This window comes from Dromiciops gliroides, chromosome 2 (genome assembly GCF_019393635.1).
Source record: "Dromiciops gliroides isolate mDroGli1 chromosome 2, mDroGli1.pri, whole genome shotgun sequence".
Taxonomy (NCBI): Eukaryota; Metazoa; Chordata; class Mammalia; order Microbiotheria; family Microbiotheriidae; genus Dromiciops; species Dromiciops gliroides.
In genome coordinates this window covers 397930976-397995735 of record NC_057862.1, presented here as the reverse complement: position 1 = coordinate 397995735, position 64760 = coordinate 397930976, and the positions used below count along the sequence as shown (strand labels likewise).

Below are 64760 nucleotides of genomic sequence, written 5' to 3'. Positions count from 1 at the left end.
TGGATACAGTTACCTACCCAATTCTAAAACTACCTAACTATGCTATTGATTAGTTCATATCTCTAAATTTTGTTTGCAAGAATAGAATGAGTTTTGTTAAATGTTTTGCCAAAATCTAGGTAAGTTGTATCTATAGCAAATCTCTGATCTACTAGTCTAGTAATACTTTCAAAAATAGGGAAATTAGGTTAATCTGGCATGACCTTTTTTAAATGAAGCCACACTGTTCTTTGTAACTGCTACAGTCTTTCCTAGACTTTCATTAACCATTTTAAAATAAAAAATGTTTTAGAATTTTGTCAGAATGACATTTGGTTCCCTGGTTATCCATGGTTTATAGATTCTGTTCACTTTATGAATATTAGGCTAATTTTTTCAGTAATTCTGCTTCCTGTGATCTTTCATTGATCACCGAGAATGACTCAAGAATAATGACTGGCAGTTCTTTCCATACACTAGCAAGGGGTTTATCTGGGCCTGCTGAGAAGGATACATAAAATACAACTAGATGTACTCTTACTTGTGTACCAGTGACACTGGTTACATAAGTTATTTGGAGGGGAATGTTGGGAGAATTCAACTGTGTTGCTGCCTCTACTCCACTATCTTGGCTCCCTCTAGTCATATTACTTTTTAAAAAATTAAATTAAATTAAAATTTTTTCCAATTACATATAAAGATTTTTTTTGCATTCCAAATTTTTCTCCCATCCTCCTTTCCCTTCCCTCTCCCAAAGCCAGCAAGCAATCTGATATAGATTACACATTACAGTCATGTTAAACATATTTCCACATTAGTCACGTTATAAGAGAAGAATCAGAACAAAAGGAAAAAATGCAAGAAAGAAGAAACAAACAAAAATAACAACAACAAAAGTAAAAAAAAGTATGCTTTAATCTGCATTCAGACTCCATAATTTTTTTTCTGAATGTGGAGAGCATTTTCCACAATGAGTCTTTCGGCATTGTCTTGAATTGTTGCACTGCTGAGAAGAGCCAAGTCTATCACAGTTGATCATCACACAAAGTTGTTGGTTTCATCCGTTTCCCTCAGCCAGTCAGATTACTTTTACAAAGAAACATTTACTTCAAAGATATAGCAAGAACAAATATCAAACATGGGGGACATAGTCCTCCTTTATACCTCCTTTATAGCACCTTTATACTATGGGGAGGGAAGGAGGGATTAGGTTCATAGTTTAATTTGATTCCTATATAGAAACGTATTACCCTTGGGCTTACATCCTAGCACTCTATCTTCTTGAGGATACCCTGCTGGTCTGGAAGCAACATTCAGCCTAGCATCCTGCCCCCAATGTTACCATGATTCAAGTTCCCACATCCAAGGACTCCATCTTGTGCCTAGAACTGAAAAGAACAAATAATGCATATCCAAACTCAGTTCTCAGGACCCTAGGACCTAAAAGGGAGAAGCAGCCCTTCCCCCACACCTAGCTCAGTGCATGGTGCCTGTGCTTCAGGTGAACAGGAATCTCCATCCCCTGGACTATCCCAGAGAAAGAGGCTGTCCCAGTCTAATAGACCTAACCAGTTCCCACTACACAGTCAATGGAAAGAGGCTGCTTTCACCTGTGTGCTGGGGAAGGCAGGAAGTCTTTCCCAAAAACAAATCTCTGCCATCTCTCCCAAGGTGCCTCCGTCTTAGGCGATCTGAGCATGTGCAAAGCCCCATTATGCTCACTATCTCCCTACTTATCTTGACTTTCAAATCTGTATTAGCCATTTTTGTTCTATCCTTTTGTTCCAAAAATCATTCTCCCCGTCAGAAGAAAGAGAAGCAAAGAAGGAATTGATTTTGTCTTCTCTGTCATCTGTTATCAACATCCCATTCACCTTGAAAAGCAGTCCTATTCTTCCCTTGACCCTCCTCTTTCTCCTATTAAAGTTTTTTCTTTAAAAATCTTTCTTGTTCTTTACATTGTTCATTAGCCTCAGCTCATTCTACAGTTCATCACTTCTGAAGCTATTCTCACAGGATGGTGTCATGCTTTTGTATTCATCCGTAATTACCTGTGCTTGCTTCCATTTTGTGTATACACCTTATCCATTGTTCTCATGCCCAAGAAAGAAGATGAACCACAAAAAGTTAAGCAACACTACATAATAGAATGATTATGACTGATCTTACCTGTGACTTTCTACTTTTGCAATTTAGCAATTATATATCTTTAAAAGTTATTGTAACTCGGGGGCAGCTAGGTGGTGCAGGGGATAAAGCACCAGCCCTGGATTCAGGAAGACCTGAGTTCAAATCCGACCTTAGACATTTGACACTTACTAGCTAGCTGTGTGACCCTAGGCAAGTCTCTTAACCCTCATTGCCCTGAAAAAAAAAGTTATTGTAACTTAATAATCAATAACCAAAAATTATGTAACTATATGAAATAAGAAGTAAAATATCTCAAAACTCTTAATAAGGTAGAACAAAATTAATTAACAAATAACAAACAAGCAATAAAAATGTTTGGTTTTTTCTATGACTCTTTTGAGATCTGTCTAAGGCAGAAGTTCTTAACCTGGGATTTTAATTTTTTAATATTTCTGTAGTAACATTTCAATATAATTAATTTCTTTTGTAATCTTATATCACTTTATGCATTTAAAAGCATTATTCTAACAGCATTTTATTTTTCCCAATTCTGTGTAATGATAATTTTTAGCATTCATTTTTATAAAATTTTGAGTTCCAAATTTTTCTTCCTTTCCCTCTCCCCTCCCTTCTTCCTAAAACATTAAGAAATTTGATATGGGGCAGCTAGATGGCGAAGTGGATAGAGCACTGGCCCTGGAGTCAGGAGGACCTGAGTTCAGGTCTGGCCTCAGACACTTAACACTTACTAGCTGTGTGACCCTGGGCAAGTCACTTAACCCCAATTGCCTCACTAAAAAAAAAAAAAGAAAAAGAAAAAGAAATTTGATATAAGGGCAGCTAGGTGGCACAGTGGGTAGAGCACCAGCCCTGGATTCAGGAGGACCTGATTTCAAATCCGGCTTCAGACACTTAACACTTACTAGCTGTGTGACCCTGGGCAAGTCACTTAATCCCAATTGCCTCACCAAAAAAAAACCCCAACAACAAAAAGAAAAAGAAAGAAAGAAAGAAAGAAAGAAAGAAAGAAAGAAAGAAAGAAAGAAAGAAAGAAAGAAAGAAAGAAAGAAAGAAAGAAAGAAAGAAATTTGATATAGATTATATATGTAAAAGCATTATTGTGAAAAGGGATCCATAGGGGTCCAGACTGACAAAAGAATGTATGGTCCAAAAGAGGTTGTTTTTTTTTTTTCTGTGGGGCAATGAGGGTTAAGTGACATGCCAAGGGCCACATAGCTAGTAAGTGTCAAATGTCTGAGGTCAGATTTGAACTCAGCTCCTCCTGACTCCAGGGCTGGTGCTCTATCCACTGTACCACCTAGTTGCCCCTAAAAACTCTTGATCTTAACATTCTACTGCCTCAAACTTTGTTCTTTTTTATTTGGTTTCATTAAGTGTGTCTATGGTTCTAGTTCTGGTTTTGCTGATTTCACTTTGCTTCATTTCATAGGTAATTTCATATTTCTTTACATATTTTAAATTACCCATTTGTACACCAAAATATTCCATTACCTGAATATATCATAATTTGTTCAAACCATTTTCCAAATATTGGATATGTAGGTTGTTTACAGGTTTTGATTGCATATATCTTTTTAAAATATCTAACTTTGTAGACAACTCCCCGTTTTTCTCATCAATATAAATGTTTTCTCTTTGCTTTTTCAAAATCTCATCCTTGAGATCTTACTGTGATTTCCGCTGTAGAAGTTTAACACTTCTTTCTCTGAATTCTTTGGAATCTGTTTTCCTCAAATGGGGCAGGGCAGACTATTACTGGTTTTCCTCTCTCTCTCTCTCTCTCTCTCTCTCTCTCTCTCTCTCTCATAAATTCTAAGATAGAATGCTCATTTTCCTCCAAATATCTCATCATTCTAATCATGAGATCAAAGATCTGATCATCATCACACTTCAGTGACTGAAATCAATTTCTTTGTTGGTTATATTAGGGTCTGGGCAGCTAGGTGGCACAGTGGATAGAGTATGGGACCTGGAGTCAATAAGACTCATCTGCTTGAGTTCAAATCTGGCCTCAGGCACTTAATAACTGTGTGACCTTGAGCAAGTCACTTAACCCCATTTACCTTTGCTTCCTCAACTGTAAAATGAGCTAGAGAAAGAAATGGCAAACCACTTTAGTAACTTTGCCAAGAAAATCCCAAATGGGGTCACAAAGAGTAGAACAGGACTAAAAGCAACACACTAGAGTCCAGAATAGCAGTTTCCCTCATTGGTTCTTCCACTTTTTGAGGAATCAAATTATCATTAAGACACCTCAGGAAATTATTAGTTGCTCCATTTTTTTTTTTACAGAGAGAAAGCTTTAGCAGAAATTCAAAAACTTAAAGTCTTCCATCACTACTGTAGGGCAGCTAGGTGGTACAGTGAATAGAGTTTCAGGCCTGGAGTCAGGAAGACTCATCTTCCTGAGTTCAAATGTGGCCTCAGACACTTACTAGGTGTGTGACACTGGACAAGTTACTAAACACTGTTTGCTTCAGTTTCCTCATCTATAAAATGATCTGGAGAAGAAAATGGCGAACCACTCCAGTATCTTTGCCAAGAAAACCCCAAATGGGGTCATGAAGAGTCGGACAAGACTGAAATGACTGAACAAATCACTACTGTATTTTGTCTCTGTGTCAGGCTTCAGATCTGTTTCCTTAATTCCTCATCTGTTTGCTTTTTTCCATCCAAGTGGCCTATAGCATATTGTAATGCTTTTATCTCTTCTGTTCCTATCTCTGTTGATCTTTACCCAAACATTTTCCACTATACTTCTAAACTCTGGTTCCTAATTTCCTCACATGAGTATGTTTTTGTTTTTGTTTTTGTTTTTTTGTTTTTGTTTTTGTTTTTTGAGGGGCAATGAGGGTTAAGTGACTTGCCCAGGGTCAAACAGCTAGTAAGTGTCAAGTGTCTGAGGCTGGATTTGAACTCAGGTACTCCTGAATCCAGAGCCAGTGCTTTATCCACTGCGCCGCCTAGCTGCCCCACATGAGTATGTTTTTTAATGTGCAGTTTTAGTCCCCAATAATTGCATTATTAATATTCCCTCACATTGTTATCAAAAACAAAAAAGACTGTCCAAAGATTTTCATAACAGCATCATATTGAAGCACCCTAAATATCTAAAAATAGGGCAATGATTAAATAAGCTATGGTATATTCATGTAATAGAATACTATAAAGCAATTAAGACAGATAAGGATGAGGAATATAAAGAAATCTGAAAAGATCTTAGGGAAATGTTTACAAAGCAGAACCCCCCCAAATGGCACATACACTACCATATGATCATTTGAGTAAAAGCAAATGAGAATGAATGGACACAGAATCTTTCTTGACACTTAGCTAGAAGAACTGAAAAAGGATGATACTTTACACATTGAAATTAAACAATTGAGGGGCAGCTAGGTGTCACAGTGGATAGAGCACTGGCCCTGGAGTCAGGAGGACCTGAGTTCAAATATGACCTCAGACACTTGACACTTACTAGTGTGATGAAATAATGAGATTTAGCAGATACTCAAAGACCCATCTGGAGATTAATCTAGACTGATGGAATCAAGTGAGAGTGATTAACTGCTGATTAGCCTACTTCAAGTTAACTGGATTGTAATCACACCTTGAGAACACCTTCAGAACCAATGGATTTGGATGATGCCAACCAATCAGCTTGAAGCAGTGTGTAAGGCCCGCCTCTGTTCCAGACCTATAAAATGCTCCCACAATCAGTTTGCTGGAGAGAGTTTGTGATTGAAGCAGGCTTGTGGCAGAGGACTTGAGGAAGAACCAGACCAGGCTGGAACTCTAGGCTAAATAGGCTTTTTTCTTAACTTTCTGAACTCTATGGGAATATCTGTATGTTTTAATAAATGTTTAATGCCCAAGGACTGGTGTTAAAGCTTCTAATTTAATTTAGATTTTAAACATCACACTAGCTGTGTGACCCTGGGCAAGTCACTTAACCCCAATTGGCTCAAAAAAAAAAAGATTTAAAAAAAGAAATTAAACAATTGAAATGTAGTCATTAAGCATTCTTTACATTGATTTTAATAGTGCTTCTAATCAAATTTAATTTAACATTTACACATTATACATAGATATAAAATGTTATTTCCCCTTTCTCCTCCTTACCTTCCATTACCCATCTTTGTTTTAAGTTATACTATTCATAGTGACATCTCAGGACTAGGTCCTATCCTACCAAGCCTCAGTGAGACCTATGAGTTAAAATTTGCCTCCTTGAATCAGGATCTTGCTTATTATCCACATTTAGTGCATTTGTATATAGACAGGTTTTATTGCTGGCTCCTTGCTTGGATTTTGTCTCCTAAATCTCTGGTTCCAGAGGTTCTTTTCTTCTCTACACACTGTAATTGTAGGCATTTCCCCTTACCCCTTCTCTTTTTTTGGTTTGAAGAACTTTTAATTAGATTTGCAAGACTACAAGCAACTAACTACATTGTTATTATTCCTATATCTTAAGCCATGATCCAAAAATTCAGATCCCATTCTTAGACACTAGCTTTTACCTTCCTAAATATGACTTTCTCTTCGAAAGCCTTTGTCTTCCATTGCAACCTTGATCAAAACACCATATTTTTTCCTGTGGTCTTTAGTTTCTTGCCCAAGATTATGTAATCCTTTAAAATCCTTTGAAATTTCCTTCTGACAGTACCACTTTTGTCTATGCAAAATCACCAAAAGTGTGTAGTTTTTATCATTTCAATAATGTCTTACATTTATATGGTGCCTTACAGTTTACAAAGTACTCTCACATGTTCCTCTGACACTCACAACAACTTTATGAGAGAGGCAATAAAAGTACTATATTTGTATGGCCACTTTACAAAGAAAAAATAACAGAGACAGATGACTTGGCCAAGATCATAGTTAGTAAACATCAGAGAAGAGACTACCATGTACACTTTCCAAAATACTGTGCTGCTTTTCCCATCCTGAATAATTCATTCATTCAATTTCAAATAGGCGTTATTTTGTGCCTATTATGTGCCAGGCATTATGGGAGGCTCTAGAGATTGAATTCACAATGGAAAAAAAATCCTTGTCCTCAAGGAGCTTACATTCTTTCTAAACAATACAACCTTTACAGATAAAAGATTTTAAAATAATTTGAAGCAAAAAAGAACACTCACAGTTAAGGGGACACCAAAAGCTTTCCTTTAGGAAGTGACAGCTGAATTGAACTTTGAAAGAAGCAAGGAATACTGAGAGGTACCAGTGAGGAAAAAACTGCCCTGCATACAGTACAGTGAGTACAAAGGTGTGAAGGAGCCAGACACTTGAGAAACAGCAATGGGCCAGTACATCATGGAGTGTGAGGCTTACTTCAGACAATTTGGGCTACTATTCTTGTTTGTCATGCACTAGAATGCCCATCTATTTTTTCCCCCAAAGCTCAAACAACACATGGATATTTTAAGATCTTGCTTTCATAACTTTATTTTGTAGAATCATTGAGCTCATTTAAAAATATATATCTTAACTCATTTTGTGGGGTATTAAATTCAAATTTTAGTGGCACTGTTCTTCTGCCTTTGAACCTCCCCTCCCCACCCCTTGCCCCAGCAAATTTGTTTGGAAATAAATACATTTTATGTTCATATCATAGGATTTTATTCTATGCAACCACTGGGAGTTTTCTTCCTCTCCATCAAACTTTTATCTAACTTTTTATTTTATTTTTTCATAAATTTGACTTCTTCGCATCTAGGTGATAAAGTGGATATGGCACTGAACTTGGCTTCAGGAAGACTTGAGTTCAAATCCTACCCCAAATGTTTACTAGCTATCTGACCCTGGGCCAAGTCACCTAACCTCTCTCAGCCTCAGTTTCCTCAACAGTAAAATGAGGATAATAATAGCACTTTCCTCCCAGGCTTCTTATAAGAATCAAATGAGATAATGTATCTGGGGCTTGGAAAACCTTGAAGTACTATACAAGTATTAGCTACTATTATTACTATTATTGGTTTTTTATTGTTTTTATTATTGTGACTATTGGGTGCTGAAGAGTGACACTTTATTTATTTATTTATTTATCAATTAATTAATTTATTTATTTTGCGGGGCAGTGAGGGTTAAGTGACTTGCCCAGGGTCACATAGCTAGTAAGTGTCAAGTGTCTGAGGCCTAATTTGAACTCAGGTCCACCTGAATCCAGGGCCAGTGCTTTATCCACTGTGCCACCTAGCTGCCCGAAGAGTAACACTTTAGAAGGACCTGGCATAGTGTCTTGGTTGGGCTCTAGGTGAGGAAGTCTTTTTCTAGGACACGAGGTCCACACCTTTACCTTCTGGAAGGATAAAAACAAAGCTAAAGCCAAATACCAGGCTCATTTATTCCCAGGGGGCCTCAGGAGCATGTTTGATGTAGTGATATCTTGATGAATGACTTCTTCATTGTACATTTGTGTCAGAACCTCCTCAATATTTCTTTTTTTCCAGAATATTTATTTTTCCCATTTTTGTAGTATTTTATTTTATTTTCCAATTACATGTAAAGATTGTTTTCAACATTCATTTTTTTATAAGATTTTTTGAGTTTCAAATTTTTCTCCCTTTCTCCCTTTCTCCCTTCCCTCCCCACTCCTCAAGAGGCAAGCAATCAGATAAAGGTATTATATATATATATATATATATATATATATATATATATATATATATTCAAATTATATATATATATATACATACATATATATATGTGTGTGTGTGGTTTTATATATATACATGCATACATATATATGGTTTGATATATGTGATTGTATATATGAGAGATTTTGTGTGTATATATGTATATATATATAATCACATTATAAATATTTCCATATTAGTCATGTTGTAAAAGAAGAATCAGAACAAAAGAGAAAAACAACAAGAAAAAAATAACAACAACAAATAAAGTGAGAATAGTATACTTTGAACTGTATTCAGACTCCATAGTTCTTTTTCTGGATGTAGAGAGCATTTTCCTTCATAAGTCTTTTGGAATTGCTGAGAAGAGCCAAGTCCATCACAGCTGATCATCACACAATGTTACTGTTACTGTGTACAATGTTCTCCTGGTTCTGCTCACTTCATTCAGCATCAGTTCGTGTAAGTCTTTCCAGGTTTCTCTCCAATATTTCTTCCTAAGAGAGGGGTTTTACAGGTCAGTGATCTAGAGTTCTGGATAGTGAATGGTCCTTCAATATTTTGCAGGTATAAATAATTGGAACCACAGGCCACAAAAAGCCAGCTGAGGTAGATATCCCTATAAAGTTTGGTGACACTAGACCATCAGCTTAGTTGTCACTGTAACATCACAGCCCTGCTCAAAACCTTTAAAGGGCTCCCTTTTATCAACATGGTTTAATCTGAGAGCATCCTGGTTTTCAGGACCCTTCACAAAACACCCTGCTTGCTGCTTCTCACACAGGATATTCCATCTCCTCCCCTGTATCCTTCCCCTGGTTGTACTCCATGCCTACAAAGCCTTACCCCCTCACTTCTATCCCTTACAATTCCTCATTTCCTTCCAAGCTCAGTTCAAGCCAGGATCAGAGATTTGGAGTCAAAAGGAACCTCAGAGGTCATCTGGTCCAACCTCTTCATTGTATAGATGAAAAAACAAGGCCCAGAGAAATTTAGTGACTGTTCATGGTTACATAATGGTAAGCAGCAGAGACAGGATTTGAACCCAGGGTCCTCTGACTTCCAGTCAGGTGCTCTTTCCACTTCTCTTCTTTCCATGGATATTGGCAAGATCTTCCCCAAACCTAATTGTACTTTAGTTGTTGAAGGGACAACAAGGTGGATGTGGCTTATTTCCTGGCCATCAGTGTGTCCTTCTCAAGCTAGTTATGCAAGACTTTGAAAGACCTCTGGATGGAGCCTATGAAATTCCAGGGACCTGGGCAGGAAGCTCTCTTTCACTGGCTGTAGAGGGAGCTCCAGGTCTAGAAAACTGATAAGAAACACCTAATCAACCCTGACTGCCTAGAAGCTACTTGGATGAAGTTTTTTTCTCTTGTTGGTCAAAGAACTCTTAAAATGATACTAGAATACATCTGAATATTCCTTAATTGTTTGTAAAGTATTTTACATGCCTGATCTCATTTAATCTTCCCTGGAAGGCAACAAGTGCACCCATTTTACAGGAAAATATTGTCGTTTTATAGACGAGGAAACAGGCTCAGAAAAAGGAAAGGTTACCCAGTGTTTTTGTGTCAGTCAGAATTTAAATCCAGGCCCTCTGACTCCAAATCCAGTGCCCTTTCATCTGCACCATCTTTAGACAGCCCTTTCATCATCATTTCCCTTTTCCAATCCTTAATTCTTTTCCCAGTACCAGATGTATGAAGTCATAGGAATTTTGGATAGTTTTATTCCATACTTGGACCCTTTGTAATGACTTGGACAGGCAAGACCAGAAGGAAGAAAGCAGAATGAGTCCCTGTCTAGTTTCATTTAACAATATGCACATTTACAAGATTATAGGTGTGAGGAGAGAGGGGAGATGCATCTTTGTGGCTAGAGCTTTGTGACGATCATCAGTGGGTTTCGTTGGATGCCTGACAAGAACTACAAAGTAAATGCAACTGAGCACTGATACTCAAAGCATTAGAACTTAGAACACTAGGGCTTAGAACTCTAGAGCTAGGAAACAGCTATCTTCAGAACACTCAAGTTCAAACACTAGAACCCAAGGGCAGGTAAGAGTTGGGTCTTCAACATCTCATAGCAGAAGCACCAATGGATACTTTGTTTTGATGGTACGTAAATTTGAATGTGGTACTTGGTCCACGTTGAAGATTGGCCCAGGTTAATCCTTTGCTTCTTGGGGTGACAACAAACCTGCCCCGTTATCTGAAAATCTCCTTTACCCAAGTAATATATTCTCTTGGGGAGAAAGATCTGCATGTGGGATAAGGGCAAAGCTATAACTAGTAATTTTGACACTGGAGGCAAACAACATAAAATATGTCCTCAACTCAATTTTCTAATTCTTTTGGGGGTGGGGGTGGGCAATGAGAGTTAAGTGACTTGCCCAGGGTCACACAGCTAGTAAGTGTCAAGTGTCTGAGGCCGGATTTGAACTCAGGTCTGCCTGAATCCAGGGCCAGTGCTTTATCCACTGCACCACCTAGCTACCCCAACTTTGTAATTCTTGAAGTAAATGTATTTATTACAGGATGTAATTAAAACAAATGCAGTTGAATGGGGAGGAAAATTAGTTTCTAAGGAGACCCAAGGTGCTTAATTAATTAATGTGTTATATGTTTGCATCCTATAAATTTCAATGCTGTGTAACCAGGTGCTTAAAGTACTAAACTAGTTATGGTCCTAAGGAGAGTCCAGGGTCCCAGAACTACCTTTAGGCTATGGATAAACTCATAGCACATCACCGTCTTCAAGACTGACATGGTTGAGACTTGTCCCAGAGGCTCTCTGTTATTCCAAGAGGCTATAAGTAATGAAGGATGTCTGCATCTAATCTGGTAGAGACAAAGCAGCCACCTTTGGCATGGAATGAAGAGGAAGATATTTCCAAATTTCTACAAATAGGTTTGGTGCATACAATGGATGCAATATGGTACTGCAGGAAGAACATGAAATAGGTTTGTAATCAAAGAGACTGTGTCAGTGTAATAAATACTCTGCTAATGAAGGCCCCTGCTAATTTAGTCTAGTCCTTGGTACAGTAGAAGGAATGCTGGATTTAAAATCAAAAGACTTGGATTTAAATGCTGGTTTTTAGCATTTATTCTTTGTGTGACTTTGGCCAAGTCCCTTAACTCTCTGACCTTCAATTTCTTTAGCTATAAAATTAGGGGTTTGGACCTTGTCCCTTCCAGCTTGGAATCTATAATATTCTGATAGGACCAGGGACTGTTCACTGATATAGAGGGAAGGCAAGGGAAGGGAAGGGAATAAGAATTTATATAGTACCTACTCTGTGCCAAGCACTATGCTAAGTGCTTTAAAAATATTATCTCATTTGACCTTCACAAAAACCTTTCAAGGTAAGTGTTTTATTATCCCCATTTGATAGCTGAAGAAATTGAGGCATTTAAGTGACTTATCCAGGGTTACATAGCTAGTAAATGTTTTAGACTAGAGTGAAACTCAGGTCTTCCTGGCTCTATCCACCCAGCAACCCAGTTGCCTCAGTTGGGGAATTTCCAACTCCCTCTACCAATTTTCTGCAATTGATATTCTTGTTGAGAGCATTGAGACTTGCCTTGAGCATTGAGAGGTTAAGTGATTTGCTGGAGATTACAGATGTACATGTCAGGTATAGGACTTGAACCCAAATCTCCCTGGTTTGGAGGCCTCTCATAATTTTAATTTTATGAACGCCATCAATTTACAGAATGAAATTAAAAAAAAAAAGATTTGCCCAAGGAACCAAGTCTGTTACAGAGATGAGAAAGGAGTTCTGTTCTCCTGGCTCACATTTTCGCCACTCCAAATTGAGGTAATAATTGCTAGTTAGAGATTATTTTTTCTAGTAAAGAGAAAAACAGTTTTATTTTGATTTACTCTGAGTCTGCCTTATGTTTACTGTGTCTGTTATAATAGCTACCAGTATTATATTTTTATCTGATTGATTAATCAGAAGAACCAGGAAGAGGGAAGTAGAAAATTTCTTGGAAGTAGTTAAGCCTGGGGCAGTCCTCAAACCCTTTTAGATTATTTCAGAGTACTTTCTGGATTTTCTTATGGCTTTGAATAATCTCTCCCCCAAAATTATCTTTCCCTAGAGGTAAACTTTTTTTGATTGAAAAAACCCAGCCCTAGAAAACTTTGTATATGGGTTTGAAAGAGAAAGGCCTAAGATAATTTATTTTAATTGACTAAAATAATTAGGTTTACTCAACAAAAGTTCCCTGTCAGATGAGACAATTAGTAACCAAGCCATCCAGAAATGAATGAATTTAGAGACCAGTTTAAGTGAGGCAATCTTGAGAACAAACCTTAAAGATTTCTCTCTATTTTCTGTCAGTATCTGGGCTTTCAGACTTCATTGTAATGCTTGGGAATTTAACTTATCTCAAAATAAAGCCTCACAGATCATGGAGAGTGAAATATTGCAGAATCTTAAAAATATGGATTTATAAGAAGTCATATTAAAAAGAGTCCATTGTTAGCCTCCCAAATCCCTCACGTTGTCTCTTAGGCAGCTGATGTGGGATGGAATTAGGGTCAAATTGATTGTGAGCCATCCCAAAAGAATTACAAGATTCAGTGACTCAATTTCCCAAGTTTTATTGCAATACTGTGAGTGACCACAGGGAGAGCACCAGAATAGTGGAAAGGTATCTCTCGAGTTAGGAAAGAAAATATAGTTATATTTATAGTATGGATAAATTGATTATCAGTCTCATTATAATAATCTCCACTTTAGGGAGGTACAGGGGAGGGTTTATCCTAATTTGGAGTTGCTGGGGTCCTAAACCAACCCCCAGGCAGGTACCTTTTTTTGTGGAGGTGCGTTTTGGGGGTTTACACTTGGCCCTGTAGAGCACACTGGGCCTGTAGCCAAGAAGAATCATTTTCCTGAATTCAAATGTGACCTCAGACACTTCCTAGCTGTGCGACCCTGGGCAAGTCACTTAATTCTGTTTTCTTTTGTTCTTCTGATCAATGTGGAAATATGTTTAACATGATTGTAATGTGTAACCTCTATCAAATTGCTTACAGGCTTTTGGAAGAGGGAGGGACGAGAGGGTGTGAGAAAAATTTGGAACTCAAAAAATATTTCTACATTTAATTGAGATAAATAAATAAATAGATAGATAGCTAAACAAATAAATAAATGAGCAAACAAAAAAATAAATAAATAGATAAATATATCAATGAATAAACAAACAAATGAATGAATGGATAAATAAATAAGTAAACAAACAAACAAACAAATAAAGAAAGAAATTAAATTAAATTAAATTAACTGCAAACTTCAAATATTCCCCAAAAAAAGGAAGAAGAAGAAGATGCCTGCTCAGGTGGGGGTTGGATTGTATGACCTCTGAAGTTTTCTCCAAAGCTGAGATTCTATACTGAGGTGTTAACAGTCCTATCTTTTGAAGAAGCCTGAAGAGTTAAATACTTAGCCCTGAATGACTTGGACATTGAATGAGGACAGTGTTAATAGGTAGCTGTTTGGGGGGAAGGGCACGGCAGGCAGAGGGATTAGACTGATTCAGTTTGGCCCCGGGGACAAGGATTATTAACTTCAAATGAGCCAATGATGTGATAAGAAGCCGAGGAAACTAATGCATTCTTAGGCTGCAGTATGAGAGGCACGGTGTCCAAGATTATAAAGATGGCCTTTCTACTGTCCCCTAATCTAATCAGACTACATCTGGAGCAGTGTGTCCTGGGTGCCTAGTTTGAGGGAGGACACTGATAAACTGGTGAATGTCCAGAAGAGGGCAGTTAAGGTAGTGGAGACCCTTGAATTCATGCTATATGAGGGGCTGCTGTTCAGCCTGGAAAAAAGAAAATGGGATGGAGGGGAGGGTAGACCAACATCGCTATTTTGATGTATTTGTCACAAGGAACAGGACTGTTTGACTCCAGAGAACCAAACTAAGAACAAAAACAGGGTGAAATTTGCAGAGGCAAATTGGAATTTGGCATGGGAAAAGACAGCCTAACAATTAGAGAGACCCAAAAGTGGAATGGGGTTGCTTCAGAAAGGAGGGAATTTCTCATAGAACCTGATCACCCCTTTTCTGGGATGATACAGAGGGGGATTTCTGCTCAAGTGCATGCACAGGTTGGACTCGATGGCCCCTCAGGTGCCTGCCAACTCTGAGATCCTAAGATTCTATGATTCTTGAAGGACCAAGTAGAAAGCAGATGCGAACATCCATATCATCCTTCAAGGGGAGGCTTCTCTATTAGGGGTCTTTCAGCCATCAAAGATAAAAACATAAACATTTCAGAACTGGAAACACCCTTAGAGACCACCTAGTCTAGGGCTTCCATTTTACAAAGGGGAAAAAAGGGAAATCTAGAAAGGGGAAGTATTAGTGAACACAGTGAGTTAGTAGTAAAGTGCATTCAGGAATGCAGGTCTCCTGATTCCCTTCTAGACCTCTTTCTCCTGTACTATATGACAAGTTAGTTGAAGAGAGATTCTTGGGTGGAGATCCTCTCCAGTGTACCTTATAACACTCATTAGACTGTGAGTTCCTTGAGGATAGAGACTACTTTTTTTTTTTTGCCTTTCTTTGTATCCCCATTACTTAGCACAATGCCTGGTACACAGCAGGTGCTTAATAAATGCTTGCTAACTTGTTGACTTGATTCGACTTGACTTTCCATGGGTGATCTCTTATTTGGCCAATAGATAGGTCCAGATTTTATCATGATAAGAAGGAAAACTTTATAACAATTGATGTTATCTAAAAGTAGAATCTGCTGCCTTGGATGGTAGTGAGTCTCCCATAATTTGAGATCTTTCAATACATTTTTGTACTTTGTTATTTCATGATCTCTCATAGCAGCCTAGGATGGGAGAAACTGGGGAAGCAAACTAGGACAGAAATTTGATATTGCCTGGCCAGCCTTGTGGGACTATCTCTTTCTCCCAATTAGGGGGTGAGGAAGATTGTATACTCATATGGCTTCCTTCTCTACTTTGAACAGTACATGGTACCTGAGGGTAGATAAAGGCTGAGAGCATTCATACTTCCACAGAGTCTGGCTGGTGTCTATGGATCCTAAATTCTGCAATTGTGGTTCTGGTAAGTGAGTCAAGATCCTTGCCTCAGTCCCCTCTTCTTGGCTATCTCATAGAAAACTGGCCTCTGTTACTTTTTTCTCTTTTCCTCCAAAGTCAATGGACCAGGGGCATGATCAGAGCCTAGAGGTCCTCTTCTTAAATGTAAAGTCTCCCTGGAGAACTACAATATATTAAGTCCTTAGCTCCTAGTCTTCCTCCACCCAAGTCCATTTCCTTATCTGTAAAACAAGCCAGTTGGATTAGCTGAGGATCCAAATCTTTGGATTCTGCTTGGTCTAAAAGAGCAGAATTAGAAATGGGGCATAGAAGGTGTAGAGGTAGATTTCGGTTTAATACCTAACAATATGACCTTAAGGCAGCAAGCTCACCCCTGACCCAGTTACTGACAAGGAGACACTGGACAAAAGTCTGAGTATCACTCGTCTATCTTCAGTATTTCCATAAACTTAGCAAACACTGTGTCCTTAAAATGTTGCCTGGAATCTTTCTATGTATCTTGCGTCAGTGGAGGGGACAACATGCTTTCAGTATCCTTGCCAATGGTCAGTTGACCCATCAGTCAACATCAAGTCAGCCAGCAGAGGGATAGCCACCAATTAAAACTGCCTTGGCTGGCAAGCCAATGACACTGGCAGAGAGAAGCAGAGTCAAAGGTCTCCTATTGTTACACATTTCTATGTCCCTTTACTCTCTCTGGCCCCAACTAATACCAAATGTCTATATACACCTGTGCTGTGGACACAGCTTACTGAAATGCAGAATTTGTTGAGCTAACCAAAGGCTATTTTTGAGAAAGAAATAAAAAGGAGATGAGGCTACTTTGGGGGAGGATGCAGGAAGGGATGGGATAAGTGAGTTGGACTTTTGGAGGAATCAATTTGACTGAATGTTTCATTACAATGTGCTCAGCTCAATTTCAATTCTCTACCTAGGTCAGTGTTCTGCTTATAAAAACACAACAGTGGGGGGCATTTCCAACAATAAGCGCAAACCAAGCAAAAATGGTGAGTGATTCCCTTTCCCCTGGATAACTAGATGTCCTGGCCAGCGAGAAAGTTAGCAGGACAAGCCTTATCTGTGAGCAGAGTAGATGTCCGCTCACAGAGTATGATTTGAGAAACCCTGGAAAATCTCCCCACCTCCAGCCTCCAAAAACAATCTCCCTTCAGATGCCTGAAATTCCCCTATTATTCATTCCTTTGGAGGAATGTCCTCATTTTAAAGGCAAATATCCCTAGAGGTTTGAGGCCTCAGTGAAAATTAAAGCCACATATCCCCTCTAGAGTGACTGGGGCTCCTGGCATCATGAGAAGGCTGGCAAGGGCAGGTCAAGGGAGGTGGATAACCTAGAGGACAGGTATCTTCTGAAGACCAACTCCTTGGTCTTCAACACTTTATAATTATGCCCGGGGGTGGGGTATGTAATGAGGCAGAGGAAAATTCCAGAGATTTGTCAAGGCATATGACTCAATGAATTGAATTCCTAAACATGAAGGAATTTAAATTATATTTTTCTGCTTTCCATCCAGATCCTCATCCAGGTTGCATAATGGCTAGAGTGCTGGGCCTAGAATCAGGAAGACCTGAGTTCAAATTTTGCCTCAGACACTTATCAGCTGTGATCTGGAGCAAGTCACTTAACCTCTGTCTGCCTCAGTTTCCTCAGCTATAAAATCTAAAAACTAATAATAAAACTACAAAAGACCCACCACCACCTGATGAAGATGATAATGATAATAATAATAACCTATCTCTCAAGGTTGCTGTGAAGAGCAAATGAGATAATATGTATAAAGCTCTTAGCACATTACTTGGTACATAATGGTGCCTAATAAATGCTTATTTCCTTTCTTCAAAGGACCATATAGTATTAAAACAGGAAGCAAGGGTGTTTTGAAGCCAGCTCAAACTGGTTTACAAGTTTAAATTGTCAGTGTGAGCATTTATATCTCTGAAATCCTCAAAGGTTACAAATCAGGGTTTAATGTATTGTTTTATTGATTGTCTAGACTTGCTAATAATGCAGATTAAATTGGAAAATGTGTGCTACTGCATACTCTTCTTGAAGAGCCTGTTGTTAAACATTTACCAGCATACCTTTGGGTGGAAGGGACTAGAGGTCATCTAGTCTCTTCATTTTATAGAGGAGGAAATTAAGGTCCCCAGATAATGTCTGGAGTCATGGGGAGGTTCTGTGTAGCTTCAGAATGAAAGGCAAAAAGCTCTTTCTCCTCTAGTCATCTTACCAAACTGCTTCATTCTACTTTTGGTAGAGGAGAGAGGTTTAGGAACAAAAGTCAAAGATAATAAGCAAAAACTCAGTAGAATGGAAAGAACCCTGGATTTAAATCCCTGCCTCTGCCATTTACTACCTGGGTGACCTTGGGCCCCAAATCACTTCACTTTTGAGCCTCAGTTTCCTCAACTGTAAAATGAAGGAGTTGAACTAACTGATTTCTAAGGTCTCTGGGAACTTTACAATTCTAGATGCCAATTCCCTTCTACCCCATGGCATCAGTACACGCTTGGATACATAGGCAGTCCTTTGTTGGCAAGGTCAGGGACCAGGGGGACTCGAAGGATCCCTAAATTCGGGCTCTCATCTTATTATTTTTCTCCTTTCTCAGGCTGCTGCCAGTGCTGTCCCAATGGTTGCCCTAAGTGTGTCCAGAAGTGCAACTGCAAAGAACACCAAAAAGCTGGGCAGTGCAGCTGCTGTAGGAAAAATAGTCATATCTAGGTTCACAAACCCAGTGCGCATTATGTTCTGAGGCCAGTGTCCTGCATCATTGAAGAGGAATGCTCACGTCTTGATGGGGTGAACAGAAGAGACCCAGTACAGCCTCTGGCTTAGAGAGGCCAGCCTAGGAGGGGAACACCTAAATGGTCTTTGTTTAGATATCTTCCCTAAGTAGAATATAAACTAGACAGCAATCTCCAGTTGTGTGTGTGTGCATATGATTGGGGCAGGGGGCTGCCCCAAAAAGGGTCTCCCTTTTCAGATCTTCAGACACAGTAAGTGTCTGATTCAACCATTGATTATTATTTTTTTTAGGGTAATGAGGGTTAAGTAACTTGCCCAGGGTCACACAGCTAGTAAGTGTCAAGTGTCAGAGGCTGGATTTGAACTCAGGTCCCTCTGAATCCAGGGCCGGTGCTTTATCCACTGTACCACCTAGCTGCCCCAACCATTTATTATTTTAAAGTTATTTTTAAAGTACATTTTTATTGATCACTTTTGTTTTTACATTGCCTCAAATTTCCCTACTATTCCTCTACTTCTCAGAGTTATCCTGTTTAACAAAGTCTCCTTCTCCTTCTCCTTTTCCTTCTCCTTCTCCTCCTCCTCCTCCTCCTCCTCCTCTTCCTCCTCCTCCTCCTTCTGTGTTTTTGGAGGCAATCAGGATAAAAGTGACTTGCCCAGGGTCACACAGCAAGTAAGTACGTGAGGTCAAATTTGAACTCAGATCCTCCCGACTTCAGGGCCTATGTTTTATCCACTGTGCAACCTAGCTGCCTCCATAACAAAGAGTAGTTGGGTGGTTTTTTTTATCATAAAAGTATTTTATTATTTTCCAGTTACATGTAAAGATAGTTTTCAACATTTGTTTTAGTTCCAATTTTTTTCTCCTTCCCTTCCCTCCCCACCTCCCCCAGTCAGAAAGCAATCTGATATGTTATATGTATAAAATCACATTAAACATATTTCTGCATTAGTTATGTTGTGAAAGAAGAATCAGAACAAAAGGGAAAAACCTCAATAAAGAAAAACAAACAACCAAAAAGTAGAAACAGTATGGTTCAATCTGCATTCATAATCCACAGTTCTTTTTTTCTGGATGTGGAGAACATTTTCCATCATAAGTTCTTTGGAATTGTCTTGGATCATTGCACTGCTGAGAAGAGCCAAGTCTACCACAGTTGATCATCATACCATGTTGCTGTTACTGTGTATAACGTTCTCCTGGTTCTACTTGCTTCATTCAGCATCAGTTCATTTAAGTCTTTTCAGGTTTTTCTGAAATCTGCCTGTTCATCATTTCTTACAGCACAATAGTATGCCATTCCATTCATGTACTACAGCTTGTTTAGTCATTCCCCAATTGGAGGAGATTCCCTCCATTTCCAATTCTTTGCCACCACAAAGAGCAGCTATAAATCTTTTTGTACATATGGTTCCACAAAGAGTGATTTTTAAAGAAAAAAGAGCACTGACCAGAGCACATGAAGTCATGTACACAGTCAGGTTAATACTATTAAGAGATGAACTTGAATCCTCCCCTACTCCTCCTCCTGCTGGATTATACTCAACCACGGAGACACAGCAAGAAACAGATCCCGAGGCCAACACGGAAACAAATAAATCCGCCCGGCCCAGTTCAAGTGCACAGGCTCCCCAGAGGGACACAGCCAGTGTCTCGAAAGAAAAGGAGAGTCCAGCCGACAAGAGCAGGGAGAATGCCACGACCGTTCCCGTGATGATGAATCCTTCTGCCGGAACAGTGGCCCTGAGGAGTGGGGGTGGAGGTGGCGGCGGTGGCAGCCACAGTGACAGTAGCAGTAGCAGCAGTGGTAACAGTGGCGTTCAGTATGTCCAGACTGCAATGCCAGTCCAAGTGAGGAGAGTCTAGCCCGTGACCACCACCAGGTGTGTGTATGGGGCAGGGCAGCTGGCACCTCCGGGGGGAGTTGGAGGAGTGACAAAAACAACTCCCAGCGTGACAGGAGAAGGAAGAGCCACCGGAAATGTGAAGAGGAAGAAGAGACAGTCGCCAGCTTTGGAGATTTAACTTCAAAGGTTCTGACTTTTTTGCTTTGTATACACAGGACAAGGCATCGACCACACTACATTAACAAGGCATTAGTGCTGTCCAAAGGCAGTTAAAACCCATGGCAATTGAATGTTTCTAACTGTAAATAATGTATAATTTGTGGATGTCATTAAACTTAGAGAACCATCTCCTTTTGAAAAAAAAAAAGAGGAAGATGAGGGCAAAAATCAGAAAAAGTAATCGATATGTTGAAAGAATTTGAAAACAGATGCAATGTTCTATACCCATGAACCTCCCACTTCAGAAAGGAGTCCCTTCTCATATCTTTTCCTGGGCCCAGGTATGTTCTTTGTCATTTGTCAGCCATTGATTATCAACTGACATCTATGGACAAGAAATGGTAGAAAAAAGATTTTCTTGCTATGGGGCAGCTAGATGACACAGTGGATAGAAAGCAGGACCTGAAGTCAGGAAAACCTAGGTTTGAATCCTGCTTCATATACTTCCTAGTCATGAGATTCTGTGTAAGTCACTTACCACATTTTGCCTCAGTTTCCTTATCTGTAAAATAAAAATAGCATCTGCCTCACAGGTGACAGTTCTTCTATGGATCAAGTGAGTTAATATATGTACAATGCTTTGTAAACTTTAAAGTTCCATATGAATGCTATTGTTAATACTTTACCTCTGTCTGGGGCAGCTAGGTGGCGCAGTGGATAGAGCACCGGCCCTGGAGTCAGGAGTACCTGAGTTCAAATCTGGCCTCAGACACTTAACACTTACTAGCTGTGTGACCCTGGGCAAGTCACTTAACTCCAATTGCCTCACCAAAAAAAAAAAAACAAAAAAAAAAACAAAAAAACTTTACCTCTGTCTGCTTCAGTTTCCTCATATATAAAATGAAGATAATAACACCACTTCCAGGGTTGTTGTTTTTTTCCCCAGGGTTGCTTTAAAGATCAAATACATCAATATATATTTTTTTTGGTGAGGCAATTGGGGTTAAGTGACTTGCCCAGGGTCACACAGCTAGTGTTAAGTGTCTGAGCCAGATTTGAACTCAGGTCCTCCTGACTCCAGGACCAGTGCTTTATCCACTGTGCCACCTGGCTGCCCTTCAAATACATCAATATTTATAAAAAACCTTGCAAACCTGAAAGCATTACATAAATGCTATATTATTATCATCAAGAGTGTGTTTATATATGTGTACAAGGAGGTGGACTATTCACATACTGTGAGAGAGGGACAACAAAATCCTGTATTTGGAGCCAGAGGACCTGGATTCCAATCCTGAATCTGCCACTTTACCATCTAAATTACCTTGGACAAATCACTTCATCATTCAGCACCTATATCTCCTCATCCGAAGATGTTCTAGATGACCTCTAAGGTCTCTTCCTGCTCTGATTCTAACATCTTCTGACTTGAGTTCTGTCGATAATTAGCCTTGTCACCTTGAGCACATCATCTACACACTGAGCTTAGCAGTATCACCATTGGCGACAAAGTTGGCCTCCTGATACACGTGTCTCCTTCCTCAGAATGGGGTTTAGATACAAGGAGGTTGAGTCTGCTAGGCCTTTGCTGCTCATATCCTCCTTACATGCATATTGTCTTCTGGTTTCTCCCTTCCAAGTACTAACCAGGCCCAACCCTGCTTAGCTTCTGAGATCAGATGAGCTCGGGCGTGTTCAGGGTGGTATGGCCGTAGACTGTCGTCTGGTTTCTAAGAAGTATGGGCTCAAATGGTCACCTGTAGAAGACACAAGGCACCTCCCTTCTCTCTACCTCACCTTTGAAAGATGCTACATAAGCATTCATTGCCCCCTTCCCCATGTGTACTCCCAGAGAAGGAGCAAAGTTGCAGACCACCCCAGGCAACCTCCTCAGAATCTTCCCCCAGTATCTTTCCAGACTCCCTCTCATACACTGCATGGAGTCACTCGGAAGGGTTGAGCCCGCCTGACCACGGCACACCAGCAGTGAAGGGGAGGCAGTAATGACTTAAATGTCTTTCATCCCAGGTAGAGAGCTGCTAGGTGGCTCAGTGGATAGAGTGCTGAGTCTAGAGTCAGGAAGACCTGTGTTCAAACTCGGCCTCAGACTCTTCCTAGGTAAATATCACTGAACTTCTCAGTCTCTGTTTTCTTACCTCTAAAATGGGGATAACACCCACCTCTCAAGCTTATTGTGAGGATCAGAGGAAATGTTATTTGTTAGACTTTGCAAATTCTAAACACAAATGCTATTGTTATTAGCACCAGCTAATCTCCCCTGTACTTGTTAGTCATACTCTTCTCTTCTGCACAAGCTCCCTGAACTCCACCAATGCTTGCTATTCCCCTTCATTTCTAGTTCACAGCTCTTCCATCCTATGCTTATTTCTCACATTTTTCACCCCTTAAGGTTTCTCCCTCTATTTCCCCATAAAAGATGTGTGCAGCCTTTCTGGGTAATCTTGGCATAAACACCTGACTTATCAGGTCATATATCCCTCTGCCAATTCTTACATCCCATCCTTAGGACTATATGTTTTCCAAGCTGTTGGGTAATACCAATGGCCTCTTTCTCAGTTGGAGTCTATGATCTCCCTCACTTCATACTCTTTCTGTGATCCAAGACTAACAGGAACTAGTTGCTTCTACTGATGCTGCAATGATTCTGGAGGATGTACAGCTTTAAGGTAAGAAAAATAATTATCCAGTCCCTGGGCATTCCAAATGATGGTCAACAGTTCCAAATAAAGTTTATACCAAGGGCTAAGAAGACCTGTGTACAGAAATAGATACATAGGGGCAGCTAGGTGGTGCAGTGGATAAAGCACTGGCCCTGGATTCAGGAGGACCTGAGTTCAAATCCAGCCTCAGACACTTGACACTTAATACCTGTGTGACCTTGGGCAAGTCACTTAACCCTCATTGCCCAAACAAACAAACAAATAATAATAATAATAAAAAGAAATAGATATACAATCTAGTCAGATGTATTTTCCTAGCTCCAGCAAGAGAATATCCATTGTCAGTTTCCCTGCTGTCAAGTCCATTCCCAAGACTCAGGACTTTCTCAGAATCCCAGGTATAAATGCAGCTCTCCATGTCCCCAGGGCAGACAATTGCTGTACCTGTGAGATGCATAACAAAGAAAGCCAGAAGGAGCATTGCCCATGAATTCTGTGTGTGACCCTATTCTGGACAAATTCTGCCATCGCAAGTTCTAGGTCACGTTCCACTGTAGATATGTAATATCTGAGAACTGTTTTAATCTGATTAACTCATTCCACTTGGCAAATGACCTGTGTGCAGTAAAGGCTATTATTGAGAGGAACCAGTGAATTTATATCTTCTGGAGGGTCCTCTAGAATTTTGCTGTGAATTGAAGCTCTCTACCAGATATCATCTATGATGTCCATGCAATAATTTGATTATATTCTTTAGGAAAGACCAAGTTCTTTGGACTACTACAGAACACAATCTTGGACATAGGGCTAAGTGGCACTAAGTAGACTAAATGTCCCACAGCTATGAAAATAGTTGAGTTGCCAAGAATGGAAGCAACTCAGGCATGAGATCTATGCCCCTGTTCAAAATTGTTGCTGTAAAGAAAGTGATGAGGGGCATGGCAGACCCACAGTTTATGGTGGGGTTTCTTGTTACACTAGCCCTTAGCACAGCCCTTTCTGTGGCACATGTTCAACCTGGCTACCAAAAGTAGCCTGTCAATAAATAAAGTGCCTACTATGTCCCAGGCACTGTACTAAGCATGGGAGATAGATAAAAAGGTGAGAAATAGTCCCTACCCCCCAGGGGCTCACAATCTAATGGAGACAAAAAAGCAAACAAATATGTACAAACAAGCTATTTATAGGTTAAATAGTAAATTAGAGGGGCAGCTAGGTAGTGCAGTGGATAGAGCACTGGCCCTGGAGTAAGGAGGACCTGAGTTCAATCTGGCCTCAGACATTTGACACTTACTAGCTGTGTGACCCTGGGCAAGTCACTTAACCCCCATTGCCTCACCAAAAAAAAAAAAAAAAGAAAAAAAAGTAAGAGAGAGAAGGCACTAGAGTTAAGAGGGCTTGGAAAGGGCTTCATGGAGAAAATGGGATTTTTAGCTGGGACTTGAAGGAAGCCAGGAAGCCAGGAGATGGAGATGAGGCAGGAGAGGCTGGTAAGCATGGTGGTTCTGAGTTAATTCTTTTGCCTACTTCTCCCGGTGAACACTGTGAGCAAGTCATTAGGATGAATACACATAAATTTCTTTGAGTAGTGTGGAGATACTGCCTTCCATCCACTGAAATACTGCAGCCCCAGGTCTCCTGCACAAAGATTGTTTTGGGGACAGCTAGGTGGCGCAATGCATAGAGCACCGGCCCTGGAGTCAGGAGGACAGGAGTTCAAATCCGACCTCAGACACTTAATACTTACTGGCTGTGTGACCCTGGGCAAGTCAGTTAACCCCAATTGCCTCACCAAAGAAGAAGAAGAAAAGAAACAAAGATTGTTTTCATCTTTCCCTTTCTGCCCAGTCTCTTAAATCTATGCTCTAGGGCAATACATCTTGTCTCCCAGGACCTGACCTACCCAGAGGAAAGCACAGGAGAATAGAAGCATTCATTGTCCATGCTGGCTGATCAGGATATATGGTCCCTTTTTTATTTGTTGGTTTTAATGGACCTGTGATTTCATCAGTGTAGGGAATTCCCCAGGAGAGACTTCCTCTACCTATTTGAGTTGGCACTTCTTCAGCAATTCCTTCCTAGCCTTAGAAAGTTGTTAGGGCCACTGAGATGTTAAGTGCTTTGCCCAGGGTCACCTAGGCAGTATTCATCAAGTGACTCTTGAACCCAGGTCTTCCTTTCTCTGAGATCAGCTCTGTATCCACTTGCCATGTTGCCTCTTCCCTTAAAATGTCAAATTTTTATGATCTGTGAAATCTATTATGGCTTTCAATTCCCCACCCCCATGATGCCACCATAACCCTAGAACTACCTTAATTGCCAATACCTCCCTACCCATAATTGTATTATTTCTTTGAGGGTTATGGACAATAAATAGTGGCACCATCTTAGGGTTTAGGATTACCCCCCTTTTTTTGCAACTCTTTGGTTAAGAGTTACTCCAAAGTTCACCTCTCTTTCTAAGAACAATGCATGGGTAGGGGCAAGATGTCATAAAGGAATAGTCACTTTTTGCAAGTCTTATAAGGCCCCCTTCTTGTTCTAGTTCCCCATGGAATCTGGAGCCCTTTTATAGAAATAAGTAAGGGGTTCCACCACTCATATTTAGATGATTTTGCTCAGTCTTGTCCAATGGGAAATGTCTCCAAACTATGTTTCCCAGAAGCCTGTGTATGGGGTCTACAAGTCAAGTCAAGTCAATAAGCATTTATTAAGCATCCAATATGTTCCAGGAGCTTTGCTAAGTGCTAATACATCATGGATACATCACTCAGGAACTGAGTAATGGGGAATCTCCAGCATGAGAAAATTTTTAAAGCATTGGAATGGGGGCTCTTGTAGGAGCATCAGAGTGCAGATGTCAAAAAGGCATATGACCAGAAAACAAGGCAATAGATAGGCAGAAACAGAAGCAACCAGGAGTCAGGGAGAAAAGTAGTCAGACCAGACATAGAGAGTAGCTGTCTATAGCCAGCTGTCAGGAGCCAAGTCCTGGGAGCTGCCATAGCAGTCTACAACTGAAAGCACTTATTAGACTATAGTGAGGTTTCCTAGCATCTGCTGGGAGTAATTGCTGCATCTCCCTCTTGTCATTTTGGAGAGACTTAAGGAGTTAGTCAGGAGTGACGCTAGAGCTCCCTGGGAGATGACTTTTTATAAGACAGATTGCAACTATTTGGAAATGGGAGCTGAGAACATTTAAGATACAATTTATTTTCATTGTTATTATTTTGTCAAATGTCTTTGCTTTACATTTGTCATTTAGTTTGGTTTAATTAAGAAAAAATATCGAGGGGCAGCTGGGTGGCACAGTGGATAGAGCACCAGCCCTGGATTCAGGAGTTCCTGAGTTCAAATCCGGACTCAGACACTTGACACTTACTAGCTGTGTGACCCTGGGCAAGTCACTTAACCCCCATAGCCCTGCAAAAAACAAAAAACAAAACAAATCCAACCTCAGAGACTTAACATTTACTAGCTGTGTGACCCTGGGCAAGTCACTTAACCCCAATTGCCTCACCCCAAAAATAAATAAAAAGAAAAAGATTAATGGGAGCTCATAAGCTGTGATTTTAAATATACCACAAAAGCAGTACCAGTGGCCTATGGGTAACAGAGAAGGAACCTCTCAACTAAATTCAGATGTTTGTTCAGACATTTTTCAGTAGTGTCCAAATCTTTATGACCATTTGGGGTTTTTTTTTGGCAAAGACACTGGATTGGTTTGTCATTTCCTTCTCCAGTTCATTTTACAGATGAGGAACTGAAGCAAACAGGGTTAAGTGACTTGCCCAGGCTCACACAGCACTGTCGTAAACAAAGGGTTGGCTCCCAGGGATGCCATCATATCCTTTCTGGACTGTATATATTCCAGATGCATTTGGAGTCCATGTAGCTCTAAAATAAATTTGAAGGTTATCTTAAGGTTAATGGAAGGGACATTACACTATTTTGTAACACCCCAATGGTGTTTCCCTGATATGGGAAAAATGTTCCTGCCTATGGTGGGAAAATAATGTCATCTAGGTGACAACATATGGGAATAGTCAAAGCTAAAGGGCTTGTAGAAAGATCGGCATACTGACTCAGTGTTGGTGGAGCTATGAATTAGTATGACCATTTTGGAAAGGGATGTGGAAATATGAAAAGAAAGTGACTAAAATACCCTTTGTCCCATAGATTCCACTGTTTAGAAGATAGCCTGAGTGGAGCTGTGAGCTGATCCAACCATTCTGGAGAGCAATTTGGAATTATGCCCAAAGGGCAATAAAGCTGTGCATACCCTTTGACTCAGCAATCCCACTTTTAGGTCTTTTGCCCAAAGAAATCATGGAAGGGGGAAAGGGACCCACATGTACAAAAATATTTATAGCTGCTCTTTACGTGGTAGCAAGGAATTGGAAGTTGAAGGGGTGTCCATCAATTGGGGAATGGCTGGACAAGTTGTGGTATATGAATACAATGGAATACTATTGTGCTGTAAGAAATGATGAGCAGGAAGAGTTCAGAGAAACCTGGAGGGTCTTACGTGAGCTGATGATGAGTGAGATGAGCAGAACCAGAAGAACATTGTACACAGTATCATCAACATTGAGTGTTGACCTACTGTGATGGACTATATTCTTCTCACCAATGCAATGGTACAGAAGAGTTCCAGGGAACTCATGATGGAAGAGGATCTCCAAATCCAAGAAAAAAAAAAGAAAGAAAGAACTGTGGAGTATAGATGCTGATTGAACCATATTATTTCTTTTGTTTTGGGTGCTGTTGGTTTTTTTTTTTCTATTTTGAAGTTTTGCATCACTGCTCTGATTCTTTCTCTTGTAACAGGATTAATGCAGAAATAGGATTAATGTTATTATGTGTATATATATGTGTGTGTGTATATATATATCTATATGTATATGTATAGAGATATATAGATATAACCTATATCAGATTACCTGCTGTCTAGGGGAGGGGGGAGGGAGGGGAGGGAGGGAGAAAAATCTGAAATTGTAAAGCACGTATAAACAAAAGTTGAGAACTATCTTTACATGTAACGGAAAAAATAAAATACCTCATACATTAAAAAAAAAAAAGATAGCCTGAGGGGGTCTCACTGATTAAAAATAGGTCACCAATGGGGCAGCTAGGTGGCGCAGTGGATGGAGCACCAGCCCTGGATTCAGGAGTGCCTGAGTTCAAATCCGGCCTCAGACACTTAACACTTACTAGCTGTGTGGCCCTGGGCAAGTCACTTAACCCCAACTGCCTCACTAAAAAAAAAAAAAAATAGGTCACCAAAATCATGATAGCAGAATTTTGGGGTGTAGCAGATAACTAGAAACAGAGTACATGCAAATTGATTGGAGAATGACTAAGCAAATTGTGGTACACGAATGTAATGGAACATGATGAATACAGAGAAGTATGGACTTATATTGCACTGATGCAAAGTGAAGTAAGCAGAGCTAGAAAAAAAACCCAATATAAACAACGACAGCAATATGAACAGAAGGAATAACCACAAGAGAGTTTTTAAAAATGAATAATGCAAAATTACAAAGAACAAGCATGGCCCCAAAGAAGAAGTATGATAAGACATCTCATTTAAAGAGGTGGACGGTCCATGAGTAAAAAACATCACACATTTTCAGGGTTTTTTTAATGTATCTTTTGGGGGGGGGTTGTGAAGCATTGGGGTGAAGTGACTTGCCCAGGATCACACAGCTAGTAAGTGCCAAGTGTCTGAGGCTGAATTTAAACTCAGTTCCTACTGACTCCATGGCCAGTGTTCTTTCCACTGTGCCACCTAGCTGTACCAGTGTATCATTTTTTTCTCTTAAATTTTTTTCTTTTGGTAATATGGTATGGCTCACTGGGAGGGAGAGAAGGCATAGGGAGAAAAACTAAGCAATGTGAAAACAATATGCCAAGAAAAATATCATCTATGTAAATCAATTGGTATCATCAGCTGCTCTTCATAGCAGCCAGCCTCTCCTTTTGATAACCCATGCTCCATATAGCTGCCTAATTGATACTCTTTTTTTTTTGGCAGGGTAATGAAGGTTAAGTGACTTACCCAGGGTCACACAGCTAGTAAGTATCAAGTGTCTGAGCTCAAATTTGAACTCAGATCCTCCTGAATCCAGGGCCGGTGTTTTATCCACTGCTCTACCTAGCTGCCCTCCTAATTGATTATCTTAAAGTCTACATCTGACCACGTCACTCCTCTGTTCTAGAGACATGAGTGGCTCCCTATTTCCTCTCAGGATAACAGGTTTCCTCTGGCATTTCAAGCTCCTCACCATCTAGCTCCAGCCTATCTTTCCAAATTCACTAAACATGATTTCCCCTTTCACACTCTCCCTCCTAGGCAAGTTGACCTATTTGATAGTCCTAGTACATGACATTCCATCTCTGTGATAAAAATATAATTTTTAAAGTTACAAAGTAAGTTTTTTGAGGGGGGAGCACTAGCAACTGGGGAAAATCTATAAGGACTTTGGATTTTGAAGGGACCTGGGAATTTAAGAAGCAGATGTAAAGAAAGAGAGCATTGAAGGCATGGGGGGAGGGCACCTGTGCAAAAGGAAGAGGCAAGAGATGGAATGGCATAGACGGGCACTATCGACTAGGCCAACTTGACTAGGATGGGATGGAGCATGTGACAGGAGTCATGGATTGTTCTCAGGATGATCCATCTCCATTGGTTTCTCTAGCTGTTCCCCATGCCTTTGATGCTCTCCCTACTCACATTTATCATCCCTGGCTCCCTTCAAGTCTCAGGTCTCAGTGAAAGTCCCACCTTCTACAAGAAGCTTTTTTTCACTTTTTTTTTTTTTGCAGGGCAATGAGGGTTAAGTGATTTGCCCAGGGTCACACAGCTATTAAGTGTCAAGTGTCTGAGGTCAGATTTGAACTCAGGTACTCCTGAATCCAGGGCCAGTGCTTTATCCACTGCACCACCTAGCTGCCCCCAAGAAGCTTTTTTTAAAAAAATGTTTTTTTTCTTTTTGTTTTGAATAATATTTTATTTTTCCAATTACACGTAAAACAATTTCAAACAATTTTTTTTTTATTTTGGGGGGGGGCAGTGAGGCAATTGGAGTTAAGTGACTTGGCCAGGGTCACACAACTAGTAAGTGTCAAGTGTCTGAGGCTGGATTTGAACTCAGGTCCTCCTGAATCCAGGGCCAGTGCTCTATCCACCACACCAGCTAGCTGCCCCTATTTTTTTTTTCGGGGCAATTGGGGCTAAGTGACTTGCCCAGGGTCACACAGCTAGTAAGTGTCAAGTGTCTGAGGCTGGATTTGAACTCAGGTTCTTCTGACTTCAGGGCCAGTACTCTGTCCACTGGACCACCTAGCTAGCTGCTCCTCCAGAAGGTAATGGGGAGCCAGTAGAGCTCATCTGGCAGGTCAGACTTAAGGTTAGAAAAATCCTCCCCAAGGGTGAGTGGATTGGAGAGGAGAGACACTTGAGGCAGAGACATCAGAGAGAAGTGATTCTGGCAAGATGTGATAAGGGCCTGACCTAGGGCTACGGATGTAAGAGCAAAGAGAAAAGGAAATCGGGAGAGAAAATAACTACAAGCACAACAATAGCTAACACTTAGATAGAGCTGACTATGTGCCCGGCGCGTTGCTAAGCACTTTACAATTATGATGCCCTTTGATCCGCATAACAAACCTGGGAGGGAGGTGCTATTATTATTGACATTCCCATTTTACAGATGAGAAAACGGAGGCAAACAGTGAGTTGCCTGGGGTCTCGCGGGTAGTAAGTTTCAGAGAGATGTTTGGAAAGACAAGATTTGGTGATTAATTGGCTATGTGAGGAGAAGGAGATTGTGGAATAGAGGTTTGTAGACCTCAGCGACTGGAAGGATGACAGAAATAGGGAGGTTTGGGATTGGGGTAGATGGGGAAGGGGTAGATGATGAGTCCAGTCCTGTCGTTTTACCGATGGAGAAACGGAGGCACCGGGACGTTAAGTGATAAGGGCTATACTGGAGGGGAAGAAAGAGGAGAGAAGGCGATGGGGTCTTTTGTGCATTATAAAGAGTGGGGCGAGTACAAATCTCGGAAACCAGACGCATTTGCACACGGCGGCTGCAGGCAAGACTGGAGGCGGGAGACAGCTGTTACTGCAATGCACCCGAGCCGCTTGGGCTCTCTGCTGGGGTGGGGGAGGCGCCGGGAGACGTGCGCAAGGGAGAGCCAGGCGGGGACGGGGTTTGCACTCATCCCCTAGGCTCCCGCAGCTTATAAAACTCCAGCTACCTGCTGCCGCTAACCAACCCCGGGCTCAGAGAAATCAGCTGGACATCTGTGGCGACTGTCTGCACTGCACTGCACCGGCTCTGAACGTCCCAAGCCATGGATCCGCAAAAATGCAGCTGCCCTACTGGTGAGAAGGGATGGAGCGGAGAAAAATCCGAATCCCTGATGAGCCCCAACAATAAGCCACCCGCTGCTGCCCTGGGCTTCTGGGGTGGTGGAGGCAGGGCGGGGACGGGAAGCTGGACCAGGGGAAAGAATGCCTGCGCAGCTAGTCCATTTGCTTTAGGCGTTAACTAGAGCCCCACTATCGAATGCATCCTTTGAGGGTGCCCCGGAGTGCTTTTCCCTCTCCTCCACCTCCTTCACTAGCGGTGATGTATTCTCTTCCCTCCGTGTCTGGAAGGATGGGGGATGAAGGAGGGGAAGGCTTTCTAAGCCATGGGAGAAAAAATGGTGAATGAACCTTCCAATAGATCTTGGACTTAGAGCTATAAAAGACCTAAGAGATGATGGAGCCTATTCCCCTCATTTTAGAGAAGAGTGAGCAGACTGGGTGATGATGACACATGCTCAGGTGATCTGAGGAGCAGAATCCAGGCCCTCTGATCGAAGAGTTAGCATTCTTTCCATGACAGTGCACTTTGTCCTAGGAAACTGGTATTGCCTTCTACTGATCTGTTTAATTTTTTCCTTTCTTTTCCCTAGGAGGCCCTTGCACCTGTTCTGGCAAATGCACATGCAAAGATTGCAAATGTGCTTCCTGCCAGAAAGGAGGTGAGTGTGGGCCTTTGGGTAAATCCTGCCCCTGGTGGTAGAGTGAACTTGTACCCTGGGCTGGGAAGGAGGTTAAAAAGTCATCCAGGGGTCAACTAGGTGGTTCAGTGGATAGAGCACTACCTAGCCCTAAAGTCAGAAAGACTTGAGTTCAAATCCAGCCTCAAACACTTACTAGCTGTGTGACCCTGGGTAAGTCACTTAACCCAGATGGTCTTTAAAAAACAACAGAAAAGTCATCATCTTGGGTGAGGCAGGGCAACCCCTTCAGTCACTTCTGACCAGAAGTGTGGGGACAAGTTGAAGAGTTCTTGGTTTAGGGCCAACTCAGATTTCCCTTCTTCCTCTCCCCCCCCCATCCTCTAAGCCTTCTACAAGCCTCTGTTGCTACAGTCATAAAGGGCTGAACCCAATTGCTTTTGGTCCTCAAGGAGCAGCACAGGTTAGTCTAGAGACCCAGAGAGATATAGAAGGTCCCATTACCATGGCTACACCATAGGAGACTGTGACAGGAAGCCTTACTAAAGGAATCTGGCAGAGGAAGCAGGGCTCTCTGAAGCCTTGCCTCAGGTGGTTAGGACCCTGCTTGACAGGCTGCCTTGGAAACCCACTGTCAGTCCCTTTCCCCAAATGACCCATGAGTTCTTGCCTTCCAGCCTTCTGCTCTCCTGTTCCACAACCTTTTCCCCATCCCCCATTTTGAGTATACAGCCAAATCTCCTCTAGGGGTCTGCTCCTCCCAGACCTTGAGTTCTTTTTTGTTTACTGTGCTGTCATGGTAACCAATCTGGCTAAAATGGAACCAAGATTGCTTTTTTGGTAACATTCCCCAAATCTAAAAAAAAAAAAAATCAGGACCCCGTCTCAACTTTATATATACTTACAATGAAAACTTTTTGCAAGTTTAAGATATTAGAAGGCATCTTAATTATAAAAGATCATAGGGTCATATTTAGAACTGGAAGGGACATGAGAAATCTTCTAGTTTGCCTCCCTCCCATTTTATAGATGAGGAAACTGAGGTCCAGAAAGGTTAGGCCTTCTCCAAGATAACATAACTCAGTAGTACCAGAACTAGGATTAGAGCCAAGGTATGTTCATGCTCTCTCTCTCTGTCTCTCTCTCTCTCTCTCTCCCCCTGTCTCTCTGTCTTTGTCTCTCTGTCTCTGCCTTTCTCTGTTTCTGTCTCTCTGTCTGTCTCCCCCCCCCCCTTCTCCCTAGCATCCTTCCCAAGGTAGGAACTGGAACCCACCAGAGAGCTCTGCCTTGACCATTCCAATGCCCCTGTCCTCTGCTTTCACATTGGGCTGTGTGAATAGCTTGTTATGGTTCTTTTTCTTCTCTGCCTCCCTAGGCTGCTGTTCCTCCTGCCCTGCTGGGTGTCCCAAGTGTTCCAAGGAGTGTGCCAGCAAAGGGAACGACAAGGGCAGCTGCTGCCATTGAGGGACCTGCTGGTTTCTTGTAAATCTAACCATCCTCTCCTAGAGGCATGAGTTGTGTGCATTGCCTGCCGTGAAAATGTGCTCATGTGTTTTCAAATGGAAATAAACTCAGTGAACACAACAAATTCCTGCTTTGTTATTGCCCTGGATGGGTACATCACAAGGGTGGAAGGGGGCAGCTAGGTGGCGCAGTGGATAAAGCACCGGCCCTGGAGTCAGGAGTACCTGAGTTCAAATCCGGCCTCGGACACTTAACACTTACTAGCTGTGTGACCCTGGGCAAGTCACTTAACCCCAATTGCCTCACTAAAAAAAAAAAAAAAAACACAAAAACCACAAAAAACCAAAAAAAAACAAGGGTGAAAGGAAGCTGGGGAAAGGGTGGGTACAATTCAGACTTAGGTGATTTCGGACTGAAAAGGCCCTTCATCATCAAGCTGCCCCTCCCACGTGTTGGATAATGGTGAAAAGAGTCCTTGGGTGTTTCTTACTATTCTCTTTTTTCTGTATACTTGAGAATTATGGGAAATAGAATCTAGTTGGTTTGGGGGTTTGGTTCTACAAATACAAATCTACTGCATTCAAAGCATTGGTTCAGAACCTCTGCCAGATGATTTGGCCTCTTAGTGGATGCTCGAGCTGCTTTCTTTAAACAGAAATGGCTATTTTTTTTTTCCTCAGCCCTTTGAAGGTCAGGGGCTTTCAAATCTAAGGGTTTTATTTTTTGTTTTGGTTTTTTGGGGTTTTTTGAGAAGCCTGGGTTTGTATAGCTCTTACAAAGCTGCCAAGGCCTCTAATTCAGAAGCATGAGCAATGTGCCAAACAGTTCCCTAGGCCTTTGTATCTGTTTCCCTTTCTGTCACTCAAACAGCCACTGCCGTAGATAAGGTCCTCCATCACCTCTGTCAAATAGGCTGTTAAAATAGCCTCCCAGCATCGATCCCTACATCCAGTCTCTTTCCTTTCTGCAATCCATCTTTTCTCCTCCCAGAAGCCAAAATAGTCTTTTAGAGACAACTGGTGTCAAGGTGCGTAGAGCCTTGGGCTTGAAGTAAAGAAGGAAGAAATGAGTTCCTATTTGGCCTCAGTCACTTACCAAGCTATGTAACCTTGGGCAAGTCTTTTAACCTATTTTCCTCAATTTCTCCAACTGTTCATTGGCGATAATAATAGCATCTACTCTTCAAGGTTATTGTGAAGATCAAATAAGATACTATTTCTAAAAAAAAAAAGCCATTAGCACAGTGCCTTGCTATATAAATACAAATAGTGATATATAAATGATTATTCCTTTCTCTCTCACACACACAGTCACACTCATCCTCTCTTAACTATTTATTTTGGTTTTGAGAATGAGATTCTTGGGGGCAGCTAGGTGGTACAGTGGATAAAGCACTGGCCTTGGATTCAGGAGGACCTGAGTTCAAATCTGAACTCAAACACTTGACACTTACTAGCTATGTGACCATGGGCAAGTCACTTGACCCTCACTGCCCCACCAAAAAAAAAAAAAAAAAGAAGAATGAGATTCTCTAACTCACTCATACTGGAAGTGCAGCAGTGACTACCTAATGCTGATCCCCAGGAAAGCTTTGACTTGCTGCATTATTCCAAACTGGGCAGGTTCACCCCTCCCTAGGCAGCAGCCCTCCTCTGCCTGGGATCATCATGTTGCTACAGGCCCTTAAGGGTCATTAGCTATACTGCAGATTAGAACTAAATTTCAGCAATCTTCCAGCCTCAGCCTTAGCATCCCCAGCAGTAGGGAGTACCAAGAGGTGGTACCACAGTGACCAGCCAACTTAAGAACTTTCAGTGCTTCCCTACTGCTTCTAGAATATAAGAAAATTCAGGGTTTGAGATCTAAAGACACTAATGAGCTGATCTAGCCTACCTTCCCAAACTTTTCCTCTCTTCTACCAGCTGCAGTACAATAATAGCAGCCTGTTTATTTGTTTTCCAAATTTAGCTAGCTCTTGCTGCTGTGCTTTGAGCAGATAGCCCCTTCTCTGTAATAGCTTCTCTCCTCACCTTTGTGCCTTAAATCCTTTTTCTTTATTAAGGCTCAGCTTAGGTGTTGCCTCCTATGTGAAAGTTCCCCTAATTCTCCTATATTTTTTGTACCCCATCCCACCTCAAAATGTCTTGACTTTATCTCAAAGGCAACTAGGTGGCTCAGTGACTAGAACTCTGGTCCCAGAGTCAGGAAAACCGGAGTTCAAATCTGGCCTCGGACACTTATTCGTTTTCCAACTCCAGGTAAAAGGTTTAACCCTCTCTGTCTCACTCTCCTCAATTGTAAAATAGGGAAAATGGCACTTCACAGGTTGTTGTTAAGATAAAATTGTTGGGGCGCAGCTAGGTGGCGAAGTGGATAGAGCACTGGCCCTGGATTCAGGAGGACCTGAGTTCAAATCCAGCCTCAGACACTTAACACTTACTAGCTGTGTGACCCTGGGCAAGGCACTTAACCCCAACTGCCTCACACCAAAAAAAAAAAAAAAAAAAAGATCAAATTGTTGGGGGCAGCTAGGTGGCATAGTGGGTAGAGCACTGGCCCTGGATTCAGGAGGACCTAAGTTCAAATCCGACTTCAGACACTTGACACTACCTGTGTGGCCCTGGGCAAGTCACTTAACCTTCATTGCCCTGCAGCAAAAAAAAAAAAAAATCAATTTGTTGTTATTGTTTAACCTTTATTCTCAAAGAGGACATTGGGGGGTAATGTTATGACTTGCTGTAAATTGGATTTAAGTGAGGGAGGGCTGTGCGAGGTCACCAACCTCACTCTTTCCTCCAGAGCCATCTGGGTCCAGTAGCAAAATACATATCAGGACAACTGGATAAGATCAAATTTGATATTTGTAAAGTACTTAGTATATAGTTGTTGTTCAGTCGTGTCCAATTCTTTGTGAGGCCATTTGGGATTTTCCTGGCAAAGACACTGGATTGGTGTTCCATTTCCTTCTCCAGATCATTTGATAGATGAGGAAACAGAGGCAAACTGGGTTAAGTGATTTACCCAGGGTCACACAGATAGGAAGTGTCTGAGGTTGGTTTTAAAACCTGCATTCTATCCACTGCAACACCTAGCTCCCCTGATATGTAATAGTAGATGCTTATAAATGCTTGGCTCCTTCATCTCCTCCACCCCCACTCCCACCCCCAGTCAATATTTTATTCTGCAGAAGAATTTGAGCTCCTGGACAAGAACCTGTTTTTCATTTTCATCTTTCTAACTCCAGTAGTTAAAGTAAGAGACACTTAAAGGATTATCTAATTGAATGAAAATAGCTTTGTTAGAGAGCAGTGTAGCTAAGATTCCTCCCTCTCCTCCACATTAAGCCTATTTGTAAATCCAATTACTCGGTTCCTACTACATTCTTCTCACTCAGTTTTTTCACTACCATTTTTCTTCTCCTTAAAGAGGGAAAGTGGGGAGTAATAAGAACCCAGTCCTTCCAAGTTTTAGGCCCCAGGCTTACTGAAACCGGTATTCAATCTTATTTGGCTGAGAAGAATAAGGAGTAAGAAACAAAATGTGGCAGGAAAAGGGCCCCAGCTCATTGCAAGGAGTAGGTGACAGAAATGAGAAGTCACCCACGCTAAAGCTACTAGGATTGTGAGGGTCACTTTTTGCTGCCTACATGTAAAGTAGGGAATTGAGGGATATAGACATGTAGAGTTGAGTGTTCTCCCCCAACGCCAATTGTCCTGTATTTGTCTAGTATATTTTTGTATATACTTTAACTCTGTACCTATTCTCTCCTCAAACAGAATATAAGCTCCTTGAAGGCAGGGACTGTTTCATTTTTGTCATTGTATTCTCAGTGCCTGATTGCCAAATGCTTTCACTGCAGTCTTAAAACACATGGAATATTCAATGCTTATTTTAGTGCTTTGCACATAGCAGGTGTTTAATAATTGTAGAAATGGATACATAAACACACACACACACACCTATTTGTGTCTAACGGTAGCCATCTGGGTGGACCTGGGGAGGAAAGAAAAAAAAGGGAAAAAAAGAAAATTTACATGATAACTTTATTATATATTTAAAAGGAATTACAAGTTGTACATAATAGATTTGCCGTTTCATGTGCAATCATTTTTATTATATTATGGAAATGCTTGTTTTATTCCATAAATTAAAAATAAAATAAATTTTAAGAATAAATGAATTGATTTCAATGGGGAAAAATCCCAACTCAGATATACTTTGGAACTTTGATAAATGCAATGATAAGCCAGGAGGTCACGGGGCTCAAGATGAACGTATTACTCTCCTCCTGCCGTAAAGAGAATAGATGAAGAATTCAGAGACACATACATTTTCCAAAAGGCCAATGTAGGGATTTTTTTCCTGTGTTTTTATAATAAAGGTTGTTTTCATGCTTGTTTTTTTCTTTAGATGAAAAACCACTAATAGATTCGCTCTTAAAGGAATGTTTTACTTCCTAGGTATAAAACAAATAGACAATATACAAACAACTTAAGCCAGTTCCTATAGGTAATCACCCTTGGCTAGTTTGAATACCAAAGAATATGAATATCTCTACTCGATAGTAGCCATCTAGTGAGGCCAGATTTCTCATTGTAAACTTCCTATACCAGTACTTATACAGAAGAGTCTTCTTGTTGTCTAGAGGGAGCAATTTCTGTTCACTTGCTTTTCCCCTGTACATTCAAGCCTCCAAATGTTTGTTGTATGATGGTATCTACCATCCTACCTGTACACACGAAAATCACAATTATCTGCAAATACTAAGTAATCAAGTGATGAACCAATGATGTTTGCAAAATTACACGAATAGAACTGACTTGAAATTACAAAATAAGATATAAAATAGACAAAAAGCTTAGCTCAATTCCTTCCCATAGAGCACAGTTACAGTTCAAAATCAAGAATTTCCCTTGGGGGGCAGCTAGGTGGTGCAGTGGATAGAGCACTGGCCCTGGATTCAGGAGGACCTGAGTTCAAATCCAGCCTCAGACACTTAATACTTACTAGCTGTGTGACCCTGGGCAAGTCACTTAACCCCAATTGCCTCAACAAAATTAAAAAAAAATTTTTTAATTAAAAAAAAAAAAGAATCCCCCTTGGGTTACAGAGTTTCAGGCTGGCACACTGGCTGCAACATCTCCTCCCTAGAATTCTGGCTCCAACATCAGCATGGCTCCAGTACCCAGTTCAACCACCTGAGTAAAGGCACAGGTTAAGGGACTCAGGGAGCAGGGGTACCTCTATATTGGGCCACCTAAATATACAAGCTCCAAAGGCTCCATTATATATTTTCTGCCTGCTTCAAAGGTGGGGTCCCCAGCAAATATGCACGAATGCAGCTTTTGATTAACATAATCCTTTGTCTCAAATTCAGAACAGTACTCTTGTGGTTTCTAAAAAGGTGAAACCAATTTCCATTCATTTATTTCTTCCAAAATGAAATACACTTGGAGCAGCTAGGTGGTGCAGTGGATAAAGCACCAGCCTTGGATTCAGGAGGACCTGAGTTCAAATCCGACCTCAGACACTTGACACTTACTAGCTGTGTGACCCTGGTCAAGTCACTTAACCCTCATTGCCCCACCAAAAAAAAAAAATGACATACGCTCAAGTCTCCAAACAGGCAATGCTGTACAATTTCACATATGTATGAATATATATGTATGTGTTCATGCAAAGATTACATGTGTGTTTATATATGCAATTGCATGATATGTGTAATTACACATGCAATCTATGCAATTACATATATGTATAATTTCTGTTTGTACACAAAGGATTGTATACATACATACAATCCTATAAGATGATATAGGTATGTATGTGTATATATGTGTGTATGTATACACACACACAATCTTATGTGTACAAACAGAAATGAAACTATCCCCAAATACAAGTTTTGCAGATTCACAAAACAAGCCACATTTTGCAAAGTTCACCAATATTTCTCCTTGCCTAGGCTTCATCTCCCAGGGGAACCTGGTTCACCTTAGCTTTCCACATTACTTGGAGTTCTCTGCACAGAGATTTGGGACCTGGAGACTTCTGTGGCCTTGCCCCTTTCTCAGATGAGAACACTATCCTGGGTGGAAACTCTTCCATGATTCCCTCCGTGTACAAGACCATTCAATTTGGATCTGGACAAAGTGTCTCTTCCTACACAGGGAACACTCAGAAACTCTAGGGCTCCCTTCTCCTCTACCATAGGAGATTCACCCACAGCAGTTCAGCCAATGCCCTTATTCCAAAGGGCATCAGAACCGCCCTCCGTGGATCTCTGCTACTGCCAGGATAAATTTGCAAACTCATTCATCAGAACAAGTCCAGTAGGATCAGTTGGACAAGAAGCAAAGAACCTCAGCTATTTGGAGATTTGGGCACAGGGATCTCATCCTGACAAGTTGCAGGGCATCTTGCTTTCACAAAAAGCGAGACATAAGAGGTCACTTTGAAGGTCAAAAAAATAATATGAACGATATTCCATTGAATACAAGCAATCAAAGGATGCCATATTTCTTACATTAAACTTCAAACCAATACTTATACAGGACTCAGTACTATGGAACTCACAAGTGTAGCAATACTTCTATACAAAATTAAATATTACAAACAGGATCTGTCCTCAAACAATCCATAAATTTTAAGTTTGCAAATTTCCACCAATACAACTGACTTGTGGTACTACTCCCTGAAACAGAGGTGGAGGGTTCCCCTGTGCCCCAGATACATTTAACCATCGAGAATGAGATTAGCTTTTACAAAGAAACCTTGACTTGTTGTGGTATATGAATGTAATGGAACTATATTGTGCTGTAAGAAACAATGAGCAGGTGGATTTCAGAGAAACCTGGAAAGACTTGCATGAACTGATGATGAGTGAGATGAGCAGAACCAGGAGAACATTGTACACAGTATCATCAACATTATGTGTTGATCAACTGTGATAGACTTGATTCTTCTCAGCAATACAAGATAGTTCCAAAGGACTCATGATGGAAAAGGCTCTCCAAATCCAGAAAGAAAAAAAAAGAACTGTGGAATATGGATGCAGATAGAAACATACTATTTCTTTTGTTTTTGGTGCTGTTGTTTTTCTTTTTTGAGGTTTTTCCTTTTTGCTCTGATTCTTCTCTTATAACATGACTAATGCAGAAATATGTTTAATGTTATTGTACATATATAACCTAAATCAGATTACATGCTGTCTTGGGGAGAGGGGTGGGAGGGGAGGGAGAGAAAAAAAATTGAAACTAGAGATCTTATAAAACAAATGTTGAAAACTATCTCTACATGTAACTGGAAAATAATAAAATACTTTTATAATTAAAAAAAAAGGGGGGGATGGCTAGGTGGTGCAGTGGATAGAGCACCAGCCCTGGAGTCAGTAGTACCTGAGTTCAAATCCGGCTTCATACACTTAACACTTACTAGCTGTGTGACCTTGGGCAAGTCACTTAACCCCAATTGCCTCACTAAAAAAAAAAAGATGATTCCAAAGTTTAGGGGCAGCTAGATGGCGAAGTGGATAAAGCACTGGCCCTGGATTCAGGAGGACCTGAGTTCAAATCTGACCTCAGACACCATTTACTAGCTGTGTGATCCTGGGCAAGTCACTTAACCCAATTGTCTCACCAAAAAAAAAAAAGAAACCTTGACTTGTAAGGTATAAAACAAATAGGTGGGGCAGCTTGCTTAGTTCCTATAGAGAGTCCAGTGCCATTTTCAAATTCAAAACCTGTTCAAATCTTGAGTCCCAGGGCACCCTAGCTTCTCAGTGCCTCCCTGCCGGCTGGCTAGCTGCAATGTGCTGCCTGAAATCCTGGCTCCAAGGTCCCCAAGGCTCTAACCTCAGGTAAGGTGGGGTCAGGCACTGGCACCTGAAAATGAGAAGGACAAAGGGCAACAGAATAAGACATACAATACAACACTTCCAGATGCACCCAGGTGGGGAGATGGTGTACATGGAGAAAGGGAATGGGACAGATATATCCCACCCCTTACCTCCTCCAGATTTAGTTCATGTCTATTTCTTTTTCTTGGTATGACTTGGGATTGAGAATCCTCATTCCCAGGTCACACCAAGAAAAAGAGATAGTGTCTCTCATTGGTCAGTTTTTAAAGGAGCTTCACCCCCACTCCTAGTGATACTGGGGAACCTACTCCCAGGCAGGGTGGGTAGGGGTTGCAGGAAAATTAAATGCTTCCCTCTTAGGGGTTCTGAGCATGCTCTAAAGCTCCCATGGCATGGAAAGGAGAATTAACTCAAAGGACCACTTGCCTTTAGGACCTTTCTTGTGACCTAGGGCAAGTTTCTCAACTTCCTTGAACCTCTTTTTTCTTCTGGAAAATGAGGGAATTCAACTACCCTCTGGCCTGTAAGGTCTTTTCCTGTTCTTGGTATTATCATATGTTCCAGAAACGTGACTTTACCAGCTTTGAATAGTTAATCACATGGACTACAGTGGGACAAAAAGAAGCATAGGCAGAATGAAGGAGATGGGTGGGGCCAAGGTTCATCCCAGTTCTAAAAACTAAGCCCTCACAGAGATCTACTACTAGGACTGGAAGGGGAGGAAAAACAACAAGCTAGAAAAGCCCGCCTTTAAAAATAATAATAATAATAATTAAAACAACCTATCTAGCCTCTTCAGTGTAAAAGACTTTTTCAAAATTCCTAATACATGGATTGTCAACCCCTACTTTATCAAGTTGGTGATGCATACATTGCAAGGGTGGGGGCCCTTGAGGCAATAACTGAACTAATCAATCACCTCACCCCCCACTTAAAGGAACTAACAAAATGTTCTAGCCTTGATACCTTTATCTGGTAGAACAACTCTATTCAATTTAAAAAAAAAATGCCTAAAACTGATGTATAGTCCTGTGGGTCTCCTATAAAGTAGTAAGCTAATTGGGAAGACAGTATTTAAGGGTCTGGGAGCTCAGAGGACTGAGTGATTCCAGGCCATCCCCAGAGGAGGAATTGTCTGGGGTTGGGGGCAGAGTTAAATTTTAAGGAGGAGGAAGAGGAGCAGGAGGAGGAGGAGGAGGAGGAAGAAGAAGAAGAAGAAGAAGAAGAAGAAGAAGAAGAAGAAGAAGAAGAAGAGCCTCTGTCTCTTCTTCCCACATGAACCAGAAGATGACTTTGTGAATTCTGAAGGATCAGAGGCGTTGGACTTCTCAGGATCCCAGAATCTTGCCAGGGAAAGCAGTGGCTGGCAGCCTTGTTGCATCAGAGCTGAAGACAAGAGAGATCCAAGGAGGAAAAGCTGCATCAGGACCCTAGCCAGCCAGCAGAAAGCTATCCTGCGTCTAGGGAGAACATCAGAACTTCTCTCCATAAGGGGAGAAAGGAATTTTCAGGAGCCATGAATTACTCCGTGGTAACGTGTGCTCTCCCAACTGTGAGAGTCCTTTGTTCTGCACTCTCTATGTCCTTGTGAGACAGTGTGCCCAGATTTAAAGGTATAGTTTGTGCCCACTGTTATTACTGTGGCACCAATGTAAATACCTGTTGGGAAAGATAAACAGTGGGCTTTTCCACTAGGCATAACCTGGGGATACCCAAGCTCTACTGCAGCTGCCTTGCCTGTGCCTGCTAGGAGAACCTCCTCTCCTCTCAGGACAGCGACTAGACCATGGTCCAAGCACTCTCTTTGCCCTTTCAAACTCCCCAGCTGTCAGCTTGCCAGAATTTAAGCACTGCCCTGATCCTTCTGTCCAGCTACACACTGCTGCCTGAGGAGCTGGGACTATTTCATGGTCAAATCAGTCAATCTTTATTTTTTTTGGCAGGGCAATGGGGGTTAAGTGACTTGCCTAGGGTCACAGAGCTAGTAAGTGTCAAGTGTCTGAGGCTGGATTTGAACTCAGGTACTCCTGAATCCAGGGCTGGTGCTTTATCCACTGTGCCACCTAGCCGCCCCTCAAATCAGTCAATCTTGAAATTAATTCAGGTTTTTCACTGGAAGGTCAAACACTGAAGCTGAAACTTAAATACTTTGGCACATGATGAGAAGACAGAACTCCTTGGGAAAGACCCTGATGTTGGGAAAGATTGAAGGCAAAAGGAAAAGGGGAAGGCAGAGGATGAGATGGATGGAGAGTGTCATGGAAGCAATGAACATGAAACTGGACTGACTTTGAGAAATAGTGGAGGAGGGGCAGCTAGGTGGCACAGTGGATAGAGCACCAGCCCTGGATTCAGGAGGACCTGAGTTCAAATCCAGCCTCAGACACTTAACAATTACTAGCTGTGTGACCCTGGGCAAGTTACTTAACCCCAATTGTCTCACCAAAAAGAGAGAGAGAGAGAGAGAGAGAGAAAGAGAAATAGTGGAGGATAGAAGGGCCTGGTGTGCTATGGTACATGGAGTCACAAAGAGTTAGACATGACTCAACAACATGTACCCAGTTATACCCTTCCCATCCCAGGGATTCTGAATCCCTCAAACCCTGATCCTAGTCCTCCACTGCTCACTGTATTATTAACATTCCCCTAAACCCAAACCCTCCAACATTCCATCCTCCCCTTTTACTACACTCTCTGCAATGCCTGATGCATAGAAAATGAATTAGCTTTCATCCAAGATCTGTTCTTTTTCCCCTCCTTCCATTTTCTAATTACTCACAACACTCTATCCTCATGACACTGTTCCCTGGCTACCTTTTCCAGAACTAGTTTATACCTCCACTCATCTACTACTCCCATCCTTCCTCATTCTCATCTTCACGGGAGAGTAAGAATATTCCTTGTAGGGGGCAGTTAGGTGGCACAGTGGATAAAGCACCAGCCCTGGATTCAGGAGGACCTGAGTTCAAATACGGCCTCATACACTTGGCACTTACTAGCTGTGTGACCATGGGCAAGTCACTTAACCCCCATTGCCCCACCAAAAAAACCCCAAAACAAAAAATTAAACAAAAAAGAATACTCCTTGTTCCCCATTACCACTCCTAGGCTCTTCCTTGACCTCCATCCCTCAGTAACCTCTCCTCCTTTGAGGTTCCCTTAATCCAGCTCTACCACCCAATCAACATTCTGGTAACTGTCTACTCACCTTGTCTACCCTTCATTCCTTGAGGAGTTTCATGCCTGACTAACAATCTTTCTCCTCCTCAATTCCCACCCTCATACTAAGAGATTTCAACATATTTATTGATACTTTCTCAAATATCTTCACCTCAAAGTTCCTCAATTTGCTCATTTCACATGAACTATTTCTCCACCCCACCTCAGCTACACACAGAGATAGTCATACCCTTCATCTTGCCATCACCCACACAAATTCTGATATGATCACAGTCTACTCTTTTTTCTACCTCCACCTCAACTCTTAAAGCCCCCAAAACTATACTTCTTCCTCCTCACTGTGACCTCCAATTCCTCTGCCTCTCAGTTCTTTTCAATCACTAGCCTGATGAAATTTTTTTTTTTTTGGTAAGGCAATTGGGGTTAAGTGACTTCCCCAGGGTCACACAGCTAGTAAGTGTCAAATTTCTGATGCAGGATTTGAACTCAGGTCCTCCTGACTCCATAGCCTGTGCTCTATCTACAGCGCCACCTAGCTGCCCCTGAAAATTTTTTTTTTTTAATTTTCATTAATTTATTTATTCTTTTATTTTTTTGGTGGGACAATGAGGCTTAAGTGACTTGCCCAGGGTCACACAGTTAGTAAATGTCAAGTGTCTGAGGCTGGATTTGAACTCAGGTCTTCCTGACTCCATAGCCTGTGCTCTATCCACAGCGCCACCTAGCTGCCCCCTGAAAATTCTTAATGTAGATGTGGTCATGGGTTGAAAGATCTGGAGGGAGAAGTCCTGTAACCCATTCTGTATCACAGCTTCTATTTGCTGAAGTTCCATCAGTCTATGCTATAACTCCTGAATGTAGGAGGCAACAGAAGTATGCCCTCCAGACAATAAGGTGTACACTAAAGAAAAAGGTTTTAAGGATGTTCAAAGGAGGGTGTCCAAAAAGCATTTTACAAGGAGATATATGACATTCCCCCCATTTGTCTACTTCTGAGATTGTTGTTGTTTGTCCTTCATTCTTGAAGAGGACCGTGACATCGGGGTGATGTCATGACTTAAAGTGAATTGGATTTAAGTGAGGGAGGGTTGTGCAAGGTCACCAACCTCACTCTCTTCTCCAGAGTCATCTGGGTCCAGTGGCATGGTGTATATCAGGACAACTAGAAATGGCCCCAGATATTTTAAGGCAATTGGGGTTAAGTGACTTGCCCAGAGTCACACAGCAAATAAGTGTTTGAGGTGAGATTTGAACTCAGGTCCTTTGACTCCAGGGCCAGTGCTCCCTCCACTGTGCCATCTAGCTGCCCCTTATTTCTGAGATAGAATGGAGCCAAAGGAAAAACATCAGGCCTTTTCAAATGAGTCCCAGAACACAGTTTGCCCATAGAGGATTTCAATTCCTTATTCATATGCTCAACCCAACCAGAACTCTGGGGAATGATACAGAATGTGGAATTTGGGGGAGATTCCAAGGTTAGAATACACTTGGAAGAGCACAGAGTTGGAAGAGTGAGCTCCTCTATCAGAGTGAATGCTGGAAGGTGGAACATATCTAGGCACAATTTCCTTAAGCAGCATCTTAGTTTGTTTGTTTTTGTGGGGCAATGGGGGTTAAGTGACTTGCCCAGGGTCACACAGCTAGTAAGTGTCAAGTGTCTGAGGCCGGATTTGAACTCAGGTCCTCCTGAATCCAGGGCCAGCACTTTAACCACTGTGCCATCTAGCTGCCCCTAAGCAGCATCTTAGTAACAAAAGCAGCAGTGGCTTTTGAAATAGGGAAAGCTTCCACCCAGTGAGGCAATTGATCAGCTATAACCAGTGTTTTAGATGTCCTGCCTTGGGCATGTTTATAAAAGTCTATTTGCAAGTGCTCAAAAGGAATTTGAACAAAGGGACAGCCATGAAAAGCTGTAGTCTTAAAGGCCAGGCCAGTGGGATAATTCGAAGTTATGTGCACAGCAACTGAGGTGATGCCAGGAGCAACCCAACTATGCCTAATTGAATCAACTATTCCCTTTACAGATACCATAATGACCACCAGAATGAACTGCAAGACATGCCTGATGATAAAAACTCTAGGAAAGGAGTGCTTTACCTGCAGGAGTGACTCAGACCCCAGAGACCTGTTGGGCATTGCACAGCTACGTCTCCACTTCAGCCTCATTATAGGGAAGAGGATGCCTGTGAGTAACATTAGGCTTGTTTGAAGGCTTCCCTGAACATGATGAAGAATCTCAAAGAGGGAGAACAGAGTAGGTCCTTCCATAGCTGTATATTTGGCAGCCACATCCACTCAAGCAGAAAGGGAATGAAGGATCAATTCAAGGATCAAATCAAGGATCAATTCAAGGACCAAGAGATAGCACACCAATTCCATTAGTATGAACAGAGCAATGCATGATAGCAAGCGCTCTGTGCAATTTTCTGGCAGAAAGAAGATCTCTAATTAAGTCAGAATTGGCAATAACTTTACCAGAGAAAGTAAGAAGTCCTCATTGTAACCACAACAGCCCAATGACTCGGCGTACTCCACAAGCATAACGAGAGTCAGTGTACATGGTGATATCTATACCAGTAGCAAGGTGACAGGCCTGGGGAAGAACAATCAGTTCACTGGCCTGAGCACTGAAGTGGGAAGGAAGTGAGGCTGCCCATGCTATCCTGTGATCAGAAAAAACTGCAGCTCCTGTAAAGCACTCTTCATCCTTCATAAAGGAGGAGCCATCAGTGTAGAGGATTAATCTGATTGTCCAGGGACATCCACAAGGTCCCCATGTGGCTTCTCAGCCAAGTCAACAACAGAGGCACAGTCATGTAAAGGCTCACTCGAGGTGGGAAGGTCAGGGAGCAACATTGCAAGGTTGAGGTCAGAGCACCTCTTAATAGTAACATTTCCCCTTCCAAGTCAAGTCACTTCATACCTGGCAAGCCTTTGATCAGAAAAGGCTTGGGTACAGTGACACAGCAACTAAGCCTGGACCTCATGAAGACAATGAATGGTTGAAGGATTTTCCAGTACCAGGTCAGAAGCCTCCATTAAGAGGGCAGTAGCTGAAACAGTGTGAAGGCAGGATGGTGCATCAGCAGCTACCCTATTCAGTTGAGCTGAATAATAAGCTATGGGGTGCATGGTGAATCCCAGTGATTGTGTGAGGACACCTGAAGCCACCCCCCCACTTTTGCTCATGTGCAAAAAGAGTCAAGGGCTTACTATGGTCTGGGAGTCCCCAAGCCAGATCGGACATCCATGATTTTTTAAGTTCTGTGAGAGTGGTGAGATGCTCATGATCAAGTTGTGGGGGCTCTGGAATTTACCTTTTAGTTAAAACAATAAGAGGTTTAGTTATTTCACCAAATGATGGAATTCACTGTCAGCAGTATCCAGCAGCATCTAAAACAGCGCTGACAGGTGTTGGATTGCCTGTATGTGCTTCTGAGAAATAGACCACATGCCAGCAGGAAGAACAAACCAAAGATACTCTACCTGAGGCTTATACCACTGTACCTTTGATCTGGAAAACTTGTGTCCATGGTGGTAGTAGGGCTGGAGGAGAAGATGATGACTATAATGACTTTCCCTCTGGCAGACATCAGCAGTAAAAAGTAATCAATACAAGCAGGCAAGTAAAAAGTAATCAATACATTGGACCCAAACCGAGTCTGTCATATGGAATTGCTTGATCTCATAGAGAGGGTTGAGGACAGAGGGAGGAAGAAAAATTTAGAACACAGAATTAGCTCAGGGACCCTGATCTCATTGTAGTGGGCTCATGGAGGGAATAGCTTTCATACCCAATTGGGAGGAGCAATCTATTTAACCCTGCAGGAAAATAGGAGGGGAAGAGCACAAGGAAGGAAGGGTGAAAAAGGGAGTGCAGAGCGAGGGAGAGGATAGTCAGAAGTAAGGCACCTCTGAGGAGGAATAGGTAAAAAGAAGATAGAGTAAATGTCATGGGAAGGGAGTGGGATGGAGGGAAATAGTTATGATGATTGATTATAATGGCAAAATGTATGGTACCTACTTTGCTGGGCTTTTGTGAAGAAGATTCTCTGTCAAGCTTCAGGTACTATGTAGAGGTTGTGATGAAAAGGATGCTATCAGGAAAACTTGGAGAGACCTACATGAGCTGAAGCAGAGTGAAATGTACTGTATACAAAATAATAGCAATAGTGGGGGATGATCTGCTGGGAAGCATGTGGTTGTTTTCAGCAAGGCAATGATCCAATGTAACCCTGAGGAACTTATGAAGATTGCAGCCCATCTGCAGAGAAAGAACTGATAGTATCTGAAAACAGATGGAAACACATTAAAAAAAATTTTTTTTCATTTCCTCTTTGACAATTCCTTAATCTGAAGTTTTGGGTTTTTTGACTGTTTTCTCTCACAACTAGCTAATATGGGAATTTTTCCATGACTACTCATGTATAACTTATTTTGAAATGATTGAATTCTTGTGGGTGGGGGACGGGAATGGAGGGGGAAGAGAAGTTGGAATACAAAGGTTTTTTTTTAATTGATGTTAAAATTTTGTTTTTACATATATTTTAGAAAATAAAATTCTATTCAGAATAAAAAAAAAACTGAGTCTGTGAAGACAATAAAGGCTAAATCTTGTGGTAGAATTTGAGAAAACCTAGTAGGAAAATCAACATAGGGGCAGCTAGATGGCGCAGTGGATAGAGCACCAGCCCTGGAGTCAAGAGGACCTGAGTTCAAATCTGACCTCAGACACTTAACACGTACTAGCTGTGTGACCCTGGGCAAGTCACTTAACCCCTATTGCCTCACCAAAAAAAAAAAAAAGGAATGCAAAACAGAGAGGGAGCCCTCTGTCACCTCTTGTGGGGATAAGAGAGGGACCTCCACTGGTGTTCCCTCTATTCCCACAATTTGTTTTTGTTTTTGTTTTTAGTGAGGCAATTGGGGTTAAGTGACTTGCCCGGGGTCACACCGCTATTCCCACAATTTGTACAGATCAGATAATAGTATAGTCAAAGCTTGCTTTCTTAATCAAAACTGAATGAGTGGCTCCTGTAGCAACAAGGTAAACGTGAAACACCTGCAGTTGTCAGAAGGACGCTTGGATCTCCAGTTAGGGGAGAGGCAGCAGCAGGGATAACAGAGGCAAGGATAACAGAAGAAACACTATTCCCTGCCTCTCCCTCTCCCTTTCATGCACGGAAACCTTCCTGTTGTTTCCCTCTGTCATTTTGTTCCTGGTCTCTTCCATGCCCAGTAGTCACCTCAACTTAATTTAAAGGCTGTCTGAGGGGGCAGCTAGGTGGGGCAGTGGATAGAGCACCAGCCTTGGATTCAGGAGGACTTGAGTTCAAATCCAGCCTCAGACACATAACACTAGCCCTGTGACCCTGGGCAAGTCATTTAACCCCAATTGCCTCACCAAAATAATAATAAATTTTTAAAAAGAAAGGCTATCTGAACCTTCCTCCCTTGGACTAATGTAATCTTGCCTCTGAGGCCAATTTGGATCTCACCCTTCAGTTCTAGCAACTCTGGGGCCCCCTTAGGTCCCACCTTTTCATCATACATTCTCTAGCATACTGCTCTCTTTTCCTGCAATAAAAACAATCCCCATTACCTTTATTAGGGGGCTGGAAAAGGGATGCTGGACTGCTAGAAGTCTGAGCATTTGCAAGGAGAGACTTAGGCTGACCTCTGTGTTTGCACTTATCCCCTATACCAGCACTATCTTTAACTGACTTTTTCCCCTTATAAACATACTGTGGAATTGCTTTAAGTTCCCCTATGGGTTTTTCATGCCAGCCTGGGTAGTACTTGTGAAAATAGTTCTTGACTTTAGGCAATGATTGATTGACAAAAGCTGCATTAATAATCCTTTCATCCTGTTGGTTTAGGGGATCTAATATTGCAAATGTTTTCCATTCTTACATAATCTATCATAAAATTTCAAGGGGTTCTCACCATTTTCTTGAATAGTCTCCTGAAATTTACTGAAATTATCTGGTCTTTCTACAAAAAATCCATACCCCTAAGTAAGGCATCCCTAGCCTGTTGTAGTTGTCCAAACTGTGCGAGTTATTTAGGATCTCAGTGAGGATCTTGTATTGGCCACACTCCTTGACCTCCCGGAACCCTGACTTATCTGTTGGTGACTTCAATAACACCTGCTCTTTCTTCTGGAGATAAAAGAGTCTCCATGAGATCAGTCATTTTGTCCAAGTTGGAGTATAGCCATGAAAGATAGCTTTGAATTGATCAATAACCACAACAGGATCCTCATCAAATCTAGGGGTATCTTTCCTTCACTTGGAGAGGTCTGAAGGTCTAAAAGGATGATGTTCTTTAATATTAATAGAAGACCTCCCCATGCTGCTTGATGTACTTTATCTATAAGTGGAAAAATAATAGCAAGCTGTTCAGTTCCTTGAGTTTTCATTACGGGAGGGGGAGTTTCAGAAGGAGCAGAAGCAGAAGGAGCAGAAGAAGAAAGCAGAGCATAAAGGTCTGGAAAACCAGATAAACCAGAGAAACAGATGACAGCTTATCTTTAGCCAGTGCTTCCCAACAAAAACCAATAATTCATCTGCTCTACACTAGTTTTAGGAGATTGCTCAATGAAATTCTGTAACTCTTTAAGAGTAGGATAATCAGGGGCAGCTAGGTGGTGCAGTGGATAAAGCACCAGTCCTGGATTCAGGAGGACCCGAGTTCAAATCCGGCCTCAGACACTTGACACTTATTAGCTGTGTGACCCTGGGCAAGTCACTTAACCCTCATTGCCCTGCAAAAAGAAAAATTTTTTAAAAAGACTAGGATAATCAAAAGTTTCGTATTTTGGACAGAACCATCCTTTTAAACCCTTGGTAGTTTGATACCAGATTTTACACAGTATCGGGAGTCCATCCTTATCACAGGCTGTTAAAAGCCTCCCTAATGGGGATCCTGTAGGAAGACTTATGCTTGACCCTATCTCTCTAAAGGAACTTCTGAAAGAATTGGACTAGATTCCCAAGTTACCTGCCTTTTGGGTTATTCTGTCTGAGAAGTTCTCTCTCTATTAAAGGTGCTAGAGATAGATCATGGGAGGTTATCTTCTTTCTTTCTTTCTTTCTTTCTTTTTTTTTGTGAGGCAATTGGGGTTAAGTGACTTGCCCAGGGTCACACAGCTAGTAAGTGTCGGTTATCTTCTATCTGCCTGAGTTCCACCTATATGGGAGTCTTTTCTATACCTAATACTCGTATGTTTTAAAGCTCTGTTCTGGCCATTTTTTTTCTTTTTTTTAGTGAGGCAATGGGGTTAAGTGACTTGCCCAGGGTCACACAGCTAGTAAGTGTTAAGTGTCTGAGGCTGGATTTGAACTCAGGTCCTCCTGACTCCAGGGCCGGTGCTCTATCCACTGCACCACCTAGCTGCCCCCCCCCCCCCGGCAAATTTTTCAAATGCTTTCAAATTCTAAATTTTTTAGGATCAAATCTCTAAGGTTTTAAGACCAGTCAACTAGAGCCCAAAAGTTCTTTATCAGTGACTAAAATCAAGTGGATGGTCTCTGGAAACTTTATATGTGAATCTAAACTATTCCCTATGCTTTTTAGGGTTTAGGAAACAGGGGTCCCTGTCCCGAGGAGTCACATGGTTCAACCCCGTTCAGCCTTTATGAGAGGTTTCCGGAGATCTAGTCACAGACTTGCTGTCCAGGCTCATAAAAGCTAAGAAATTCCCTAAGAAGGCCCTAACTGGTGGCATCCTTGATCATTTATGACTGATCATTTATGGCTTTTCATGGCTTTCAAATGGCCACCCTTACTTTCTTTCTTTCTTTCTTTCTTTTTTTTTTTTTTTTGCGGGGCAATGGGGGTTAAGTAACTTGCCCAGGGTCACACAGCTAGTAAGTGTCAAAGAGTCTGAGGTCTGATTTGAACTCAGGTCCTCCTGAATCCAGGGCCAGTGCTTTAATCCACTGTGCCACCTAGCCGCCCCCACACCCTTACTTTCAAAGATTGCTATCACTGTGAGCTGTTCAAAACAACTTGGTGTGGCTGCAATTAGCCCTAATACCATGAAAGCTACTAAGGACCTTTCTCTCCTATTAAAGGGTTACAGGACTCCAGCATCAGCTCCCACTTTCTGCAGTTGGAATCACAGTGCCCTGCTCCTCACTATGAGGCTGCCAGCAGTGTTGCCTTTTCTTGTTTCCCCTTTTTATGTAGTGTTTTATGAATACTGAAGAAATCCAAAGACTAAGCTTATGAACTGTCCTTTTAGTAAATTACTCTTTAACAAGATTAATATCAGTTTCCAAAGCAAAACTCCCAAATATATACAGTGGTTTTAAGAGAAAAAAGTGGGGCAGCTAGGTGGCGCAGTGGAAAAAGCACCGGCCCTGGATTCAGGAGGACCTGAGTTCAAATTTGGCCTCAGACACTTGACACTTACTAGCTGTGTGACCCTGGGCAAGTCACTTAACCCTCATTGCCCCCCACACACACACACACAAACACACAAAGAGAAAAAAGGAATTAATATATTTCAATTATGTCCAAAAACTGAGCAAAGTTTCTATTAGCAAAGTGAGAGAAAAACCCAGGGCAAGGAGGGGAGGGGAGTGATGGGGCGGGGGAACAGTTTACAAATTAAAAAGTAAAATCATGCTCATAAAATACTTTAAGTGCTCTGGAGCTTATACACTCAGACAAACTAACCATAAATTTGAACAGTTCCTTTTAACTCAATTAGGGACTTTAGTTAAAAGATAAGAATTTGGAAAAAAGGCAGACTCAATCTGCAGCTTGGAGAGACTCACTTTAGGCTCGGAAAATTCAGGTACAAATGGCGAAGGGAGTCCAACTTCCCAGGGTTTGAGTCCATGGGGGAGCCAACATTGAAAATTCCTGCAGTGTGCCCTATCTCTTGGGTCCCTTGCAGGTGGAAGAACTGAGGGAGGTGTGGGTCCCGTCCTCCTGTTCCTTCATTGGTCACCAAGATTGTGGGGACAAAAACATCCCAAATGACTAAAATAGAAACTAAGGCAGAGCTCTGAGCCATAGTACTTTATTAAAGGGACCTAGCCCCCTCTAATGAAGTGGACCCCATACCCTCCTTGTGACCTGAGATACCCCCTCCTTCCACTGCCTTAGTTTTGTTTTTGTTTTTTGTTTTGTTTTGTGGGGCAATGGGGATTAAGTGACTTGCCCAGGGTCACACAGCTAGTAAGTGTCACGTGTCTGAGGCCGGACTCAGGTACTCCTGAATCTAGGGCCAGTGCTTTATCCACTGTGCCACCTAGCTGCGCCACCCCCCCCCACTGCCTTATTTTTATAAGACTTAATACCAGATTTATTACCGGAACATTCTAAAGAGGCCATACAATGTACAAAATCCCATTGGTTGACATGTGACACAAGCTAAAAATGGTACATCAGCAGGGTTACAGGTTGGTTGAAGTAGGACTAAGTGGTCATAAGACAGGCAGGCTCCTTCTTAGGTTGGGCAAGAGGAAATGGTACAAGTCCTTCACGCATTCCAAGAATATATGGCATACAAGGTGGGGGGAACCTTTCCATACATATACCATGCCACCCATGCTTGGTTTGGTCATGGAATTTGAGCAAAACAGGGTGGAGAGATTTGTGTCAATGTTCTTATAGTTAAGGCCTATTATAAGGACCCTTCTATTAGAACCTATATTCCTATGTGGTTTATACAAAATATGGGGGGTATCTAGAGGGTCACTTAACCCTCATTGCCCTGCCCTCCCCCAAAAAGCATCAAGTGGAAAATATGGATTAATATATTGTTTGTTCTTATACTTATTATTAGATGACTGATTAAATATGCATTACTAGATGAGTATAATAAAATAATTACTAACAATCACTACCCCGGGGGCAACTAGGTGGAGCAGTGGATAAAGCACTGGCCTGGATTCAGGAGGACCTAAGTTCAAATCCGGCCTCAGACACTTGACACTTTACTAGCTGTGTGACCCTGGGCAAGTCACTTAACCCTCATTGCCCCGCAAAAAACTAAACCAAACCAAACCAAACCAAAACAAAAAAACCCAATCACTACCCCTTATAAAATCAAAATATACTAATACTGATTAGAGTTTGAGAAGGGGTCCATAATGAATCATCTCTCACAGGTTTAATAGCAAGTTTAATGTGAGAGACCTGGCATCTCTAGATTGCTAGTGTTCACATTGTTTTGGGCCCTTCAAAGTGACCTCTAGTGTCTTGCCTTTTGTGAAAGAAAAATGCCCTGCAACTTAACTTGTTAGAGTGAGAGGGCTGTGCCCAAATCTCCAAAGAGCTGAGGTTTTTTGTTTCTTGTCCAGCTGATCCTACTGTTGTTGTCCTGAAAAGTGAGTTTGCAGTTCTATTTAACTTACCCTGGTAGTAGCAGAGATCCATGGAGGGCATTTCTGGTGCCCTTTGGAGTAAGGACCCAGAGAACTTTGGCTTGACCTCTCTATTGGCAGGACCTCCTATGGTAGAGGGGAACCCCTAGAATTTCTGAGTGTGCCCTGTGCAGGACCCTTCCTACACTTTGTCCAGATCCAAATTGGATGGCCTTGTGCATGGAGGAAATCATGGAAGAGTTTCCACACAGGATAGTGTTCTCATCTGAAAAAGGGTTAAAGCCACAGAGGTCTCCTGGTTCCAAATGCCTAAGGGGAGAGCTCCCAAGTAATCTGGAAAGCTCAGTTTGAACCGGGCTTCCCCGGGAGATGAAGTCTAGGCAAAGAGAAATGTTGGTGAACTTTGTAAACTGTGGCTTGTTTTGTGAATCTGAAAAATTTGTATTTGGAGATCATTATGATTTTGGTTTATATATGTAGGATTGTGTGTGTGTGAATGACTATGTATATGTGTGTGTATGTGTATGTATATGTATATCACTATATGGCATTGCTTGCTTGGAGACTTGAGTGTCTGTTACTGGGAAAGAAATAAGAATAGAAATTTGCTTCTGTCTTCCCAGAAAAAAACAAAAAGGGGGGCAGCTAGGTGGCGCAGTGGATAAAGCACCTGAGTTCAAATCTGGCCTCAGACACTTGACATTTACTAGTTGTGTGACCCTGGGCAAGTCACTTAACCCCCATTGCCCTGCAAAAAAACAAAAAACAAAACCAAAAACAATCCCAAAAGGACTTCTCTGAATTTGGGACAAGGACTGTATTAATCCATGAGGTTTTGCTGAGGACTATGTACAAAAATTAATTATTAATAACTATAACTAACCTGGAAAATTATATATAATTGGATTTATGAAAAATTATGATTATATGAAAATGATAAATTTAGAAAAATTATAATTGGGCTGTAAGTCCCTTCGTGGTCGCCACTAAAATGTGAAAATATTGTTAACTAGGGCTAATTTGGGGGGACTAAACTATGGATGACTAATCTGGGGACTTTTGACTGTTTGGCTATCTGACTTCGTTAATTTAATGTGGGCCGTTTATAAAGTTCCACCACACTGCTCCCAGACTGATAAACTAAAGATTAAGAAGCCTCTTAACCAAATAATCAAAGCAGAGTTTATTTATGAGATACTGTTGAAAATTAAGAATACAGGGAAATAAAATGTACAACCTGACTGCTTTCCTGCGGTCTCTTTCCCACCTGCTGCTCTTCGAACTTTTTGAATACAATAAGGGCCTTAGCTGCCTCTGACCTCAAGGCACGTTACACTTTCCCTGCTCAGCTATTTTCTTCTAACTCCTCTTAATCTTCACTTTCTCCAACCTGTACCCTGTGCTGACTGCTTCTGTGCTTTCTGCTGCCTTCTGGTCAGTCTGTCTTCTGCCGCCTTTGCTCCTAGTCCTGCATTGTTGTTCGTCTTGTCCCCCCCCCTTCCTAATCTTGTCAGCTGCCCTCTTGACCTCTTCTCAGCCCCCTGTCTCCTTGTCCGAACCGAACTCTCCTCCGTCCTTGTCCGCACTCCCCTCTAGTCCTGTCTATCTAGTCCCTTCTCCCTCCTGTCTCACTCCCAGGTCTATATATACCTTTTCTTCTCTCCATTCAAATCTCAGGGCTTCCTTTGCCCCCACAGACCAAGCTAATTCACCAGCCAGGGCTGCGGCTGGTTGGGGGGGCGGGTGCACTCCCGCTTCACGTGCCTCAGCACAGGCTATCCAGGATCTTTCGGATAGCTCCACTCAGGTCAGAGGGAGCTGGGGCTTTTTTCCCCCCCAGCTGTCTGACCGGGCATCTTGTACAGCCCACGGGGCTTTTTGGCTCAGCTGAAGCTGAGGAGGAGGGGGAGAGACCCTGAGGGCCTAAGGCTTTCTAATCTCAGCCTAAAGGTAGGGTTTGGGGACCCTATCAAAATAAATTCCCACAACTCCAACTTTGAAATGGGTGGGAAGTGTGTAATGGAGCCTTTAGAGTTTATACATTCAGCTGGTCCAATATGGAGGTGCCCTTATTATCTGAGTCCCCTATGCTGAACCTTTACACAGATAGCTGAGCCAGATGTTGGATCCATGGTGACCTTGGAGCTGGGATCCTAGACCAAAAAGTTTGAGCCAGCTAGCCTGGCAGGAAAGCCCTAAGAAGCCAGCCTGCTTACGACTGGAATCAGAGGAAAGGAAGGTTTGAGTGTTAGGACTGTGCTCTATAGGAAGGAACCAAACTGGGTTGTTTGCAACCTTATTTTCTATGCTACAAGTCCCATTTGTGTAATTTTGCAAATCTGATTGATTACTTGAATGATACTTTTTTGTATTATTAAATTCTATACAGAAGTATTGCTTGTACTGATAATGTTTCATATTACTAAATCCTTTGCAAGTATTGATAGAACTTTTAATGTGTGAAATCTGGCATCACTACAGTGTTACCATTTTTTTTTTTTAGTGAGGCAATTGGGGTTAAGTGACTTGCCCAGGGTCACACAGCTAGTAAGTGTTAAGTGTCTGAGGCTGGATTTGAACTCAGGTACTCCTGACTCCAGGGCCGGTGCTCTATCCACTGCGCCACCTAGCCGCCCCCACAGTGTTACCATTTATAAGAAATGTTCATATTGTTCTTTGGCATTCAAAGTGACGTATACTGTTTGCCAAGAGAAACTAGACTAAACTGTTTATGTATTTGCTTTATACTTTTGGAGTAAATATTTTTTTCTTTGTCAAAGTTCACTGACTATAAATGCTGTCAACAACAGAAACCTGGCCCCCACCAAAACAGAAACAGAGTGAAGCACAGTTGTCTAGATAAACACCTATTTTATTTCTCCTCAGCAAGATGGATGTGTGTGCATGGAGGAATCTCAAGAGAGACCCCTTCCCCTGTATTCACTCAGAGAAGGGAATATTTAAGCAGCGGGGTCATAGTTTTAGGGGATATGGTTAGGATTTATGGCCTTTTTTTTCTTCTTTTTTCTGGTAAACCAGACTTCTGTACAATCAGGAATCTACCACCAGTGCCGATGACGACAAACACTTGGGTTCCTCATTCCATTCTCAATCTGACAGTTCAAGCCTCAAGCATAAACAGGAAGACAAAGGCAGGGAGAATCTCTGTAGATAAACTGATATGAGCTTGAATTGCTTCAGAGGGTACACTCCTGGCCACTGCAATAGATTGTTGGTATGTTCTCGTACAGTCTTCTGATGACCTGGATAACGGGGGGCTCAGGCAATTTAGGGTACCCCTATTTTTCTACAATGTTTAAATGAAACTAGGTTGCTAAAAAAATATATTTATTAATGATATGTCTCTAGTCCCTACTCTCATTTGAAGAAAAAAACAATAACCTCTTATTATAAAGAGTTGTAGTCCCAGCTTCGGCCAAGCCCCAAAATGCAGGCTTTCCTTTCTGTTCTTCCTCTGTCCCCTCTGTATCCTCTCTGGCAGAAGGGGAGTGGCAAATTTCACCCTCAGCCCTGTGAAGATTGCACTGACCAGAGTTCTAAAGTATTTCCAAGTGGTCTTTGAGTCCATTGTTCTAGATCTTATGGCCCAATAGCTCTTTAGTACCCCTTTCCCCTGGTGCCCCTCTCTCCTTTTGATTTGAGATATCATACAGGGTAGTCACAGGGAGAAGTGATCCCAGATCCTCTTTAATGAGGATTCAATTCAATTCGATAAACATCAAGCACCTACTGTGTGTCAGATTCTGTGCTATGTGCTGGGGATACAAAAAGAGGCAAAAGACAGTTTTTGTCCTCAAGGAGTTTACTATCTAGTGGGGGAGCAGGGGAGTGACAACAACACACAAACAAATATATATATATATATATATATATATAAAACAAGCTATGTATGGGATAAATAGGAAATACCTAATAGAGGGAAGACACTGGAATAAGAGGAATTGTAGACGGTTTCCTAGAACAGGTAGGATTTTAGTTGGTTAATTCAGGGAGGTCAGTAGTCAGAAGTACAGGAAGGTGATCACTGCAAGTATGGGGACAGCCAGAGAGAATGCCCAAAGACGAGAGATGGTGCTCATAGAATAGCTAAGAGGCCAATGTCACTGGATAAGAGTGTGAGTTGGGCAAGATGTAAAGAAGACTACAAAGCAATGAGGAGGAGGCCCAGGGCAGGCATCTCACAATTTGCTAGCTGCCACAGGATTTCATCTTGCCCGCCCCCCCCCCCTCCGGGTGTCTCTCTTATTCTCTCCCCACTTTTCAGTTGTCACTTGCCTTTCTTTGGATCCGTGGGGCTCAGCGCAGTGCCTAGCATATAGAAAGTGCTTAATCAATGTTTATTGATTTATTGGCACATAGTGTTTACATGTTTTTACTCATGTCATACTCTATTATATTATATATGTGTGTATATTACACACACATATATGTATTTCCATAGGACACCTTTCTCAGTCTCTCTTAATTCTAGTGCCTTCTCTATGTTGATCATTTCCTATTTATCATATACAATATATACATATATAAACAACTATATACAAAAGTTTTTTGCACATATATAAAGTATATAACATCTTTTTGTACATATATATGTGATAAATGGGAAATCAACATATGGAAGGCACTAGAATATATCTTTTATATTGTATTTATAGATGATATTTATATTAATATGTTTTTCTACATGTTTCCATGTCTCTCCCCATAAGAGTATGAGCTCCGTGAAAGCAGAGATTGATTGTCTTTTGCCTTTTTTATCCCCAGAATTTATCACTGTACTTGGCAAATAGTAGGAGTTTAATAAATATTTATGGACTGACTGAAGGGGTGTGTATTCTGGGGAAGCCCCACTCATTGAAAGGAGAGGTTCAAGCTATGTAAGCATGTTAAGTAGGTCCCAAGGCTGAAATCATGGCAGACAACCCATCCTGCCTTGCTTACCAGCACCCCCTGGTGCTTCTAGGGGATCATGTTACCTGTAGGATCTTTCTCACAGGAAAACTTTAAGGCAGAAATACCTTATGTATGTAAAGTGTTCTGCAAACTCTAAAAATCTATGTAGATTTCAGTTATACTGTGTCAGTCACCTCTAGGCTCCTGGATGCTTTTCTGTACCTTATGTCTGAGCATTTCACTCTCGATATAAAACGAGAAGAGGCCAAATTTCAGAGAGTTCAGACGGATAATAGAGACTGGCCCAGAGCTATGACTTCCTTGCCACGGTCAGATGGAATGTTGAAAGAATGAAAGGGTATATGGCATCTAAGATCTGATTTTTTTTATGTGCCCCCAGCCGCGATCACAATGTGAAGAATGAATGTCTTAGATTCCCAGGTTTATTATACCAGAGGAAAACTTGGTGGGGGGCAAGGGAGAGGAGAGGGAGGGGACTCATTCAAAATCTTAAGAGAAAAAAGTGTCTAAAGCTATAAAACCTAACTGTAGCTGCTTGGCTGGGATCCAACAGGCCAAATACCAACCTCTTTTCAAAAGAAAATAGTTTTGTATTCTGAGCTCCCACTCCCACCCCTGATCTCCAGACTAAAGCCTCTTGGGTGAGTGGAGGGAGGTAGTTAGAAAAAGCTGGTCTTTTGAAGAGCTCATTAAAAGGGGCATTAGTCCTGTCTGGTGAATAATGAAGTATAAGCCTTGGGCTCTTCCTCCTTTGCTAGACTTCTCTGAAAACGCAAAGCATCTCTGGTCAAATTGGAGCTGCCTTTGAAAGCTTTCACTGAGGGGCTGACACTACTTGCAGTTCTGGAAGCAAAGCAGTGTGGGGGATTAACCCCCCCAGCTAAAGGGAAATTAAAAAATGACTGAAAAACTGTTGGGGAATGAGTACAATACCAAAGTACTGTATATTTGCAGAATCAGAGTTACCAGACCCAAATTGGGCTGGGTCAGTTTTGTAGGAGATATGGCTCTCCTCCCTCCTCCCCAAAGAGCTCTAGGAACCTGTGACTTGGCCCCATGCTGTTTAACAGTTTTGTCAATAACTTTAGTAAAGGCATAAATGTCATGAAATAAAATTTGCATGTGACACAAAGCTGGGTGAGAGAGGAGGGATCCAAAAAGGTTTCACACGAGCTAAAGGAAGGATTCTCAAAGGGTGGTCCAGCGACTCCTGTCAGAGGTTCCACAATGTCAAAACAACTTTCAAAATAAGTTGTTTTTTGTCTTTTTCATTCTCATTCTCTCACAAGTGGACAAAGAGATTATGCAGAGACTGCATGACCTGTGAATTAAAGATTTAAGCTGCAAACATGGGATTGTAACAGTGATCAGTTGTGAAAGACTTTCGTATTCTGACCAATATCATCATCCAAAACAATTCTGAAGGACTCTTGATGAAAAATACTATCCACCTCCAGAGAGAGAACCGATGAACTCTGAGGGCAAGTTGAAGTGTAATTTTTCTTTATTTTTCTTGCTTTTTACTTTTTACAATATGGCTAATATGAAAATACGTTTTGCATGACTTCACATGTATAAGTAATATTGGATTGCCTTCTCAATGGATGGGGAGGGCCGGAAGAAATTCGAAACTCAAAATTTGGGGGCAGGGAGGGGCAGGGCAATGAGGGTTAAGTGACTTGCCCAAGATCACACAGCTAATATGTGTCAAGTGTCTGAGGCAATATTTGAACTCAGGTCCTCCTGACTCCAGGGCCGGTGCTTTATCCACTGCACGACCTAGCTGTTCCTAAACATTTATTTTTAAGAAAAAATTCTGGGGCAGCTAGGTGGTGCAGTGGATAAAGCACCAGCCCTGGAGTCAGGAGGACCTGAGTTCAAATCCAGCCTCAGACACTTGACACTAGCTGTGTGACCCTGGGCAAGTCACTTAACCCTCACTGCCCTGCAAAAAACAAAACAAAAAATAGGAAATTTAAAAAAATTAATGTTTAAATTTTGGTAAACTTAATGTCAATTTCTGGCAAATCTGTAGAACAAGTTTTTAGACAGATGGCTTGTGAGGACTTTGAGCAAAATAGATGAGCATTAAAAACCAGCATTACTAAGAATAAATACTGCACTAATAACCACATTTCCTTTGTTTTATGGAGTTAGTTGGGTGAGAGGTCACAGGAATTTCATAGCTATGATGTGTTTACATTTAAGCAAAGCATTTGTTTTTGTTTTTTTTTTGTTTTTTGGTTTTTTTGGTGAGGCAATTGGTGTTAAGTGACTTGCCCAGGGTCACACAGCTAGTAAGTGTCAAGGGTCTGAGGCCAGATTTGAACTCAGGTCCTCCTGAATCCAGGGCTGATGCTCTATCCACTGTGCCACCTAGCTGCCCCCTAAGCAAAGCATTTGACAAATTAACTAGTTATACCCTTCAATGTAATAAACTCAATGTAATATTTTTTAAATGAATGTTTAAAAATAAATAAATAATAATTTTATTTTAAAGATATGTAGCTGTGAACACAAAGACTGATTCAATAACACATCTGCAGAATTGGATTTTTCTTCTTTCTTTCTTTTTTTTGGGGGGGGGCAATGAGGGTTAAGTGATTTGCCCAGGGTCATACAGCTAGTGTCAAGTGTCTGAAACCAGATTTGAACTCAGGTCCTCCTGAATCCAGGGCTGGTGCTTTATCCACTGGGCCACCTAGCTGCCCCTGGAATTGTATTTTTGCCTCACAAATAAATTAATCTACCGATGTAGCTAGACTTGTTGTTATGCTTGTATTCTAGGAAAGCTGTACCCAACCATTGAATGAAATCTTTCATGAAAATGCTTGGCAATAAACACAAATGCTGCAGAAATGGTCTAAGTGTTGAATAACTTTTTGGAGTCTCATGGTTTATCCTGGCACAACTGCATTGACATTTGCCCTGATGTTGCAGAATAACAACAACACCATAATAGCTAACATTTATATAACATGGACTACGTGCCAAGCTCTGTGCTAAGCCCTTTACAGTTATTATCTTATTTAATACTTACAACAACCTCAGGAGGGAGGTACTATTATTATCTATTTTTTATAGTTGAGGAAACAGGCAGAGTCTAAGCAATTTGCCCAGGTTCAGATAGCTAATAAGTGTCTGAATTTGAATTCAGGACCCAGTGCTCTGCCCACTATACCATCTAACTGTAAAAGCAATTTGCCATTTATATTTCTAAAACTAAAATGATACCATTCTTCTCACTAATTTTTTTTTATTTTAAAAAATGTAATTATTTTTCACTAAAAATATATTGACATAGGGGAGGCTAGGTGGTGCAGTGGATAGAGCACCGGCCCTGGATTCAGGAGGACCTGAGTTCAAATCTGGCCTCAGACACTTAACACTTACTAGCTGTGTGACTCTGGGCAAGTCACTTAACCCCAATTGCCTCCCTAAAACAAACAAACAAACAAACAAATATATATTGACGTGCCCAAACAGCTATGAAACTGTGCATACCCTTTGATCCAGCAATACCACTATTAGGTCTATAGAACTCCCTTATTTTCTAGAGGAACTGTATGAAAACCTGGTCTAATACATAAACAATACTTTGTGGTGGTAGCTAGATATGCAAATAGTCAGAAATTTCTGAGGGCAATAAAAGCACATACCCAGCAGACCTTTCCTGAGACATTTAGAAATTTATGGTCCTTTCATGGACATTTCCTATCTGCTAGAGACTTTCTGTCTCACCTCCCCAACATTGCTGAACCATTTGGAGTTTTATGGACCTTTCGAGAGATATTATTATCTGCAAAGATTTCCAGAGATGTCACATCCTGCTTCACATCCCTTATCACATTTTTTGCTTTCAAGGTTTGAACTGTCAGGCTGATTCATATTGTGCAAATGGAATTAAGAGCATCCTGTTGCAAACAAGGAAGCAGGAAATTAATCAGTCCAGACCTGATTGATGCAGGGACTGCACAACCCCTCTTTTTTCTGTTTTTTTTTTTTTTTTTTTTAGTGAGGCAATAGGGGTTAAGTGACTTGCCCAGGGTCACACAGCTATTAAGTGTCAAGTGTCTGAGGTCAGATTTGAACTCAGGTACTCCTGAATCCAGGGCTGGTGCTCTATCCACTGCGCCACCTAGCTGCCCCCAACCCCTCTTTTTCAATTGCTTAAATATCTGCTTTACCCAAGTCAGAATGGGCTACTCTCTCTGAGAATCGCTCTTATATATGTATGTGTACAGGCTTTACTAATTAAAATGAATAATAAACTGGTTTTATTTTGCAGAACTGTGCCTCACTGTTTTCATGGGGAAATTGGGTTTCTCACTCTAGGAAATCAGAGAAAATAAATTCTCTGTTTTTGTAAGGGACAGTTTTCTGGTGTTCCTTACTCTGGGTCTCTGGAGAACAGTTTACTGAATTGTGCTTCACTCTGGTCCTTTAAGCTTACTCTGTTTACCATGGGGACAATTTTATTTGTTTGTTTGTTTTGTTTGTTTGTTTATTTATTCATTTTTGGGTGGGACAATGAGGGTTAATTGACTTGCCCAAGTTCACACAGCTAGTAGGTATCAAGTGTCTGAGGCTAGATTTGAACTTAGGTCCTCCTGAATCCAGGGCTGGTACTTTATCCA

The 64760-nt window shown here is 41.5% G+C and overlaps 1 protein-coding gene across 1 annotated transcript; it reads left to right on the top strand.

Moving 5' to 3' along the window:
* Positions 1-20102: 20102 nt before the first annotated feature.
* LOC122738973 lies at positions 20103-33931 on the top strand. The gene is made up of 4 exons (XM_043980848.1): positions 20103-20486; positions 31401-31717; positions 32296-32364; positions 33719-33931. The coding sequence occupies exons 1-4, from the start codon at positions 20103-20105 to the stop codon at positions 33855-33857; spliced, it is 909 nt and encodes a 302-aa protein (XP_043836783.1). The 3' UTR covers positions 33858-33931.
* The last annotated feature ends 30829 nt before the right edge of the window (positions 33932-64760 follow it).

Coding starts and splice junctions, on each gene's coding strand:
- LOC122738973 (XM_043980848.1), top strand. CDS start 20,103: ATGTACACAGTCAGGTTAATACTATTAAGAGATGAACTTGAATCCTCC. Junction 20,487..31,400: donor AGACTGCAATGCCAGTCCAA/GTGAGGAGAGTC, acceptor CTCGGAAACCAG/ACGCATTTGCACACGGCGGC. Junction 32,365..33,718: donor TGCTTCCTGCCAGAAAGGAG/GTGAGTGTGGGC, acceptor CTGCCTCCCTAG/GCTGCTGTTCCTCCTGCCCT.